Below are 72,089 nucleotides of genomic sequence, written 5' to 3'. Positions count from 1 at the left end.
ACCACATGAGGCCCAAACTTCTGCCGGACCACCACCTAAGGCCCGGAGTTCTTCCGGAGCACTACTTAAGTCCCTGACTTATGCCAAACCACCATCTGATGCATGGACTTCTGCCGAACCACCACCTGAGGCTCGGAGTTCTACTAGACCACCACTTGACTCTCGGAGTTATGCTGGACCATCACTTGACGCCCAGAATTCTGTTGGACCATCATCTAACGCCGGACTTTTGTCAGACCATTGTCCGACGCCAAAGACTTGCCAAACCACCACCACTTGATAAAAATGTAATATTCGAAGATCATTTGATCCCTCAAATAGTATTATGAAGTTTCTAAGACACCTCAAATGCTTGGAGTCGATCCATTTGGACTTTAATCAAAGCACCTTTGGTGTCAAAAGTTTCATCTCATTAAGGTGTTTGTTTTTACTATAAGTTTGAGGAAAATGGAATTTGGATGGTACTAGAGTCAGTTATATATAAAAGTTTCTATTGTCCATACTTTCATCGAGATCTGTGTTTGATTGGATGCATGCTTTAGTGAGGATGTCAATATTATTTCAAATAATTAATGATGATTAAGAATCTTTTTTATTTAAGAATTTTGTCATAATAATATTATCTAAGTACCAATGTAACTAATATTTAAAATAGCATTGTTTATTTTATCTTTTATCTAAGGAACAAGTGGGTCAATTATTTTGTCAAGTTTTTGTGCACATCCCTCTATCTTATTATCAAGTTTTATGTAAGCAAGGATCATGGCTCAGCTCCTTATTCTAAATCTGACATAATCTCTTAGTACATCTGGACAATAACTTCTTAAAAACTTTTTTTTTTTGAAATCATTATCCCTCTAACCTTACCGAAACACTCTTGAGAGCCTCAAATTTCACTTTTTTGCCCTGACATACTTATCATCATCATTACCTGAACTAGCTATTCCAATAACGTTAAATGACCAATTTCAAAATTATGGAACTATTACGTTAAGAGTTTCTTTTTGTACCATAACATCATCATAATAGATGATCCTTATCATGTATGTCCTCTCTCCACATTGCACTCACAGTCCAACCGTAATACATACCATGAAACAATTCATCACCTTCCTCCTAGTGCATGATGATGTGCATGCTTGCTAAGTGAATCTCATTCTCTGTCACCATCATGAATGATTCTACAAAACTTGTACGTCATTGTTTACCTCAACACAATACTTAATAGGTGCCCTTTCTTTGTTGTCCTTTTTCCTACTGGTCGAAGCTAATAGATGAATTGGGCCGCATTAGCTGGGCTTTTTGACCAGTATGAGTTTTACAAACGGTTTTAAAAGGTGTAGATATCTTTCTGGCCCATTATGCAGCCCATGCTGTTTAATCAACACATGTGAATACTTCTACATCAGCTTCTTATGGATTAAAGATCTATTTGTAAAGGTTGTAGCGTTTTAAAAAGTAAATTGTGAAGCTATTGTAAAAAATAATTTTATTATTCTGATGGTAAAAAAATCTTTTTTCATTATAAAAAATTCTGAATAATAATGAGAAAGTAATAGGCCAAATAAAATTGTGCTAATTTTCTAAAAAACAAAGCAACGAGAAAGTCATCTCAAATAGGCCATAAACTTAATTTAGTCCAATGAAATAAGGGTTTAAGCCCAAAAAAATCTACTAATTAAAGCTATATTTGAGAAAAAATTCTCACGGTTTTCTAAAACAGTTTTTTAGTTCAAAAATTTCTTGAATTAGACATTTTTGTACTAGAAAGCTGCTTTAGAAAATATTAAGAAAACTATCTCAAACGAAACCAAGGACAGCTTTCTTATTATTTTTTAAATAATTTTGTAGTTAAAATTTTTTTGAACTAAAAAATTTTGTACTAAAAAGTTGATTCATAAAACAATAAAAAAGTTATCTCAAATTTTAAATTTTGTATTAAAATTTTGTTTTAAGAAGTAATAAAAAACACTCTCAAATGAAACCTAAACCAAGTCTTATTTCAGACCAAACAAATATTGGAAAATATAATTAATTAGGATAAATTTTAATTTTTATATATATTTAAGATTAATATATATAATTTAAAATTAATAGATTTATTTGAGATTAATATAATATTTGAATAATTAATTAAAATATAAATTAAATTAAGCTCAAAATAAATTTTTAATCTTTGTTAACATTATTTTTAGTTATAGTTTTAAATGGAAACCGGAATGAGTAGTTATGAAATAAAGAAGAATTAGCGGTCAGCATGAATGTTAACAATCAATCAATCAGTAATGATTTGAAATGATTTTAATTATTACAATTCATTGTGTCATTAATTTGTTACGTAAGCTAAGAAATTATTATGTTTAGATAAGTGTATATATTGTAGAAATAAATGATTTATTTAATTATTTTTAATTATAAGAAAATATCTCATACAAATTTATTAAAATAAACTTATATATTATTGAATTTATTTTGATTTTTATATTATATATGAAAATTTTAAATTATGTTAATAATAAAGTATATCTAATGATTTATAAGTGCTCTCTCTCTCTCTCTACATATAGTATATTGCAATCGGAAAAATTTATAACGTTATACTCTAGCATTGTATGAAGATCAAACATATATAGATAAAAGAGAATAATGCTTGAGACTTTAGAGTATTTAGATAGAATTTCTATAAATATAAAAATTATGAGGCATAATTAATAGAAGTCTGCTTTGCCTACAACGAGAGAAGATGAGATTATAAATGTATAGTTATTATGGAGATTGTGTGAGAAGTATTAGAGGGATGATGATGACCAGAAGACAATGCTTAGATAATGACAGTACTCTGGTGTTGGCGATTAAGTGCAACATTGAAGCAATAGCAACTAGGATCTAGATGACGATTTAGCTATGGCGATCGATCGAGGGACAACAGTCAGGCAATAACAATCTGGCAATTGTGTTAAATGCCAAGAAGAGCTTCAATTTCTTTCAAATTTCTAATCTCTATAGGCTAAAGACTAAACCCACTTCAGGCAGAGAAGTTGATATATTTACAATATTTTGGAAGTGACATTTTGATAAGTATGCTAAATATTTCAAAAGCACTTTATTAGATGACCAATATTTCTTCCCTTAATCATAGATAATTCTTTTAGCAGTTAAGTACATTAACGAAAATTGAGTGATCAACTGATCATAGGCCGCTTACATTCATCTCATCTAAACACTCATTTTGATTAACGAGAGATTCTCACATATTCACCTTAGACTAAAAGCCTAATAGCTTGCTATAAAACTAGCCATCATATAAAATTCAAAAATCAAAATAACATTTATATAAAACAACTAAAAAAATGTATCTTGATAGCAGTTTAAGTCTTTGTTTGGGATAGTTTTCTTACTGTCTTCTAAAACAGCTTTTTAGTATAATTTTTTTTGAAAGATATAAAAAACAGTGCTCCAAAATGGTCACAAAAGATATCTAAGAGGCTCTTATATAACTAAGGTTTCGTTTGGGATGCCTTTCTTAATGTTTCTTAAAACAATTTTTCTAGTATAAAAAATTAAATTTTTGGACAAAAAGATGTTTTAAGAAGCAATACTAAAGAAAACCGTCACAAACAAAGCCTAAATTTATGATTTAATTCGCAATGGGATGCATATGCATGCTTATATATATATAAAGTTTGATTAATCACACTACAGGAAAATCACCCATTTCTGGCGGCTTTTTCCGGCGGAAATTGAGCCTTTTCCGGCGGTTTTGTAATTTAGCGGCGGTTAGAATTCCGGCGGAAAAAACGGCGTTGGAAAATAAATTCCGGCGGCAAATTTTTCCGGCGGTCTTAAACCGCCGGTTAAATTTAAAAAAAAAAACAGGTGTCAATTTTTTGCACGACCTGAAACATGACCCAAACACGACCCAGAAAAATCCTGGTTCGGGTTGACCCAGTTAGCAAACGGGTCGGGTTCGGGTTCGAAAATCTGACAAAATTTGAGTTACGGGTCGGGTTTGGGTTGACCCAAAAACCAGATAATGACCCGAAAATGATTCTGCCCGTTTCTGTTGCCCGACGTGCCCGCCCTGCCCGCAAAATGACCCGACGCGTTGAGTCGCAGTTGCTCAGTCAGTCAGTCCGTTAGCTGTAGAGTCGCCAGTTCGCCTCCTTCAAGGCTGTCATTGTTGCTGTTGCTGCAGCACCGCCGCAACTGTTGTTGCCGCTGTCGCGCCGTTGCTGCTGACGCCGCACCGCCATCGCCGCTGCCGCCTCGCCGGAAATGGAAGTAGCAACGAGAGCTCGCTCATTTACTCGCGCGCTTAAGCCAAACACGAAAAAATCCGTGTCGTGTTGGGTTAACCCGAACCCTAAGCGGGTCGGGTTCGCGTCCAGTAAATCAACCTATTTGTAAAAATGAGTCGGGTTCGGGTTGACCCGAACAGTGCCGAGTCAGTTCGGCCCGAACACAACCCGTGACCCCAAATTGACACCCCTAATTATAATATTCACTAGCTTGATGCATACGTAACTGCATGTGCATGGGCATGTGATAGGGGCATGGTGTCAATTACTTGCGCTGCTCGCTCACTTCTATTAAAGCTAGAAGATAACGACCTGTATTGTTTGTATTATTATTATGTGGAGTGCTTAATGGGAGCTTATTTTCTATGTTACTTGAGCTGCTTGCTTGCTTCAATTACAGTTACAAGTTAAAGACCTTTCTTGTCTGTACTATCTAAGTAGGCCTAATTGTAACACTATGTAGACTGTTTTTAATTATTACAAAATATTATTTAATTGCTATTTTTTTTTTAGGCTGGTCAGTCATCTCCTAATTGCCATAAGGTCACTCAAAGGGATTAATTAATGTTGTAAAAAATGTATATAAGACTTGTTAAGAATTAATACTATCAAATAAATAGACCGACACGTGTGAAACGTTATTCTTAAAGTTAGATTTCTGCTCCTCCCAGGTGCAAAGGTACACAACGGTATAACAAACAGAATTCAATGGACTCTTCGCGGTGCTCTACACTAATCATAGCGGGAAGCAGTACAATGATGTAGATATTTGCTCTGAACATATATATGATGGAGTGAATGATGAAGAGAAAAATCGGCGTATTTTCATCATAACTAAGAAGGTCTAATATATACCATAAAAAGAAAGCCCTTTTAATGGCAAACTTTATGATAATTAATTTAAACGTTTTCAAATCATGTCTTAAAATACCAATGAGTATTTCCGATACAATAATAATTATTTTTGTTACAATAATAATAAGTATTTATGTTATAACTTTTTCTTTTGAAAACTATAAAAAATATGACAATTAAGAGATAGTTGACTGACATATCATGCATGATTGAAGCCAATCAATGACTATTAGTACCATTCTCAGGCTAGCCAATGAAGTAAACAGCCCTTATAAACCTCTAAACTTTAAGACAGTCCATCCAAAAATATCGCTATCGAAGATTCACATAGAAAAACTTCAACAAATAGTTCAAAAGAAAAATAATAATAATAATAATAAAACAGAAGAGCGATGCAGAATTTATAAAAAAATACAGAAATCTCAAGGATCTAATTAGATGTTAATTTCCTTGTATCTCTTCCACCTGATGAGTTTGAAGAAGATGACTTTTTTTTTCATTTTATAGCAAATAGTGATGATGCTATCTATAGAATCCCCAAGCCTCATGCAATTTCTTTCCCTCCAAATAATATATAGAAAGCAACAAATAAAAAGAAAATATAAATTTTTAATAGCGGAATGGACTTGTCACTATAGGAAATTCATCAATTACCGAGGGTCTGGACCGGCGTTTCTCCAGCCGCAGGTAATAATGGCGGCTTAACCGGCAGTTTGACCGCCGGTCTTTACCGTCGGTCTGACCGGCGGTTTTGTAAATTAAAGCCGCTGGAAATAGATTTGACTTATGTTAAGAAATGTAGAGGTAGACCTAAGCATCCTCATCTCTGCAACACTTAACTTAGTATTATGCTTCTCTTTTAATGGCCAACATTCAACGCCATAAAATTTTGAAATTGTTTTTGCTTGGGTGGATGAGTGGCTTGACCCTTAGAGATAGGAATTGAAATGAGCATCAAAGCCGCCGGAAAACTACTAAAACCACCGGCCGGTTAATACCGGCGGTACACCGGCGACACGCCGGCGGTCTCACCGCCGGCAATTCCTTTGGTTTTAACCGTCAGTAAGCCGTCGGTAAAATCACCGGAGGTCTACTCTGTAATAACAACGATAATTATACCGGCGGTTGAATGGCCGGTACACCTCCGGTAATAAAACCGGCGGTCACCGGTGCTTTGACCACCAGAACCTAACCAGCGGTATAAACCGCTGGTGAAAAAAACCGCCGGAAAAACACCGCCGCAAAAGATTTTCGGCGCGGTTTTTATCGGCGGTTTTTGAACCGCCGACAAGCCGCCGATGTTTTACAAAACCGCCAGAAAACTACTAATAACCGCCAGAACAAACCACCGATAATAAGTAATTTTTCTATAGTGTGAGTCATTTCAAATATATTTCTTCCAATTTTATCGGATGTCTTCAAAGAGACAAAACAACGCCCACCGTGAGGCTTGAACCCACGACCGTGTCATTTCATTTCAAATATATGGGTTAATATATGGAGCATGTTGGGCCAGAAAAGAAAGCTTGAGGCCAAACTTTGTAGATAATATTGTAAAAGAGTGTGATCACATTCAAAATAGTGGTGAGTGTTAGTTGCATCATGCACATTACAAAAAAATTGCAGTTCGCATAAATGTGAATGTTACATCAAATCAGCAGATAACTAATTTTTAGCCCCTTTTAGTTTGAAAGAAAGCCAAGCATAGAAGGAAAACCAATGGGCTTAATTAATTCTTAGCGTCAAATGAATCTTTGCCACAACACTTGTTGTTCCTTCTCATAATAATCATTACTGAAGGACTTACAAGAAGGATTTTCTTACATTCTCAAGACCAAATGAAGAACCTAAAAGTAGCTCTCTGATATTATTAGGTTGATCAATAGTGCTAGTCTCAGTAACTATAGGTGATCCATCTTTTCTTGTGGCAAAATCGATATTCTTCAATCCTAAATGAAGGGGAATTTTCTCTTTTCATAGCTTATAGCATGTCAATTGAATAAACTTGAGGCTAATAAGCATATGACATAGATTACAGGAACATGCGCGATTACCGGCGGAGCTTTCGGTGGATCTATATACGCCGAAAACTATGGTGTTTGTACTGGCGTTTTATGCGACGGTAATATTACGGCGGAGTTACCGGCGGAAATGACGCCGGAAATATTCCGACGCCGATTCCGTCGGTTTATACGTCGTAATATGTAATCATATTGTATAATGCGACACGTTTTACTCCAGAAATTTCTGTCGTTTGTACTGACGGATAGGACGCCGGTCATTTTAAACACAACGAAATATTATTGTCGCAAAAACAGACGGAAAGCCTTCCGGAGTCTATTTCGCCTGAAAATTCATCAGTGGAAGCCCTATTTCAAACCCGAGCACGTCTGGCTTTTTATTTCATTCTATCATTTCTTTTAGCTCTCCGCTCACCTCCTTCGCCCCAGCATCGCCCCACCGAACATCGCCATTGCCAAGACCATTCAGACTTCCATAGAGTTCGCCGATGCTGATCGCCTCTGTTGCCAGCGAAACGCCATAGTTTTCAGAAAAATCCACCGTAAGTTTTTTTTTTTTATTTTTTCGTTGATTTCTTAGTATAAGTTTGCATAGAATGGTGAGGACATAGTTTTATACCTGATAAGGTTAGAGTAGCTCCATCACTGCCAAGGTTGTTCGACCTAGTTTGCCAACGTTCGCTATCTCAGTCGCCGACTTCGTCCACTAAAATGTACTTATATAAATATTGTAAAAAAATTTCAGGCCCTGAAATTTTTTTACAATATTTATATAAGTACATTTTAGTGGACGAAGTCGGCGACTGAGACGGCGAACGTCGGCAAACTAGGTCCAACAGTCTTGGCAGCGATGGAGCTACTCTAACCTTATCAGGTATAAAACTATGTCCTCACCATTCTATGCAAAGTTATACTAAGAAATCAACGAAAAAATAAAAAAAAAAAACTTAAAAATATATAGAAATTACTTAAACATAGTAAGTTTTTGCTCAATTTTTTAATTTTGAATTGAATACATAATCATAAATTTTATACATATAAAATTAATGTAAATAATCACAAAAATTAAATTTAATTAGCCCTCACATGAATACTAAAAAAGGCTCAACATTTTGTAATTATTTTCTCATATAATCTAAATACTTGCATATTAATATAAGGAAATTTAAGTCAAAATTTGCTTTATGGTTGAGAAACATGACATCCATGATATGCATTAATTTAAATGACTGAATGGTTTTTAGAAAATTTACAACAAATCATAATCAGATTTTTCTTAAATAACAATTAAAATTTAAATCTATAAATGAACAAATAATTAATTTGATGTCAATGGTCATCCGAATTGTTTAGACTTCATTTAAGACAGTTTTTTTTTATTGCTTCTTAAAGCAGCTTCCTAGCACAAAAATTATTTTTTTTCTACTAGAAAGCTGCTTTAAGAGACAGTAAAAAAAATCGTCCCAAAGGAAGCCTTAGGCTTCGTTTGGGACAGCTTTCTTAGATCATCTCCAACCGAAAATCTCATTTTTCACTCCAAAATGCCGGAAACTACAAAATGCCGTGATTTCATCTCCAATGGAACGCGTTTTTCACCCTTTTGCAGATAACCGTCGCCTCTTTTTTTTTCCCGCGACAAGTTCGGTAGAGTGGTAAAAATGGCGGAGATGAACAGTGCAACGCCAATATTGGCGTCCCACTGTTCACCCGCAGCCATATAGCGGAATTGCGGAAATTTTGCAGTTCGGCTGGAGCTGGCCGGGAGCTCCATTCAAGCGTTTGGAGGTCGGTTGGAGATGCCCTTAATGATTCTTCAAGCACCTTTTTAGTATAAAAATAATATTTTTTGTACTAGAAAGTTGCTTTAAAAAACATTAAGAAAGCTGTCCCAAACAAAGCGTTAATATTATCTATAAGCTTTGAAGTTGATTGATGCGGATGAGCATGTGTCTATGGCTAATTAAGTTTGGCTTATGAAAAAGCCAAATGTAGCTTATAAGAGAAAGGTGCGTTCCAATATTGTAGCGAATAATTGTGTAAGGTGAAAGAAGACAAAAGCAAACCAGCAACACATATCACGGGTAGCTGGGAAGGACCATAATGGACAATTTAGCTATACAAAAGGCTACACAATAGATTTTGGAGATTGATATGTGAAAGGAAGGAGCTTAGATCCAATAAATGTGACTCTTTTTCGCCACACAGAGTACAGTTTACCAGCTTTGGATCAAGCTTTTCATGTCATTCCAGCTGAGTTTTGATGGAAAGTGCGTTCATCATCTATGTGCAACTTTATAACGTTTGAGATTTATTTAAGGGTTGTTTGGTTGGTTAAAAAAATATGTCGTGTAAAGGAAATACTCTAAGCAAAGCTTTGAAAGTCGGACCAGATTACGAATCAGAAGAATGAGATGTTCACGGTTCGACTGACGGTTCGACCAGTCAAACCGGATGATATAATAAATAATAATATTATTAGAAATTATAAAATGAATGAGAAATTTTCCTCTAATGCATTCACTCTAAATTTCATTTCATATCAAGCTAATCAATGCACCTAAACATGGTGTCGACTAAGGCTTCGTTTGGGACGTCTTTTTTATTGCTTTCTAAAACGGAGTTTTAGTACAAAAATAAAAAAAATTTGTATTAAAACTCCGTTTTCGAAAGCAATAAAAAAGTCGTCCCAAACGAAGCCTAAGTCTATAAAGCATAAACAAATAAAATATAATACAAATGTGGCATCAAGTAAGTCTATAAAACATAAACAAATATTTCACAAGTAACCTAAAAAGCGGAGATCAATTGTAATTCAAAAAGTATCACCAAACGACAAACCTTGCGGTTCCAGATTCTCGCACGAGACAGTCAGGCCATCCTACGGCTCCAAGTTCCTGCACAGGATGACCAAACAACATTGCATTGGGGGAGTTATGCATACCTTTTATCGAGCTCTATTTATATTTATTTTACAACCAATAAAACAAGTAAACAATACTAATATTTTAGTATTTTTACATAACAACATTATGCATCTAATGAATTTCATTCAATTTCATGTACACTAACTTGTTAGAATATCAAACCATAATTCCAACATACAAAAGCTCCTACAAAAACCCTAAAATTAAGTATTTTTACATTAATTGGTAGAGATAACATTGTTAAAATTTGCATTCACTTCATTAGGATTTTCAAGAATAAAATCAAATGCTAATAATCAATCCTAATACTAAATCTCAATTCTAACAAACAAAAAGCTCATACCAAAAACCTTTCAACTCAAACATTCAATTACAAAAACAGAACCTAGAAAAATTATGTTTTTTCAAAAACTTATATTCCAACATTTAGATTTGAAACAAATAGTAGTAAAAGGAATGTCTGTGTCATAAAATATTTTGATGCCTTTAATATACGTTCTGTTGGTTATAAGCTCTATTCTAGTGCCTACGCAAGGATGTTTAATGAGAATTATACACAAGAAAATTTAAAAAATTCTAAGAGCTTCATAAGTCTGTCTACCACCTGAAATCAGTCATCAACTATAATCAACATCCATCACTGACTCTCATCATGATCATCGTCAACATCAATTATTAATGGTTACTCACCGCCCGTTGAATGCACGATATCAATATTTGTCATCCATCATTGCCCATCAGTTACACCCATCATTTCAATTTCTAATCATGCTTTCCATGAGGATAAAGAAATTAAGCCATATATATCGATGATAATGTTCAACATTTCAATTGAGTTAAATCGCATCCTTCTAAAACTTACACCTCATGAAAGACAAATCTACTTATTGAAATATATGCTTGATATATTCTCCAAAAAATGTTTTGATCAAGCATGAATCTCGGAGCAAAACCGAATTGGAAACTTCAAAAAGTAAATCCGGGATCACAGGAACCAGATTTGAACTGGTGACATGAGCTTGAACTATGATTTCAACAAACTTATAGTCAAACTGAGCGTCTCGAAAATATGAACCCAACGACATCAAATTCAACTCAATCCGAGCCCGAATGAGCCCAAATCAAGCGCCCGAAGTGCTGTTGGAAAGCTTGTACCACAATTTGAGTTACCAACAGTCTTTGATTTTAACGAGCTTATAGTCGAATCAAACGGCTCGACGAGACGAAACCAACGAGCCTAAGATCGCTGAATTTCGACATCACTAAGGCCTTCAAATGTCCAACGAACGGTGCACGATCGAAGGATTCAATATCAGTCGTCCATTCGGCCACTCCCTATTTGCCCCTGATCTCACACCAATTTACGAGCTATGCCACTCCATAAAAACTATAAATAGATCCCTCATTTCTTATAAGGAGGGACCCAAGCAAGAAGAAGAGAAGAGAAGGAGAGAAGAGAACAGCTACTCCTCGACCACCGCCGGAGTTCTTCCTATCGTCAGAACGACACCAGAATCCCGCCAGACGCCCGAGCGAAGTCGGAACTCTTCTCGACTTTGTAACTGAATTTCAATTCAGAAGAAACTCATTGTAATCTGATCGTCCTAACTTGTTAGACGAATCCGCCTCTTGTATCTCAAACTACACTAGTGAAACTTTTCAACTGGGCGTGACCCCGTGATTTTTTCTCTTTTCAGAGTTTTCTACATGAAAATTCTTGTGTTCTTTGTCTTTTGTTTATGTGTGATAGATATTCGTACAACGCTCAAACGAAAATTTTCTAACTCTACCGCCGCATACATTCTAGCCTGCAACCATGCTAAATTTTTAACGAAATAATAATTCTTGAAAGACCTAGCATAGTTAATAGTTTAAACAATCGACTAAAAATTGATTAATGATAATGATGACTCCGTTAAACATATTCTCGACTTAAACAAATTAATATTTAGTTAATCTTAAACCCTCAAATCAACCAAAGCACAAAGTCACATTTCACCATACACGTGTACACCGACCAGATGGTCCACTCCCAATCAGCCAATGGCACGTCGGTCATTTCCCCATCGCCACCCCACCCCTCCAACCTTTCAAATAAAATCCCTTCACCCGCTAACCGCTAACGCAATCACCAATCGCATGGCTTCCCTGCTCCTCCTTATCGCCGTTATCTTCACGGCCATCTCGCCGGCAGCAATCGCCGCCAATGAAAACTCCACCGACTTCATCCTCCGCAACTGCGCTGCAACCCTCTACCCCCAACTCTGCTACAAATCCCTCAAACCCTACGCACCAACCGTCAATCAGAACCCGTTAACCCTCGCCGTCGCCGCGGCCAACGTCAGCCTCTCCAAGATAAAGGGCGCGTCTTTTCAGGCGGTGAGGTTGAGGCGCAACAGCACGGGGAGGGCCGGCGCAGCCCTGCGTGACTGCGTTGAATCGCTTCGGACGGCGGCGGATCTGACTAAGCAGTCTGCGTTGGAAATCAAGAAGCTCGGGCCGGCGGCGCAGGCAGGCGGGCCGAGTTTCGCTTGGGAGGTATCCAACGCTCAGACGTGGATGAGCGCTGCTCTCACTAATGAAGATACTTGCATTGACGGTTTTGACGACGTCGGCGGCGGCGGCGGCTCCGCTGCAGTGAAGGTATTTATTGGAACTGTGGGGAGGGTGAAGCAGTATACTAGTAACGCTCTTGCGCTGCTCAACGCCCTTGTGGTTGGATGAATCTTCTGTGGGTTATAAGGTGCGGCTAAGCCGTTCATTTTATTTTGGACGATTAAGATTATTGGATTGATCGAACTTTATTTTCTCTTATCCGTCCAAAATGAACTACAAGATCCGGACACTAGGACAGTATTAAATATATGGTACAGTTACCATTGTAATTATAAAAGATTCGAGCTGTTTGCAACTCTGACCTTCTCAGGCGATGAGTGATCATTAGTTTGTTCTTTGTAAAGAGAAAATTGCATTGTTCTGTTTGTCTTTTATCTGTTATATGCTTTGGTACTTTATGTGTGTAAAAATAAACAATATATATGTGGATTTTATTTTTTTAGTGTCCAAAATTTGTAAAATAGATGCAAAATATTTTTATAAGAGTTTTATGACATATTTGAGGTGAAATTATTATGTGTGGTTGCCCGGGGGCGGATCCACCTTATGCAGAGGGGGCAATTGCCCCCCCTTGAAAAAATTTTAAAAAAATTATTATATGATCATGTAGGTAATTTGTCCCACAACATCTACTTTTTAGTTTTTATTACATGAATTTGTAGGAAATTGCCCCCCCTAAAAAGTTTTAAAATACTATAATCTTTAGGAAATTGCCCAACATAATCAAACAATGAATCAAATACAAAGAGAAATAATAAAGAAAATATAAAAATATTTTTACAACCAAATATTGTTCCGGGGGCGCTGCCCCTTGACCCCTAGAGCCCTGTCAGGGGGCGCTTCCCCCTTGGAGCCCTGACATATCTGCAAAATGTACAATGACCAAGGATATGAACAAATAGGCGTCGAGCCGATCAACTTCAAGGCAAAAAAAATATCTACACTTTTTGCACCCCTAAAAATTAAGGCTGAATTTGCCCTTGTGGTCATCGAACTTCGTTCGGAGGCGAAGTAAAACGCGCTAAGCCACTTTTTAGATGTGTACCGGAGCATGTGATGCATCTTGATTCGCCTTCGGACCGTTTGTTGACTGCACAGAATAATTTCTCCAATTTGAGGGGGCTATTGTAGTTTTTTATAATGATAATTGTCATACCTCAGCTCAATTGTATCAGAAAAAAAAAAAAAAACATATTGCGCACAAAGGGAAGAGCAAAATAAGCTAAAAAAACACTAAACTTTTGTTTGAAACGGTCTTCTCTCTGCTTCTTAAAATAATTATTAGTATAAAAAATTATTTTTTTATACTAAAATTTTATTTTAAGAAATAATAAAAATCCCATTCCAAAGTCCAAACAAATCCTATATATAAGGAGCAGATTGAATTACAGCAGAAAACAATGCAGTTCACAATCACACTCAAAAGCAACCCACAAGAGCCAAAAAATTGGAGGCCCTGAGTATCATTGCCTATTTGCCTTCACAAGATTACGATTTTCTTCATAAAAATATTAGTGCTTATTTTATAATTGTTGGATCTGCATGCATCTCAAAACAGATTAAGAGCTGTAAAGTTTGTTCTAATAAAATTTTGATTACGATATCTGACCAATTTTTTGCTATCATAATGGAATGAATAGGCAAAAAAATCCCATGATCAGTACTGTTTCATGAGAAAATTAGCTGTACTTGTAGCCATTTGAGTCCACATAATTAAGCTTTGTTTGGTCAGGACTTGGCCATTAAAGTTATCAGCATTCTGCAACGAAGCTCCACGGTAAAGGTACGCCAAAGTGTGATGCATCACGTTTTTCCTCTTCTGTTACTGTTGTGGCCAAAACCATAACAGACCGGCAGTGCAACCATACATAGTTGTGGCCATTTTTTTTTTTTGGGTAAACCCGAGGCTCAAAGTCCATATATTAATAACAGAAAAAAACAACTTACAAGTAACCTGTGAAAAGTAAGAAAATAAAAGCCTAACCAAAAAACACAAAGACTATAACTAAGCCAAAATTGGACATATGACAATACAAAAGACTCAGAATTTAGGACAAGTCTCATTCATCAAGATATATCTGATAGCATAAACGAGAAGTTCAGGCGGTGGCACCGGTTGCCCAATAGGCAAGAGTAAAGGATAACAAATTCCAGCAAAAGCGGCCATCACAGCCATGGAAACTATCATTTGAGACATTTTCTTAATGATTTTATTTTTTAAAAAATTTAATATAATGCTAAAAGATGTTTTAGAAATAGTAAGAAAATTATATGATATGAAGTCTAAGGCTTTGTTTGGAAAAAAAATTTAGCTGCTATTTTTCCGTTGCTTCTAAGATATTTTTTATATTAGAAAGCAGTAATAAAATTATCTCAAATGAAGCTAAGGGTATGTTTGATATAGATTTATGGCTGCTTTTCTTTTTCAGATGTCATTCATAATTTTGTTTGGTTACTTAATTAGTTTTTATTGGTTTCTCTTTAAATTTTTAAAAATATATGATGAAAAGTTAGTTTTCTACGATCATATTTAACATAAACTCTAAGATCAAGACTATTCATTACAAGAAAAACTGTAGTTTCCAATATCATTTCTGACGGACATATGTCCGCTAGAATTATATATTGGTGGACAAACCGGTTTTTTTTTAGCCAGAAAAAATATGGTAGTTTTCCGGGCAGATATATCACAGGAAAATTACCGGGTGCTAATCCGTCGTTTTGGTGGATGGTAAGTTCGTACCATCAAAATGTACCAGCGGGTTTTCTGCCGTTAAGTTTCCGATGAAATGTCTGGGAGAATTTCCACCGGGTTATACTTAAACCCGGCGAAAAGTTTCCGGCAGATCAGCCGTCGGAAATTCCTTTGGAGCAAGCCTTATTTTGAGCCCTTCGCGACCCTTTGCTCGTATTTTCTCAGTTTGCTTTGTTTCTTTCTATCTTCTCTCGTTCTCCGCTTTGTTGCCCATCGATCGCCACCACCGTTCGCTCCAGTTTAATGTTATGGTTTATGGACCAACATCAGTATTTGATTCATAAAGAATGTTGAGCACAACAGAACTTCTATATATTAATGGTTGCATGGTTATTTAATTAGTAATGATGACTAACTTCATAAAAAATTTTAAAAGAAGTTTGGAAATAGGGGATGGGCTTATGAAATCAAAAGTTGTAATGTAGTGTTGATAAAGAGATTATAAATATTATAAGAAAGGTGTTCTTAGACTACTAGTTTTAATTAAATAGAAAATAGGCAATAGTAATATATTTAATTTCATATGTAGTTCGTGTTTTAAAATGATGGTCGTGTTACGGAAGAGATATTTCAATAAATATTTTAATGAAGATTGTAAGAATACGATTAACTTTAATGACGTTAACATCCTACATGAAACTTTATAATTTTATTTTGATTATCGTATTAGTAAAATAAAATTAGAGAGATTTTAAAGAAAATAAAGTGAAAAAAATAATAGTATATCACATCAAAAATATTTCCGACACATACATTACCGTCCACTCACTATCCGTAGAAAATTCGAAGCTTCCATATATTTCCGGTGGCTTTTGTCCGTGAGAAATACCCATTTTTACTTGTAGTGATTGTCTTTCTTTAGCAGCGTAACGATAATAATTAATAATTATACAAAGGCACGCCAATGCCTTCCCCCATTTCCGCCGCTCCCTCGCCGCATTTCCAGGCAAAAAAAAAATGCATCTGCTTTCCTACGCCGAGCAGTTTCATTTTTTTTTTTAATTATCTTACTTCAACGACGACAGTTATTGGTTGATAGTTTAAATTTTTTTCAAAGACGAAGATAATAACAAATTGCTCCTTTTTTAATAGTTCAGTCTGGCCGGTTCTTTGTATCATCCTATTGAATTAGTTAGTAAATTTAATACATTATGTATTATCTATAATTAAAATTGTTTAAATTATATATGATTTATTTAGTATTAAAATTATTATTTATAAAGTTCAAATTTTATATTTTACTTTAATGAGAAGTTAGTATTAAATATATTTTTATAAATAAAAAATATCATGATCCTCTTCATCTCTCATTATTTATAGGATTAAGAGGGTTATATGAAAAAAGTAAAAAAGCATAACATTAATTGAGAATAACATACAAGACTACATAACATCTTAGAAATATGTCACATCTTAATTGGCTAAAAGAGGGTGAGATCTGAAGGCTTCAGTGAGTTGCCTCTGGGCTAGTTCAGTGACGTTGAGTAGATGAGGGCAAATTTACTAGTGACTGCTGATATGAATAGGAACCAGAACACTTCCCCAAGTTGCCCCACTTTGAGGGCGAGTTCTTCTGTTCTGACCCACCAGCTACCTGATAAATACTTATAAAAGCATATACGAGTAAACTCGATAAAATCTTGATATTTATAATTTATACTATTTCTGACATTTTAGTTTATTTTAATTTTATGACAACTCTTTCTAAACTTTAACTTACATAGTAAAACCTAAATTTTCAAAAAGTAAAAAATTTTATATCCATTATAAATCACAATAAATTATAAAATATGTGTTGAATTTTCAAATAACAAAAGAAAAATTTCATCTAACACTATAAATAGTTGAGCACCTAAAATCACTTGTAATGGCTGACCTGCCAATAGCTAATTAAGCAATTGATTAAAGATAATCTTCATGAAGATTACCTAATAAATATTCTCCACATGAACTAATCAAAAATTAGCTAATCCCATCAAATTGTAACCCCATATTCTAAAAACCTAATCACCTCCATACACGTGTACACCGACCGAATAATTTTTTTTAATATTAAAAATAAATAAAAAAACCGACCGGATACTCCACAGTCCAATCACCCAATTTTCCTCTACCTCTTATATAAAATCCGCCCCTCAACCCCAAACCGCTCACCAAACCTATCATCCAATGGCTTCCCTGCTCCTCCTCATCGCCGTCCTCCTCACCGCCATCTCGCCGTCGGAATTCGCCGCCACGGAAAACTCCTCCGATTTCATCCGTCGCAGCTGTGCTGTAACTCTCTACGCCCAACTCTGCTACAACTCCCTGAAACCATACGAATCCACCGTCCGGCAGAGCCCGTTAACCCTCGCCATCGCCGCCGCCAACGTCAGCCTCGCCAAGATAAAAAAAGCTTCTTTGCAGGCGGCGGAGTTGCGGCGCAGCAGCGTGGGGAGGGTAAGCGCGGCCCTGCGTGACTGTGTTGAATTGCTGGGGACGGCGGCGGAGTTGACTAAGCAGTCCGCATCAGAGATTCAGAAGCTTGGGCCGGCGGCGCAGTCGGGCGGGCCGAGTTTTGCTTGGGAGGCATCCAACGCTCAGACGTGGATGAGCGCTGCCCTGACTAATGAAGATACCTGCATCGACGGATTTAACGACGCCGGCGGCGGCTCCGCCGCGGTGTTGACGGCGTTCCTTACGAAGGTTGGGAGGGTGGAGCAGTATACAAGTAACGCTCTTGCGCTGCTTAATGCTCTTGTGGATGGTTGATTGATTCCTCTGTGGGACGTTCTTCTGTGTGGTTAATGTTATCCTAGCCGTACAATTAACTTTGGACGGTTAATACCGGATTCCTCAAAATTTATTCTCTCTTATCCCGTCAAAATGATCACAATCAGAACAGTGTTAAATATCTTATACAGAAATTATTTTAACTGTTTGCAAGTTGGTCTTCTCAGGTAATGACGAGTGGTGTGTGTGAAAAATTATTATGTGCTACGGCTTTTATTGTTTGATATTGGTGCTCATTACCGTTATATATTGAATGACATGGTACGTTCTGGTTAGTCTTCAGACTGTTCAGGTGTCTGCACAAAATAATTTCTCGCCCCATGAATTGTAAAAAGAAATTTACATGGCTATATTTGTCTAAATTTGTGTTCTTCGTGTAAGCAAAAAGAAATAATATATTTACTCTAAAATTTCAGCTATTTAACATGAGGCAACATGGATGAAATTATTTTTACAAGAAATTTATTAGTGAAGAGTGGCTACACCCGCACGTTTTGCCCATCTGCTCCCACGCCCTCCAATCTGTGGCCACGCCGGCACACCCCTCCCAACCTAGTAATTATTGTGTCCGGACACCGAACGCGTCCAGAGTTCAATAATAACGCGCCACGTCACCTGGAGCTCAGTACCGAGCACTCAGTATTGCTCAGTATATGTCCGAATTTCCATTTTTTTTTTGTCCGGGCGTAATAACTTTTCGTCCCGACCACTCCCACTCCATCGCACGTCCCCTTTTGGCGCCTGAAACCTCCAGACGATCCTGCTCCGGATTTTTGATATAAAGAGGAAATATGATCCTGTACATCTTAAAAAAAAATGTAACTACTAGGAAGAGATGGCATGAAAATATATTTTTGGAATGATTATATATCATTCAGGATATCACAAAAGATTTAATTAGTTCAAATTAAATAAATTTCAATGCTTTATAATCTCCAAACGCATTCTCGACACAAACAGTGTATTCCTTTTTTATGAGAGTTATCCGCTCTCTTATGCACTATCATCCTTAGGATTACTTATTCTATGCGGACACCAAATGTCATTTGGAGATTAATCAGAATGAGCCACCTCAACCCCTCGCTCTGTTCAGTGGCTTGATGCCGCTGATGACATGATGCATTTTGATTGGTCTCCTGCCGGCGTTCTGCACCTGGCCTTCACAATGAATAGTTTTTCCATCCTTAGCAACCATCCTAACCCCTAGTCATAGATATTTTAGTTCAATGAATGATGTATGGACCACATTATTTTTAATGGATTTTTCATCAGATATATTTTCCGGAATTAAAATTGTGATGGTTAAAGCAGTTGCTATTGTCAAGATTTGAAGTTGTTTACAGACTATTGCAGACAGTTCTTCTAGGGTATACAAATACAATGAATTTCTAACAGTCATAAGACTACTACAATGATTTTAGTAATAGTTTTAACCATTGGAGTAGGGGTGTCAAAATGGATCCACGAGTCAAATTTGGATCGAACCCAAATTGATCAGAGTCTAAACAGTTTTACCCTAACCCGACACATTTTTGGAAACGGGTAAGGAAATCCAATCCTGACTCCACCCGCAGGGTTACGGGTTGACCCGACCCGACCCGCAAACAAGCAAACAAGCTTGTGAACTGTGGAGCGCAGGTTTCTCGATCCTTGCTGAGGAGCTTTGATCGAAGGCGGACTGGTGGATTGGCGGATCGCAGACGGCCGCTTGAATGCATACTATAGACGGCAGAGAAGGACATCGAAAGACGGATGGCTGAATAAGATGGCGCCTCAGCTTGATAGACAGCGAATATCGCGGAAGTCGGAAGCAACTCGAACTGTGACGGGCCAACGACCGAAGCTATGGAAGTTGGTAGTAAGAAGCCGCGAAAGTCGTAGACGACGGAAGCCACAGAAGCCTGAAGCAACCCGCAAACAACACACAAACATGTAGAAAACATAATAGGGTTTTCTAAACTAGTCAACCATGTCATTTTCGGGTTTTCGGGTCAACCCTACCCGACCCAGTTTTTTAAAACTGTTCGACTTTGTCAACTAGATCCCGACCCATATGTCAAACAGGTTAACCCGAACCAAAAATTTTTCGGGCCTGGTCAGGGTCAGGTTTTGGGCTGTGTCAAATATTGACACCCCAACATTGCAGTTAATAAAAAAAATGATGCTAAACCCTATAAGTGAGAGGTAAGAATTTAATATAAAATGGGCTTAAATTAAATATTTTAATAATTACCATCAAAATTATAATCATCAATAAAAAGGAATAATTATCTACCTAATCTTTAAATCTTGGCTTCATATAAAATAATGAGCCTCCTACTTCTTTTTTTTAAAATTGACACTAAAATATCAAAATTCTTAATAAAACCTCAACTCATATTTTTCACTACATATAATAACTTTATACAAAATTTAGAAAAAATGAAAAGCTTTACTAAGTACATAAACCTAATTATCCTTCATTTTAATGTTTTATGGACATCATTTTTAAAGTTCTATAGTACAAACTCTGCATCACATGCATCATGTGATTGTTATGCCGACGGATGGATAAGAAGTAAAGATTTTTGTGGGTTTAATGATGTTGATTTCTATGACAATTAGTTCACAAAGCAAATTTGAATAGTAACACTTTCGTAAACAAAAGGGACATTTGATTAGGAACTTACCTTAATTTAAATCTACATGTTTAAAGTCGTTATTTTCATAAGCGGAATTCGGATATGAACATTTTTAGAAATTACAAAAAAATAATAAAAAAGATGCATTAAATTATTGTAATAAAAAGACAACTATGACAACTTTTAGTATTTTGTAGTTAGGGGTGTCAATATTACCGGCTGATCTGAAGTCCGACCCAGACCCGACCTAAAAATTTATGCCAAGGAAAAAAAAAAAGGAAATGAATGCAAAATTTATATTACCAGCTCAAAATTATGCCTCTGATTGAATCTTCTCGCATTTGAGGCTTCGTTTGGGACAGTATTTTTGATACAATTTTTTTTTTAAATGTATTGATAAAAAATTATCCCAAATGACGATCCGTGGATTTGCGCCCACAGAGAATCCCTTATAACCTTGGAAAAAAATAGAAAAGAGAGTTCATAAAAGAAAAATGAATTAGGCTAAGGGTTTTTTTTTGAGATAGTTGTTGTAATTTATAAAGTTGATTGTAAAATTACCGTGGTAAAAATAATTAGCTAATTTGGTTAAAAAAACACATTTCCATCAAATTGAAAATATTGAGAAAGCAGCAGCTAATTTTAATAAAATTATGATTATTATGTAAAAAATAAAGCAGCAAGAAAGCTATCCCAATCATACCCTAAGGCACTATTTTGAAGAATAAAATCAAATTGCATGACAAGAGACGGAGACTAAAGATTCATGAAAAAGAATTATGTGAGATTAAGGATTTATTTGGTACAATGTTCTTATTATATTTCTTTACATATTATATCATAGTTTTATTTGACTACTATATTTACAATGTTTTCAAATAATTTTTTTTTTAAATGTTTTCAAATAAATTTATGCATGAAAGCTATTTTTTATTGTAGCTTTCAAAAAAATTACTTCATATAAAATAGCTTTTCAATCATTTTTATAAAAATTACATCCGTCCCAAACAAGAGGCTTAAATGCTTTTCAATTTATTCTAAAATTTGTTTAATTTATGATATATATATATACTTATTTCAGTATAAATTAAAGAGCATTTAAGCTCATTTTGATATAAATTATATTAGAACATCCTTATTTTTCTTAGGAAGTATCAATGATCAATAGAAAATGAGGATCTCGGCTTTTTCATTTCACGTCCCCTCCGTCTCTCCGTCTGCTAGGGTTTCGCCTTTTTAGGGCTTTTGCCCTAGCGCCGCCTCTTCCTTGCCGCCGGTACGCTTCTTGATGGCTAAAAAGTTGCTTGATCCTGGATTCCTTTCGGGTAAGCATCCTAAATCATTTAAGGATGCTCTATCTGGCTCTAGTGATTCGAGTGTTTTTCCGGAATTTCGTATTTCTTCGAATCGGGGAATGCCTTCTCTGTGGTTTTCGGAGGAAGAGTTTTTGCATCTAGCTAAGCCTTTTGAGTTTGCGTTGGTGGGGAGATTTCCCCTTAAGCGTCCTTCTTTAGATTCCATTCATAGATTTTTTGTTATCTTAAAACTTTCTGGGGAGTTTTCAGTGACTTTGTTGGATCAAGCGAATGTTTTAATTAAGCTTGCCAATGATATGGATTATGCTAGGGTTTTCTCCACCTTTTGGACGGTCCTGGCGGGTTTTGGTGGTGCTGGGAGCCTCATCCACTAACTGAGCCCGCTTTTAGTTTGGTTTTTTCTTTTCTTTTGTTCTTTTTCTTTTCGAAATATTGTAGTTTGTAATCGTTTCATTATCTTTAATATAAGTGTTTGGTTAAAAAAAAAAATAGAAAATGAGGATCTCATGTGAAGAATAGCGGAGAAGCTCGCGATGGGCGGAGGGATCAGTGGTTTGCCAATGGACTTTCATCGATTTTTAATAGATATGAAATTTTAATCTCATTTAAATTTAATAGTGAAAATAATTAATTAGATGACATAATAACATAGATCATCTTAATCTGTTGGTTGAGAGTTTTGATTATCAATTAAAATGTCTTAGATTCTAGTCTCACATATGAGATACATGTGTATATGAATTTATCATAATTAACTGTAATGTTCCAAAAAAAATATACAAAATAAATTATTGGGTTGTAGTTAAGCTAACTACTACTTAATAAAAAGAAATTAAAAATTATTAAAAAGTAGAATAAAAAAGGTAAAATGGGATTAAAATTGAATGACCACTAAGTCTTTTATAAAATATAGTTTAAAATAGAAGATGATTCAACATAAAATATTTACATAATATATATTTAAAGATAAAATTTCATATTATTACTGAGTATCATTCGGTGCATCAAAACTACTTTAATTTTTTATAATTGGTAAGGTTTCATTATTGTTTATAATCTATTAATGCTTTGTTTGAGACGGCTTTCTTACTGTTTTTAAATCAGATTTTAATTATAAAAATTAAAATTTTGTACTACAAAATTATTTCAAGGAACAATAAGAAAGCCTTCCCAAACAAAACCTAAATCTATAGAATTTTTATTTGATAAGATTTTCGTATATATTAAAATGTTCAACATTTTGGACCAAATTTCCCATGCAAAAGTTATGCCAAGATGCGTGTCAGTAATATATCACGTTTTTTCTGTGTTGCTTTCGCCGAATGGATAACAAATTTGAGATCATTTGTCTCCTGAGAACTTAGCTTACAATGCAACCTCACACAACATACCCATTAAGCATTTGTCTTGAATAGCTTTTATCTTGCTTTCTAAAACATTTTTTTAGTACAAATTTTTTTAGAAAATTTTGTACTAAAAATTATTTTAAAAAGGCAGAAAAAAATTTTCCAGAATGAAATTTAGGGGGTATAACTTTTTATATTATTTTCTAAAACTTTTTTTTTTTTTGAACGGAGTATCCACCCGCTCCCACCCCCAAAATAGAACTTGGCAGCGTGACTAATCCTCAGCTGACTTCGAAGAGACACTCATGTCAGAAACCTCATGTTCTGCACTTGATTGGTCCCCACTTAAGAGGCGCTGTCGCTCGAGGGAAATCGAGCAAGAGTTGAGGTTTCCCAACTGTACTCAACCACCAACCAAACTAAACCATAGTGGGTCTAAAACAACTTTTTAACACAAATTTTTTTTAACTAAAAAATTATTATAAAAAATAATAAAAAAATTATCCCATACAAAACTTAGGTAATTATATATTTAACGAGCAGGAGCAGCACTCGTACTGTAAGCAAATTTTGAATAGAAGGCACGGCTCTGTCATTAGCTGGGTGGGTCTCATGCATGGCATCATAAATGACAATAAAATTTCGATAATCCAAATAAATGGCTAAAAACCATGCATCCACACAAAACCTCAAACCGGTCAAAGGATTCAACGAAGAATGGAATCGTTTTGCCGCATTGGCAGAACTTTGAAAGCCAACGCCCTTTTCCGGCGATCCATCCCCGCATTCCCCGGCCGAGAAACCATTGCGCGCATTTAAATTTTTTCGTCTAAACGAACAATATGCTATATTTTTGTATGTCTCACGAGGAATAATTAATTTCAGAGGAGGATATTTTGAACTTCACACAGTTGCAGAAATGCACTTGACATCCACAGTCGATCACAACAAATGGCTGTCGTCAATCACAACAACTATTGCATCCCCATCAAGTTCGACTGTTGTCGACATTCATTGCTCTTCGTAGCGTATTGCAGAGTGACGCTGCATCTATTATTGTTTGCTCGATCATCAACAGATTTAAGTTTTACTTAGGACTGCTTTCTTATTAATTTTTAAGACTTTGCTTAGGATAACTAGGGGTGTCAATATTGGACCCAACCTGAAAATTCGACCGAACCCGATCTGAAAATTTTGTGTTTAGGGTGTACGGAACTTGACTCGAACCCGACCTGTTTCAGGATCGGGTTCAACAATTCGATCTATTTCAAAAATTGGGTTAGGGTCGGTTTGACCCTTTGATCCGAAATTGACATGTTTTTTATACGAAAATCCGTTTTTGACTTGGCAACCCGAGATTGACCCTTTTTACTAGTAAAGCGGAGATTGACCCGTTTTTGGATGCAAAAACTAGTAATTTTTTATTGGCGCCTGGTCATTCGGGTCGGGTTGACCCGGACTCGAAGCGCTCTAAAAACGGGTTAGTTTCGGGTTGACCTGAAATTGAGACCCCTATGGACAACTTTTTTAGTGTTTTTGAAAACAATTTTTTAGTATACTAAAATGTTGCTGTAGAAAGCACCAACGAAGTCGTCTCAAACGAAGCCGAAGTCTGCTTTTTAACGAAAATTTTTTAATTCAAAAAATTTTGAAACTTTGACTATCAGCTAAGTGGTCTTCTGTTCGGGTCTTACATATATGATATGTATGTCAATTTATCTTAATTGTCATAATTGTTCGAAAAAAAAAAAAACATCCAAGTTTTTTATTTTTACGCAAAAATTTAATTATATTTGTGCTCATCTTCTATGACCACTATAAATATTCAAATGCGCAAAAGTATTAATATTATTGAACAACTAAGGTTATATTTGAGATGACTTTCTTATTGCTTTTTAAAACAGCTTTTTACTAACAAATTAAAACTTTTAAAATAAAAAGCCGCTTTACAAAGCAGTAAGAAAGCCGTCCCAAACAAAATCTAAATAGTTGACTAAATACAAACTAATGATCAAAATAGTTAAGGAATACCAATTCTTCACATGAACAAATTAAGAATGAGCTAATCGAATCAAAATTCAAAGCACAAAAAATAGAAAGAATAGTCCATCCTCCGATCACCCAATGGCAATTCCGTCACTTCATTTCCCTCCTCCACCATTAATCCCCAAGCTTTCTTCGCTGGGACGTTCTACTGTTCGATAACTCTCGCAGAACAGTATTCAATATAGTACACTGTTGCTGTTGGTAATTATAAAAGACTCAAATTACAACTCTGACCTTCTCAGCTAGCTTGTGGAACGTATTGAAGCCTTTTGCCCTGTGGTTCTGTTTGCCTTCTATTTTTTGTACGGTTTGATATATCATATGTGTAAGAGAAAAGGAAATACGAAAAGTTTTTTATTTTTTATTTATAAAGAATTTAAGATATTTGAATTTAATTTTTTAGATATTTCATATAAAAAAGATTAAATAAATTTTAATAATAAAGTTAGAATATTTCAAAATATTCATATTTCATTCTATTAAGTAATATCGGTTTATGATGGTGACGGTAGAATCGTCATCTGATTATGACATATATTTTTTATTTTTAAAATACTTTTATAACGCCTCGGAATAATTTTGAGTGTTTTAAAATATAACTTGCTTTATTTCTAAAAAAATAGGTATGCATCTAAAATTATATTTTCCGTCATTTTCTCTTAACTTAAATAGTTAAATCAAGAATTATTAGTTTTTTTATTTATTATTTTTCCAAAACATTATAATATATTATAAAAGACAAACAACGGTTACAACAGCTAGAGCCAGGGAAGAAAAAAATCAAAAAGATAAAACCTCTCAAAACAAAAGAAAAACCCCGGAAACAAAATGGGGGCTCAGTAGATGACCGAGGCTACCAACAACCTCGAAACCGCACAAGGACCATCCAGTAAAGGTTGCCACAAGGAGGCGACAAGGAGAGGAGCCCCGGTCCCATCATTGCCCTGCAACCAACAATCGAAACGAAGAGCAATCCAATCAACAGAAAAAACCGAATCATCTTCTTCTACCACCTCTACTCCAAAATTTTCCACGCGAAGTTCCAGATAAAGGTATAACACGAACCATACTAAATTCATTTCCTGGATCATAATAGGAATTAGAATCAGAATCGCATTCCGACGAATTATACAGCCAATCCTCATGTAATCTAACATCAACACTAGCCGAACCCCCCACCTGATCCATTAACGCTTGGGAACCAATTTCATTCACTGGAACGTCCACCAACTTTCCCTGACCATCCGTCCTCACAGCAAGATTAGGAACCCGAATCGGTTCAGCGTGCTCTACAATCACAGTGCTAGACAGAATAGGCATGCCCGGATTCACATCAGAAATAACAACACCTCCATCAGCATTAGTATGACATCCCGAACTGGCGGTAACATCCACAGCAGGGGATCTATCCTCACTAATAACAGCAGAAGAAACCCCAACCGAAGCAGCCACATTAACAGCCTCAACACAATTAGGTAATAACACAGGAGGAAAAAAAGGATGAGCATAAGGAGATAAAGCACAACTAACTTCGTTCTCCAAACCACCAACCCCAACAAATTTCAAAAATATATTTGACATCATGTTTAGTTTTGGTTTTAATTTTTGTTATTAGATAAGGTTTTTATGAGGAAATTAAGCTAGATTGTACATAGACTTTTTTTAATTATTAAGAGAGATTGAGATTTTGTTTTTTAAATTTTTTTGAGAGTCATCTTATTCTCATTATTTTCTTATAAATAAAGTTCTCAATCATCCATGAAAGTTGAGTACTATCATGACATGACCTCTACTGACTACTATCATTGAGATAATTTTGTTGCAATAGTTACTTGGTGAAATTAGGATTTCTAGATCTTCTCATCATATTAATTATAATATTTTGATCTTGATCAATTATTTAATAAATTTAATCAGGTGAAATTCTTTAATCAATAGATATTTTTTCAGATAAAATATCATGCATAGCTTAGCACAAGATCGAAACTATTCTGATTATCAGGCAGAGCTTAGCTCAAGTTCATATTGAATGACTTTGAGGGGATCATGATCAAATCTAGAGAACGAGTAATTGATAACTATGAGGATTATATTCAAAGATTATTCTAATTTATTGTAAAAATATGAAATATTTATATATGTTTTCAAAGGAATCCAAGGAGAATGCTATGAAACTCATAGAAATCCATAACTCCACATGCCACCTAGCATTCGCCATCAACAGATGCTGATGGTTTTCATCGATCACAATAGTTATCCATCCTCGACTATCAACGACATCCCATCATCATGTGACATTAAAATCTATCATATATCATCATTCGTCATCTATGTAAGCAGCCATACAATTTCATTTTGATTTGTAATTCTTTTGTTACAACATGACAGAATAAATTAATATAGTCGTCGTAAATATTCAAACACGCAATAACATTCATCTCGAATGACTGAGGAACCGTAAAAACAATTGACAAAAAAAAATTATGATCATGTTGAGTACGGAATATACCTATTCTCCACATGAACAAATTAAAAATCATCTAATGCCATCAGATTCTAATCCACATTCTACAAACCTACATCTCCTCCATACACGTGTACAACCAGTATTCATCCAATGGCAATTCCGTAATTTCCCTCATCGACCCACAGTCCCCTAACTTCCCCTATAAAATCCTCCTCACCGCCAAACCGAAAACCTAACCTCTCTCATGCAATGGCATCTTTACTCCTCCTCCTCGCCGTAGTCCTCACCGCCATCTCGCCCACGGCGGTCTCCGCCACGACGAACTCCACGGACTTCATCAGCCGCAGCTGCGCCGTAACCCTCTACCCCAATCTCTGCTACACCTCCCTCAAACGCTACGCAACCACCGTCAAGCAGAGCCCATTAACAGTCGCCGTCGCCGCGGCGGACGTCAGCCTAGTCAAGATAAAGGAAGCTGTTTTGCAGGCGGCGGTGTTGCGGCGAGGCAGCACTGGCAGGGCCAGCGCGGCCCTTCGTGACTGTGTTGATTTGCTGCGGACTGCAGCGTATCTTACCAAGCAGTCGGTGGCGGAGACTCAGAAGCTTGGGCGGGCGGCGCAGTCGGGCGGGTCGAGTTTTTCTTGGGATGCATCCAACGCTCAGACGTGGATGAGCGCTGCCCTAACTAATGAAGAAACCTGCATCGACGGTTTTCATGACTTCAGAGGCGGCGCTGGCTCGTCGGTGAAGCGGTTCCTTGCAAAGGTTGGGAGGTTGGAGAAGTATACTAGTAATGCTCTTGCGCTACTTAGTGCTCTTGTGGATGGTTGATTGATTCTTCTGTGGGACGTTCTACTGTTCGATTAAGACTGGATTCCCAGGAACAGAACAGTATTTAATGTATGTTACTGTTTCTATTAGTAATTGTAAAAAGATTCGAACTGTTTGAAAGTTTGAACTTGATAAGATCGGCCATCTGGTTGTCTTAAGCTTGCATGTATTGTACGTGTTAATGTTTTATATGTGTTAAATGAAAGGAGTTTATAAATTTTACTTGTATTTGTATGTAAGGAATTTAAGATGTCATAAAATATTCATTTTTTTATGAATTTTAAGTTTATTTAAATTAAAAAATTTAAATGCTTTGTCATCTCAAATTTATTTCAATATTCTTAGTAATTCTCCTAACTTGCGATGTCTGCAAAGTCTTTGGCAATCACACTCATGATTTCATGTGCCACAGTCCCTGATCATAATCATGCTGATCCTCGTCAACAGATTTGTAGGACAGATTATTTTGTGTGGAGTCGGAACATATGTGGAGGCCAATCGAACACCCCACCTTATTCAATACACTATATATTGGATGGCGTGGCCCGGATTGACTTCCGGACTCTTCCGAACACCGCAAGTAATAATTTTTCGATATGTAGTGGGAGTGTTTGGGGCATGGCCTTGGCCCATCAAGTATTTTATTTTTATAAAAAGCTAAAATCAAGATTGTAAAATAGGACTGGAAAAAGATAGAAAGAAATAAAGTTTTAAGATTCATTAATATTTTGATTGGAGTTGAATCCGACGATATAATAAATATTTAAATTATATGATAATTAAAATTTATAATTAAATATAAATAAATTCTTTACAAAAATAATATATTATTCAAACTTTAAATTTAAACATATGAATTTTTAAATTTAGTTCACATTTAACATAAAATTAGTTTACATATAAGTTATAGAATTAGTATAAAAATATTACTAATTTATAATATATATTTATTTCAATACTAATTATTATATTGTTAACTTGTAATTCTTCCCATAAATAATCTTAACTTTTCATATCTTTAAATTGAAGTAAATCCTGACCGTCTGGAAGTTCTTGCTTATAATAAATAGCTCTTAAGATATTAAGGGTCTACAAATGCAAATTTATTGATATGTTGTACCTGCTTTTAGTACCCTTGTTCTTCAAGCTGAGCAATATGCTCTATGATTTTTCATCCTGAAGGTAAGACTCTATTTTGTGCATTGGATGAAGTTCAAAAGGTGTAATTTTCATCTTTTGTTTATAAGATTATGATGTTGTTCAAATGGGCTGCTCTTCCTTGGTTGACCTTACTATTTATGGTGAAAAGATTTTGTGATACTCTTATCATCAAAGTGATGTGTTGGAGTTTCGATTGCAAATATATTCGTGTTGTGTGCTGAAATATTTACGGAGGTAGAGATATATAAAGTTTAGCATCTTAATTTTGTATGAAGATCCAACACCCAAACATATAAAAAATAGGGTTTAGTATTCATAAGTGACGCCAAGAATTTTACGTGAAAATTTTTGAAAAGGGAAAAAACCACCCACGAGGCCCAGTTTGAATGAATCCACTTGTATTGATGGTGGATTACGAATAATTCCCCTCCTTGGAGGAGGCTGCTGGCTCAATGTAGCAAATACACATTATATAGAATGCATTACATAGCAGTGGTTCTTAAGAGAGTGTTCAAATATGTATTTGGTCAGTTGGACCACAGTCAGGGGGTGGTTGTCGTTAGAAGGGCTGTACCGTAATTGGTCGACAATGGTTATCGAAAGGACCTTGATCGACATGTGATGGTGGTTGGAAGAACGTTATTTGACAGGCAACGAAGGTCGAAAAGATTGTAATAGGCAGGCGATCGTGGCCAAAAGGGTTGTAGTCGATCGATGGTGATCAGAACGATCATAGTCAGCGAGTGACAATATTTGGGAGGAGATCCAATTAATATTGATAGCATCCAAGAAGAATTTTGGTGATACTACGAGAATGGGTGGAAGTCCGATCGTGATCAGTGGTCGAAAAAAACTCCAAAGGTGGCAGCATTGAATTGAAAATGCTAGAGAGATCTCAAGCGCCTTATCTTTTCTTCTCCTCCCCCCTCATGTAAAGAATGGAGGGCTATTGATAATTTTTTGGAAGTAGCATGACTTGTAATTATGGAAAAAATTAAGGGCATGTTAGTGATCTTTTGATTTAGGCTCATTTGGGATCAGATCAAAATGAATTTGATGTCGTTGGCTTCGTCTCCTTGAGATGTTTAATTTGACTATAAGCTTGCTGAAATCAGAGTTTAATTTATCCCAAATTCAATTTTGAAATATTCCAATCTAGATTTGGATCAAGATTCATGCTCTATCAAGACAATTTTTTATGACGCATCGGTAATCATCACCCATAGTTTAATTTTTTAGGTCAATTTCTTTTGTGAATTATGTTTGAGACTAATTAGCTCTTTGCGTCAAAGCTTATTAGACCATTTACAATTGGTCTTTTTCCATTAAGATGCATATTAATATTTTGATCAATAATTAATTTGTTTATACTAGTATTTTAATTACATAGCTCTAATTATTATTATAAAAATATAAAGATATTTCCAATTTAAATTAGGAGGTGTCACATCTTTTTCTCTGAGCTAGTTTCTTTCTCTTGAGGCCTAATCTTCTACAACTTTTCCAACTGCTATCTGCCATGCCTGGGGCTTAAATTCTACTTCCAAAAATTTCTACCAGATGCTAGCTTTCTTGTTGCCTGCTGTATATATCTTCCCTAGCATGAACGCAATGATAGGAAATTTGGTTCAAATATTGCTAGTTCTACCACTATCTGCTGCAAAGTCAAGAAAGCAATGCACCTCAAAATTTGTTCTTGGAAGAATTATGGCGCTTATTACGCTATTCTACTGGAGATTAAGCTCTGCTGCGTGGGGATTTTCTTTCTGATTTTTCTCCCTTGTTACCTTTTGGTTTATGATTGCATCATTTCTGTTTTGTTTGCGCTCGGCTTTGTCTCTTTTGCTAAGCTTTTCTCGTGGAGCATTGAGCTTTTTTGGAGGGCATTTTTATGGACCCTTTTTGGTCCCTGTAAGCTGTAGCTGCTGGTTGTGTTCTTCTCCTCTGAATATTTTTCTTTTGTCTTGCTATGGGTCGATGATTTTGAGCAATTTCGATGATTCCTGGGCAAAAGTGGACTATGAGGAATGGATTACATCAACCTACTTTTCCCCATTACAAGGGAGCTATGTTCAAAATCTCTTGTACACGTTGTGTGCATTAATTTGTACATAATATATAGAAATGTGTGTACACACTGTGTGCACAGTTGTATACAATATATGTGTACAATTATGTACATAATATGTGTACACTCTTTTTTATATATTTGTACAATTATAGAAAGCATATGTACAAGAGAGTCTGGAAGTAGCTTTGTGTTTGGACTCCGCACGTAATAATTTTCCCTTCGAAGGTCATATTATCTCGGAACCTTGCTCCAGCAATTTGGGACTTTTTATTCTATGTGAAACCCGGACGGAGAAAACCGTCTCTCTGTTTACAGTAAAAGTAGAGTCAGAGCACAGCTGTTACAGTAAATGCGCTTTGACTGTACTTTCATGTATTACTATAGACAGAGAAAAAATCAAATGGTTCACTCCATCCTGAGTGTCTGCACAGAATAATCTCTCTCAATTTGGATGATCATTACTAGCAATCAAGGGGCTCCACAACATGAAGTTTATCTGTTTTGTTTGATGTGGTTTCCCATTCCGAGTCCCCCAAACTTTCAAAAAAAAAAAAAAAATACTATCGTGAATCGTCCACGTTCAATGTTCCAAGTCAATCTTTGACCAATCTTTTAGAGTCAACAGGAAATTCGGAACGTTAGAATGAATTTTTAAAATTACTTTCATATTTAATATAGCTTGCTTATTTTATTCCCGCCCTTAGCGAAAAATAATAATAATTTCTGCGTCCATTCTAAGGGTTTTCATAATCTTTTTTTAAGTTATTCATACATAGTTCACTGTGCCTAATAATTTTTCCTACGTTGAATATTATGATAGTTGTGGATATATTTTCTTTTCATAATTTGGTCTCAATTTCTCCTAATCTATATATTTTTTAATTAATCAACTGAATTAATTTATTTCTGCATTTTCTAGTTATATTAATGTCATTAATATATTAATATATATATATAACGGCTCGTTAAATTTCTGATTAATAAAAATATATCTTTTGTGCATAAATAAAATTATTATTTTTTAGGAGGTTTTAAGAAGATTTCTTGTGTTTTGAAAACCGAATCAGACCAGCCGCTTCAACTCGTTTAATAGTAGATCGATTATGACTACTTCAGTCCGTTTGAAAAACCAGCCTAACATAGAACCATCCTGAACCGATGATTCAACAGTCAACTATTGAAGAATCTGCCTATTCAATACATATCATTATATATATATTAATTACTAACTTATTTGCATGAACATATCCTATATCTTACTTTATAAAATATTATTCCAAAGTTTAGTTGTAATTTGATTAATTAATTAATCTGATCATTAAATTGTAAAGTAAAGTTGTCAGAGTGGACCAAATTAATTAAACATTTCTCCCAAATACTAATATTATACAGTAAAGTTGTAATTTTCTGAATTCTTGTTACTTAAAAAACCAAAAAGACAGGGCCCGGTCCACCTCCTTGCCGGATCAGCGACCGGTTCAATTCCTGATTAACGACTCTGAAGCCCGTTAAAGTTTCCTCACCGCGGTTTCACATTCAAACTTCAACGGTCAGCATTCAAATCCAACTCACCCCTTTATAACCTTCCACTTCTCACCTGCCCCTTTGAACCATTCATTCTCTTCTCCCCTTCTCCCCTTCTCCCTTTCCCCCTTTCTCCTTCGAAATTCAGCTCCGTTAGAAGCAATCAAAGGTCCCTCCATGGCTTTCTCAAGGAAGGCCAGAGCATCTAAGAACAGCAAATTCAAATCCTCCACTACCGTTCCCGTTGTTGCTACTGAGCTTTCCATCCCTGATCAATTTCGATGCCCGATTTCACTCGATCTCATGAAAGACCCCGTGACAGCGCCGACCGGCATCACCTACGATCGACAGAGCATTGAGAGATGGCTTGAAATGGGGAACTCCACTTGTCCTGTCACAAACCTTGCTCTCAATTGCCATGGCCTCATCCCCAATCACACAATTCGCAGGTTGATTCAGGATTGGTGTGTTTCAAATCGATCCCATGGAGTTGAGAGAATCCCAACCCCTCGAATTCCTATTAGCCAAGTTGATGCCTTTCAGATCTTATCAGATTTCTCCGTAGCCATTAAGCTTCAAGATGAAGAACTTGGTTTGGAATTAGTCAGAAAACTAAGATCTTTGATAAAAGAGAGTGAGCGAAATCGTCGATCTTTCTTATCAATTGGCGCACCAATTGAGTTGGCTTCTACATTTAGAGCGTGTAATCCTGAAGCTCTTGTAGTCTTAGGAGAAATCTTAACCACATTAGTATGTCTACTTCCTTTCGAAGATGAGATCACAATGCGAGAATTAGGTACTTCAGAGTCATTGAGTTCAATTGTGCAAATCATGAAGCATGGAGATATTAGCAGCAGGCTTAACTCTGTGCTAATGTTGAAGAAGATGGCGTCGACAAAAGAAGACCATGCAAAGGCATTGGCAAACCATGTTTCTCTTATTGAAGCATTGACAGGGTTCATTAAAGAGCCTATTTCGACACAGGCAACCAAGGCCTCCCTTGCAGCAATATTCTACCTCATCTCCGACGATGAAAAAATAGCAAAAAAATGTGTTGATTTGGGTCTACTTCATTCCACATTAGAAATTCTGGTGGACTCAGATAAGAACATGACTGAGAAGGCACTTGTCATTCTCGACACGCTCTGCAACTGCAAGTTAGGGAGAGAGAAGGCGTGCAAGCACGCGCTTACGATACCGGTGCTCGCGAAGAAGATGTTTCGAGTTTCAGATATGGCGACCGAATTTGCGGTTTCTGTATTGTGGAAGGTTTGCAAGAACTGTAAAGAGAGTAATTGTCTGGTGGAATGCTTGCAAGTAGGGGTGTTTCAGAAGATGCTGTTGCTCCTGCAAGTTGGGTGCAGTGAATCGACAAAGGAGAAGGCCAGTGAGATGCTCAAGTTGATGAGCTCATTCAGTGGGAAATTTGAGTGCGTTGATACAATGGATTTTAAAGGACTGAATAGGATTTCTTGATTCTTGAAATTAATTGATTAATCTTATACTTGTATTTATCTTTCAGTATTAGAGATTATTGTGCATTTGAATAACTTAGGAGTTATTGAAGCTCAACTATGGCAGCCGATTGAATACATGAAAACAGACCGAGAAACTTCAGGAACTTGAACAAATCTCACTGTGGCGAGTTTGTTCAATGAAAATAGTATGGAAGGATCGAATGTTTTCTACAAGACTATATCAGTTTGGTCAGAGCATTGGTTTGAATAAAGAAACTGCAAATGTTGCTGTTTTCTTCCTTCAAAGATTCAGACCATGCGACTAAATGTTCATGGAACTTATTTTTCCATGTGAAAGCTAAATTGAATGACTTACGATAAATATTTATTAATTTAATATTTATGGTATGTAAATGAATTATTGAAGTTATGTATTTATAATTGTCAATATTAAATAAGGATTTGGGTTAGTTTGGGATGGCTATAACTTTTGATAAAGATGATTGTAAAGTTATTATGGAGAAAATAACTTTTTTAAAAGCTAGTGGAAAAAGTAATTTCTAACATATAAATTGTGGTTATGATCTGAAGAGTAAAGCAATTAAAAATCTATCTCAAATCAAGCCTTATAATTCGTTTGGGACAGCTTTCTTACTACTTTTTAAAGCATCTTTTTAGCATAAAAATATCTTTAAAAAAAATGTACTAGAAAGTTGTTTTAGAAAGTAATAAGAAAGTTTTCCTAAAGAGAGCCTTAGGCTTCGTTTGGGATTACTGCTTCTTAAAGCAGTTTTCTAGTATAAAAATTTTATTTCTTTTAATAAAAACTGCTTTAAAAAACAGTAAAAAAACCGTCGCAAACAAAACCTTAGTCTCATGTCTATGCATTTACTAATGCTTTGAGATAAATTCTTCCATCAAGTTAATTTCCATAAGCAACCTAATTAAAGATGGAAGTGCACTTGTGAATTAGCCTTTTATGGTCTTTTAATGACTAAGTGATTAATCAAAAGAATTTGAATACATTGGAAAGATTACTGCTTCTTAAAGCAGTTTTCAAGTATAAAATTTTATTTCTTTTAATAAAAACTGCTTTAAAAAACAGTAAAAAAATCGTCGCAAACAAAACCTTAGTCTCATGTCTATGCATTTACTAATGCTTTGAGATAAATTCTTCCATCAAGTTAATTTCCATAAGCAACCTAATTAAAGATGGAAGTGCACTTGTGAATTCGCCTTTTATGGTCTTTTAATGACTAAGTGATTAATCAAAAGAATTTGAATACATTGGAAAGATATCCAAATAAAGGTAATTGATTGTTAGGTGCAAGAAAATTTATAACAATAGAGTAAATATTTTGCATCCTAATTTTACAACGAAGATCTTGCACACAAAACTATAATAGGTACGAATATATGGCACATTAAAATTTTTATACGAAAAATTTGAAAACCGAACGTGGGACATTGCCAAATTGAAACCTTTCATTTGGTCAATAAGATTGTATGAGTATGCTCTTCATCTCAATTGGACAATTCGAGATTATAAAATATGTATCACAGTATAAAGTTCCTATTAAGTATGGCGGAAAATGTCGGCGATGCAGTGCAATGATAACGACTATAATAAGATATGTTAATCTGACAATAATGTTTGAACAAAGATGGTCGGAAAATGATGGTTACGACTACTAGGCGATTGCGGTCAAACAAACGGGAGGTGATGGTCAAGTGATAGTAGTCAGATAACAATGAAAGAGCAATAGTGGTCGGACTACTTGATTTACAGTGTTAAATCGAAATGTACAAAATTGCAATATCCAAGCAATGGAGGGGCAAGTGAAAGATCCTAACAGTGGAGTTAATAAAAAAAATTAAAAATTAAAAATAAAAAATAATTATTAAAAAAAAAAATCCTTTTGATCATGAACCGTTTGATGGACATTTGAATATCTTAGTGATGTCGGAATTCAGTGATCTTGGGCTCGTTGGATTCGTCTCATCGAGCCGCTCGATTCGACTATAAGCTTGTTATGTTTGGAAACCGTTTGGTAATCCAAATTGTGGTTTGAACCTTCCAACAATGCTTCGGGTCCATGATTTGGACTCATTTGGGCTCGGATTGAGTCGATTTTGGTGTCGTTGGGTCTGTGTTTCCGAGACGCTCAATTCGACTATAAGTTTGCTGAAATCGAAATTCATATGATCCTTGATTTAATTTCTGAAGTTTCCAACTTGATTTTGCCTCAAGATTCGTGTTCGATCAAGGTAATTTTTGATGATATGTAAAAAATAATTAAATTTATTTTAAAATGAGTGATGAAGTAAATTATAAAAAGAGAGGGGGTAGGCCAGTAGGGCATTGGGCGACGGTGGCCACAACCAGATTGGTGGCAGGCAAAGAGTTGTGAAATGATAGCTTGATTGCAATATTTATTTTGCTTTGCATTCTTTTTCATCAAAAAAAAAATTTAATATTTTCAAAACTCCTATATTTAAAATATAAAAATACTTTACAATTTACACCAATTTTATTTTCAACCAAACATGCCCCATAAGATGCATACATGCATGCATTGAGTTGGCTTTGAAGCAAATCATCATCTCCATTATCAAATCTTCGAGCTTTGCACATTTAGCCCTTAATTAGTAATAGTCGAACATGGAGCGACATGTCCAGGTGTTTCATGCTAACGGAGCATTGCACACAAACTGCGAACTAGCTGAAGCCGTAGCAATGCTTATTAGTTGCGCCCCTTTTGCACACAGGTAGAGACGAATCGAACACATTAAGCCCGCTCCCCTTTCATGCGCAAAACTGAATCGAAGCCAAGCTCGACTCCTTCCTCCCAATTGCATGAACTAAGCAGGCTTTCCCTCATGTAAGCCGATTGAATGGCCTTCCATAAGGAAAATTTCTCTCAAATCATAAATTTTTGTGGTTCGACTGCTTTACAGAAATCTCTCACCTCGTCTATCTTGCTTTTGCCATTTAATTCAATTTGGAGACTTAGGGCATCAAAATCTTCCTCTTTATTGCAACAACCACTATAACTCTCCCACATTGTTCTTTTCGTTCTCTCCCCCAAAATAGCAGCCATCAAACTCTCATTTCTCTTCCTCATTCGCTTCTTCCTCGCAATTGTAACTCTTGGTGAATCCTTCTCAAACTCCTCTCCTTCCATAGTAAGTGTTCACTCTCTTCTCTCTTTTATCCTCACTTTCTTCTTATGTTTCTAGTAATCTAGTTAAGAATTCGTTCAATTTTTTTGTGAGATAAAATTTGATTTGCATTATATTTCATATAGTCTTAATTTTCTCATAGGAGTTTTGTTTTGCTTTGTAGAGACAGTTTTATCTAAGTTCGTTGTTCGACTTAATCAAACTCTAGGTTATTTTTATATATGTTAGATCGTATAATTTTTATAATTAAATTGAAGGCATGGCTAAGGTTGATTGGGACAATCTTCTTTATCCTTTGACATGCGTGTGTTATATTATTTTAGTTTCGATTCTTATAGAACCACCGCTTGGTGGAGTTGAGTGAACCGCAATCGAGGTAGGAGTTAGTGGTAACCACTATAAGTAACTGTTATTTATTTTGAGTAAATATATCCTTATTTGTTAAGGATGTAATACGATGCTATTTAAATTCTTTTATAATTAATTAGATAGCTAGTCTTATCATTATTTGTAAAGTTTATTAATTATTTGCCAGTACTTATAAATATATTTTCATGCTCATAATGAACTACAAATTTTCTTAAGTGGATTATTCTTGACTTATTTCTATATAAACTCATGTACATTATTATTATTATTATTATTATTATGTTTTTTTATATATTTCCATACACTTGTTTTCATTTGAATGCAATATATTGGCAAAACATATCTATTTATGAAATAACCTTTTTCATATTGAAACTATATACCTATTGAAAAGTGTGCATGAAAATTTTGGAAAACTATATGCTTGGGTGCACTGATGTGTATGTTGCTAGAACCCTATTGGTTATTGGCTAGTCAGGGTCGATTGACCCTTAGAGTGATGACTCTACAGAAAATCACTGAATTTTCATAGGTTGATGCTTACCTTATATATGATGAGCATATAATAAACCAACAATGAATATATATGTATAAATGTGAGAAAATAAGCCTAGATGAATTGGAATCAATAAATGACTGATATATCATTTTGAGATATGATTTATGAACATTAAAATAATTTGCATTAATAATAGTTTGACACATACATGAATGATATTAATATATTAGAATTCTGTTGTAGGAAATATGACATGTGTCATTGTTAATTTAATTTAGTGACTTTCAGTTGTTATTTCCACCATTTGGTTGTTCGTAATGCAAGCTCCACTTTTTTTTGTTATGCTTTGATAGATTGGAGTTACTTGTTGAGTTTGATTTACAAACTAATATATTGTCGCTTGTCCTACATAGGTGTTTAGCACGGACTATCATTTTTTGATATTTTATATTTTGTAGTAATTTATTATATTTTTGATCATGAGGATTGAGTAGTTTCTTTTCTATTTTTTGCTCTATTTACATTTATATTAGCTTGCATCAGAATAATCATTATTTGGATGATGTATTAGTTATTTACATCTTATTAATAAATTGGCTTTTTAGTTCACTTCTTCTTGATGTAACTTCTTGCAGAACGCGTGGTGTAACACAAAGACTTAGTGGGCTGGACTTGGACCATACGAAAGGCCGAATTTGGGCCATGGATTATTATTAGGGAGGGAAGGAACAGCTCGCTCTAGGACTCGGTATCTAACATTTCCGCAGATAACTGATAACCATAACGGGCAGTAGCAGATTTCGCTTTGTATTCTTCCTTTCGCTATTCCATATCTCTGATTTCCTGTATCAACTTCGTTGAATTCAGGTAAATCAATTTGTTCTCCGCCATGGAATCCATTGCCTCGCTTTTTTCATCTCCTTTTAGCCACTGCAGAAATCCGAAATTGCTCCATGGATCCCGAGCACTATCGAAGGCCAGTTTCTCCGCCGCCTGGCTCACGGTTAGGGTTTCAAAAATTCTTAAAGTTTCTATTTGCCTGCCCTAGTTTCCTTTTTGCTAATTTCGATGGCTTTCCGCAGGGTCGGCGTTCTTTTTCTGTATCGGGGAGGCGGTCCACTTGGATGATAGGTCGGCGAAGCTTCCACATCAGGGCTACGTCGTCTTCTTTTGAATCGGAGTCGTCAGCTGACGATTCAGCTCCTATTGCCCCTCTGCAGCTGGAGTCTCCGGTTGGGCAGTTCCTCTCTGAGATCCTCCTCAGTCACCCTCATCTTGTTCCGGCTGCTGTTGACCAGCAGCTGCAGTTGCTTCAGACAGCTCGTGATGAGGATAAGAGCAATGATGAGTCACCCTCTTCTGGCACCGAACTAGTTTTGTACAGGTAAGCTGATATCTTCATCTTATTTGATATTGAATTGCCTTTTTGGAAAATTGAAGTTGGGATATTTATGCGCTTGTATGCTTTAGGAGAATTGCTGAAGTGAAGGCTAATGAAAGGAGAAGGGCTCTTGAAGAGATGCTGTATGCTTTGGTCGTCCAAAAATTTGTAGAAGCTAATGTTTCTTTGATTCTTCCATTATCACAATCAGCAGACCATTCTAATAGGATGGATAGATGGTTTCCGGAGGAGGAGAAGATGGTGCAGCTCCATTCTCATGAGGCTTATGTGATGATCAAGAATCATCTCACACTCATTTTAGGACAGAGATTGGAGGATTTGAACACTGTTGCTCCAATCAGTAAGCTTCGCGTTGGGCAGGTCTATGCAGCCTCTGTCATGTATGGTTATTTCCTTAAGAGAGTGGATGAGCGCTTTCAGCTTGAAAAATCAATGAAGACCTTACCCTGGGGATCTGACGAGGAAGAGAATGCCATTAAGATGGCAATTCCTGATGAATCCAGGCCTTCAGCTCAAGTTGCAAATTCAATATCAAAGTTACAAACTTGGTATTCCCCTAGCTCAAACTCCAGTGGGTCTGAGCGTGGGGTCAAATCAGCTCGTTTGAGATCTTATGTTATGTCCTTTGATTCGGATACCTTGCAAAGGTATGCCACAATACGGTCAAAAGAGGCCTTTAGTGTTGTTGAGAAGCAGACTGAGGCATTATTTGGGAGGCCTGAGATAGTAATCAACCCCCAAGGTGCTATTGATGACTCTAAGGATGAGCTTATCAAAATAAGCTTTGGAGGTTTAAGAAGACTTATTCTGGAAGCTGTCACATTTGGATCTTTCCTTTGGGATGTTGAAAGCTATGTGGAGTCGAGGTATCACTTTGTGACTAATTGATCCTGGATTTCATGTCAAGAAGCAGGCTAATATAAGCCTTTAGGCTTCATGAATTAACATGCCTCTGTACCATCGGACTAGAGATCTTAATGGGCTACTAGTAGGGATTCATATAATTTAACTATCATTCGTTGGAGTTTGGTTGGAGGAAGTAAATCCCCTCAGAGGACTTTTTAACGGTTGCTAGGAGACAAGGATAAAATGGAGGGCATTGTTGGCACCTTTTCTATTTTGTTAGTATTTTTTAATATGTATAATTGATGTTGAACTTTTCTGGTGCTTATTGTATTTAATTTGATCATCAAATTCTGCCAAACTGTTCAGGGACTTCAACATAGTGATGCTACATATTCCTTTACTTACAGTGAAATTTTGCATCTTGATTTCTACCGCTCATCTACCGAAGTTCTGTTATTGTTTATTATATGGTGTAATCAAGGAACTTGGTTTTGTCACAAGAGACGATTGCCAGCTTAGGAAAACCTTCTATGTGCTGCTCCAAGTCCCAAACCTAGATTCGGTAAACTCTCTCCCTTATTCTTTTATTCTCCTAGTTGCATCCAATTGTGGAATTAATTGATTCATTGGAATTGTGTTAGTCTTATCCGCTAAAGCCTAGCAAGATAAAGAGTTGAGTGAGGGACCCTTGCTTAGTGACTAATCTTATTGTTAGCATTGGAATTTATTGTGGAAAACCAGTCATGCATGCAACGTTAGATTAAGTTGGCTATTTTACGATCTTAACTCCTATGCATGTGGTTTAGCCTAAGCTTGTCTTACCGCTCTCTGTGTTTTATTGCGTCATTTAAATTCACCATCAAGTTATAGTTATTTGTTCTAGGAATATTAAGCGTGCAAATTCCTTAAGCAATTCATCCATGCAATTATGTTTCACATCACACCATTTTGTTTATTATCCTCGAACTTATGGGAATATCGATTTAGTTAATTGATCCCTTGGAGAAATGCTTTACATCACAGATAATGAGAGACGGGCATGTCCCAAGCCAAGGTTACTACAACAGTACAACTTCTGGAAATGTCGGTCAACTTAAAGTTGTCCTGAAATAGTTTCTGGAAGAAACCTATGACACAGCATAGATTATGCGCCAATTCCAAATTTCACAAGAGGTTTTGAAGAGGAGAAGCTAGTAAGCAATATTACAGATGAATAGAACAAATGAGGACTCTTAAAAAATCATATGAACAACACCTACAGACATCAACACACATTGCCGACATGGGCACTGGGAAGGTAACATGATAATGGCATATTTATGCTAGGAGAGATTCCCTGTATTGACATATCCCAAACTCATGCAACAGAAGATGGGTTTGTCATGCCTTGAAAAAATTTGGTCTAACTACATATCAAGTTGAAGTGTCTAGTAGGATGGATATTAGTCCAACATTCAATACATCAAACTTATAGGATATTATATGCATGGGGTATAATGGAAGGGAGCTGGATAATTCTTACAACTGCCTGAATAATAATTATCTTTCTCCCAATTACACCCAAGAGCTATATGTGATGCTTGCATTTTTGATATAATAAATATGCATGGGGCATAATGGAAGCAGGATTTTTATTTAATTTGTTCTTTAGAAGCTTGTATTCTTTTTGAGTGATTCATCTCTTTTGGTTGATTGAGGATAGTGTCCCTAATGTCTTGCAATCTCTTTTATTTGTTGAAGTACAACTTCATTTTCTTTTTCATATATCTTCATTTGATTTTCCATAGCAAGTTCTTCGCTAATACTAGTTAATGCTCAATGCATATTCTTGATTACTTGAACATAACTTTGACATTCTTGATGACTTTAACAGAACTTTGACAAACTTTTTTTCTCAATGTGCACTAAGTCTACCCACTTGATATGCAATTGTATGTTTTATCAAGATTTCTAAAAATTATATAAAGTTTCTCTCTCTACTTTTACACCTTTTCAATTATATCCTTGGAATAAAAATAACTATGGTGGATCTTTCTGGTATAAACCAAAGTGATTCTCCGATAATCATACTTATTTTTTTGAGTCTATGTTTCATTCATCTCTGCTCTACTTTATTATAGTACTCATGAGTTACTTCTCCTATAATTGTCACATTCCTAAACATCTCCTTTATCCTTGAATGCTAGAATCAATATGCTTCTTCTATCATTCTACAATTTCATAGCCTTCAAAGTTTCATTATTAAAATTTTTTAAACAAAGTAATTCTAATATCATCCATAACTATTGCTTATTTAAACCTAAAGCTTTGCCTTTGTGCACTTCTTTAAAACTAACTCTACTTAACTTTTTTAAATTATTACATAGTATATTTCACTGTTTAACTCATTATACTCTTCCAAAATCATCTTTTCATAAAATCCACTTTAAATAATTTTTTGAAATAACTTTTCATTCTTTCTTTAGTGCCATCATGATTATTTCTTATTCTCATACAGTGGTTGACCAAATTTTTATGGCTTTGTTTGGGATGCCTTATGCTTTTTTGCTTTTCCTAGAATTTTAACACTGTAATTTCTTAGCCACAATTTCTATTATGCTTTCTCAAAATTAACTCTTCCAAAATATATTTGGGGAAAAGAAAAAAGTTATCCAATTTTATCAACCGCACATGAATTATTTTTTTTTTCGACTAGTTTCCCTACGACAAATACGCTAAATAAAGCAGTCCAAAATAAAGCCTAGATCCATTATCTTGTATTATCTATGCTTCTGATGCAAGACTTAAATGCCTAAGCGATGGTAGAAAAGAATCTTGCACAATTTAATTTAGAGAGCTTTATTAACTAAAATACTTGTCATGATTAAACGATGAAATAAAACAAGAAAGAGATGAGACTAGCTTAGGCTAAGTCACACAATTTGAATTTAGGATTACAAAATAATCAATGATTTAAAACATAGCATACATGAAAGGTTTCCAACAAGAAATTCCTAAATTAACTATGAGACTAGTCACTATGAAAATCGATCCCTCAATCAACTCTCTAAATTACTAGGTTTAGCGGAGGGAGTTAATACAACCTTTACGACTTAATTAAGACCACAAGTTAGGGTAAGATTTAGATATGAAAAGATTTGGGGGAAAGATTCACCTTGCTCAGGATTTAGAAACAACCCGCCATTGGACGGAAGAAAGTTGTTCGTCAATAGCTCCGACGAGGGTGAAGACGATCCTCTCTACGTAGTCTTCTACAGCTTGGTCAATTTCGAGGTTGAAGTTGAAGAACGCCAGAACGGTGAGTTGAGAATGTCGACGTGGCCTTGGTCGTCGTAAACAAATCCGTGATGAAGTTTCGGATCCGCCATGCATGGGTAGAGAAGTTTGTAAGGTGTGGGAGGAAAAGTGGTGTGATTTCTTCTCCCTTTTCTTCCCTAGGTTAGGCTTCAAACCTAGAATAATGATGGTGAGGGGAGGTGGGTGGTCGGCTAAGGCTAGGAGGGAAAAACCTCTTCTAAAAGAAATCTTAAATTGAATTTTAGATTTATGTAAGAGAGGATTAGGGTTTTGGAATTTTAATTTCAAATAAGGGAAGGGAAAAGGAAAGTGCTCCTTGGCTTACGGAATTGATTGGGGCTCCAAAGGGGGTAGGAATTTATTGTGGAATAGGGAGAGGGGAGGATGGGGCCGGCGGCTTCATGGGGGGATTGGGGCTTGGGGATGGAAATCAATGCTTAATTGATTTGGAAATTTAAATTAGGAAGGAACTAATTTAAATCCAATCTAATTTAAAATTCAATTGGGATTAATTTTAGGAACTTTAAAAAAACAGAGAGTACTATTTTAGGAAACCAATTCAAATTCAAAAGTTATTTTGAATATGACTTATGATTTCTTCCCAAAATAAAAAAGGCCAAATTTGGAAGGGTTTTGAATTTTGGAGGCAAGGAGATTAGGGTTGGGTGGCAGGCAGCTAGGGTTAGGGTTAGGTGGGGTGGAGTTTAGGGTGGTTTAGCTGTTGGTTTAGAGAAAGGGTTCTAGGTGACCGGCGTCTAGGAGAAGGTGGAGGTGGGTTGTTGGCCGGCGGTTAGGAGGGGTTTTGCTTGGGAGGGTTGGCGGCTAGGAGAGATGGAGGGGTTTTTTTGGTCGGCGACTAGGAGGACTTTGTTGAGGAGGCCGGCGGGTCAAGGGAAAAGAGGAGAGGAGAAAGGAAAAAAGAAGTAACTATGAGTCTGGACGCTTGCTGCGGCTGGTAGGTGATCTGATTCCCTCACCTAGGGATTTCTCTCCGAAGCTCTCAAGCTCTCACAAAACTCAATGGCTGAAATTTTTCATAATAATCTTCATTGGCCTCCAAGGAGAAGGAGGTGACCTTTAAATAACCTCATTACAATGAAAGAAAAATAAAAGATCAACTTGTCCACCCCTAGAGCTTACACACTACTAGGCCCTCAAATGAGGGTATAATTGGAAAATGCAATAATAACTCATAACACAAAATAAACTAATACAAATAATTCTAATACAATGTCAATCAAAAGTAAAGTGGCGTAATTGTGGCCGTAGATCGACGACCACGACTATGGTAGACCCTCCAGGTCGGATGTCCTCATTAGTTTCTTCGTTTTTTTAGTAACTTTAGTCATATCTAGCCTATAATATAAATAATTCATCAGTTGATGCTTCTATCTTTCTAGCGTCTGTAGCTTGAAAATTGCTTGGCCTTTTTTGGTGTGAGGTTATCTTCGTCTAGGTGTTATTACTTCCTTTATTCTTATTGGTATTACAGAGAATTCTGAGCTTTGAATATCACTTCCTTACTACTTTAAAGTGAAGATCAGCTCCTTAACCAATTTCTTGCTTTTGATTTTGAGCCATTAGAGTGGAGGTTGAATGATAGTGGTGGTTGAATGATTTATTAAATAACCTTTGATATGAATAGTTTTTTATGCTACATTTCAGGCATCATATAGTTATGAGTTGGAATGTACAAAATTGGGAATAGTATTGTAGGAAAGCTTCAAATTATTTTATATGTTTGATTTTATGAATAAATTATATTTTCTTCTTTTTTTAGCTAATTGTATTCACCCTATTTTCTTATTTATAAGCATATCAATAAAATATAACAAAGTTTTCTCCTTTTCACATGGTATCGGACTAGGGTAACCCTAGTTATAATCTCATAGCCTCCAATCTCTATCTTGTTCTCATAAAAAATCATATATGCCCTTGCTTGCTTACTAACACACATCTTTGTTTGCTCATTTGTGCTTGGGTCGCTTGCTGTTGTGTTTGCACCGCTCATTACCTAGCTTGTGCCACTTGTGCTTTCTCTTCTTTTTTCTATCCTGTTGTTTCGTCTCTCACCTTCACTATCTCTAAGAGCAATTAATGTCTCTAACACATGCAACTATCTTTGTAGCTCACCTTTGTTTCGTCTTATATGCCTCTCTCTTTTCACTATGGATTCATCCATCCCAATATTCATCGACTCAAAGATTTGATTCCCACTTAGATTCTATGAACGTCTCTTATAATGGTATTATGACCTCTCAATCTCTTCTTCTTAAGTTGAAACTCCTCACCATCATTATCACCATCAAATTTAATTGCACCAACTATTCTCTGTGATTATGAGTTTTCTTGTTCCTTTTCAGATCTTGTGATAAACTTCAAATTCTTGATGTGTGTACTCTGACTCGTGATGATGACTTCAAATTTTATAAATGGCACGCATTTAATTACGTTGCTCTTATAGCTTTTCAATAGCCTCGAGCTATCTTATAGTATTGAGTGTCATATTTCAAGATGCTATAAAGAAAAATGTGGGATTTCCTATACTCCAATTATTTTCAAGAAAATAATATTTATTGTGTTTATATTTTCTATTTTTGGTGATCTTTTTCTCTTCAGCAGCATAATTTTCCTTTCCATTAATACTATAGTACCTTACTAGGGAAGTGCGATGAATTTCTACTGTACATGCTTGTTACCATTGATTCATCTCTTTGGTAAAAATAGTGATAATTTTCTTTTTTGCCAAATTTCTTTCTTATCTTCATCTAAATCACAATTGATAGCCAATTCTACCATTCCCAACATTGCCACTACTTTATCCTTGTTCATTTGATCATTAAGCTCTCGTCTCCTCAGCTGGTGTTTGACCAATTGGCTCTTGCTATAGGGCATTGTATTGGTCATAGCATGTTGGTATATTTGGCAGTAGTCGTGGTTATTGGAAAAAAGCCTATTCTCCTTGTTCCCATTGCAACCACATTAATTGTCCATTAGAACAATGATGGTTCTAAATTTGGTTAATCCTCCACTGCTCTACTTGCCTCTCAATAACTATTTGTGTTTTTGTCCTAGAGCTCTTCTTTTAGATATGTGGCTGCATCTCAGGAGGATTATGCATGCCTCATTCAACATTCTTAGATATATTTTATTTTTCTTGCTCATTGTATTTATACTTCTACAGATATTCTCTTTAATGAAATCATTCTGAACTTCATGAAGCTCTCTTTTGACTCTCTACCCATTTTTTTTCCTCCTGCAATCATTGCACCAACTTCTCTCCAGGTATACACACATTGACCTCACCAACCATATACACTCCCAACGCATTATCCGACACACTTTAGCATCTTTATCTCAAAGAACCTTCTAATATTCATATGTTAATTTTTTTCTTCAAAAAGGCAAAATGCACTATATTGATCATAAAACGGCATCCTTCGGATGACCCGGTAAGCAAAGTAGAGATATTAGATTTGACTTATGTTAAGAAAGGTATAGGTAGACCTAAAAAAACCTTGTTAGAAAATATTATACATGATATTTATTTATTAGATAGGATAGGAACTTGGAATATAGGTTCCCTTACAGGTAAATTAATGGAGTTAATAGATATTATGATTCATAGGAAATTAAATATTTTATGCATTCAGGAAACTAAGTGGGTTGGAGAGAAGGCCAAGGAAATCGTGTTGATATTTATTTATTAGATTTAAAGAATTTGACTTTTAACAGGACATAATGGAGAAAAATGATTTATTTAGCCGACCCCACATAGTGGGACAAAGGCTTGTTGCTGTTGTTGCACCATATTGATCATCATTCTATTCACTCATGTATATTTCGAATATCTTTCCTCTTTCTTCCAACATTGCGTTGTTTTCTCTTCTTCATTTATTTCTATTTTAGATCATACTAGGAAGTATTGCAGTATATTAGATGAAAATAAAATATAGATACTGAAATATCTTGCTTAATCAGCGGGTTTGAGATCTTGTTTTACACCATCAACTTTCATCCAGATGAATCCATTCAAAGGTACAATGCCTGTTGTATTGTTAAAAGATTTTCTCAAATCAATGGGATTGACTATTTTGATTCATTCATGTTTATTACTCTATTTGAAATCTTGGATATGTCATCATCAATCAAGGTTGTCTTTACTTCAAATGGATGTGAGTAATGCATTCATCTATGATGATTCCATTGAAACTGTGTGCATGTAGTAACTGCAAATGGAGAGAACTTAATCAGTTATTATTTATATATATAATTCTTTATAATTACATTGTTTTATTAAAAGAGAATTAGTTATTATTTTACGTATAAAATTCTTTATAATTACTTTCCTTGTTGTGCACTGTTGTTGAACATATACAAGCAAGGCAAAGCACACCTGGCATGTATCAAACTGTACATGCCGAGATTAAGTTATTGCCTGTTTCAACCGCAACGAGTTGAATCACAATAGCTAGTTTTATAGCTGTTGACTGCTTTGGGAGTTTTTTTAAAGGCATTTTGGAATATTTTTTTATTGCTTTAGTAATGCCATTTAAATATGTTATGGGCATAAATATCACATATATGGAGATGAAATAACTAATGGATTGGTGGATTTTAAGTGATTTCATTGATGATAATTTTGAGAGTTTTTTTTATTGAGAAAAATCAAGTGTTCATAAAAGAAGACACTTGAAAGCTTCTTTTTGGTAGCATCTCTATCAATCTCTCTTAGGCATTCTGCAAGGACGTTTTGTGCTTTCTTGTGTATTTATAGCAATCTAGAATAGAAATTTTATAGCTAAAATTTGTAGGTGATAACCTTTAATCAACTCCATAGTGTTGAAAACTTTGCCTGTATTTTGATTTTTAATATTGTATTTTTCAAGCTCTGGAGGAGTTCAAGAGATTAGTTGTAATTTGTAAAGCTTTTGGGTTGATGTGCTTTTGTCGGAATAAAAAGTTGGAATTCATCTTTGAATGAAGTCTATTGTGAAGCTTTCTACACCTTCTTTTGGAGTGAAGGATTTTGACTCAAGGTAGCATGTTTGTTAGTGAAATCCTAATTTTGATGGAGATTAGGCATAATGTAGACTGATTGGGTGCTAAATCGTGTAAAAATAATTGTAGCCGTTGTTCTTTACTTTAGATCTTTTATTATTGCATTTTTTTACTTACTTGTTTCATATGCCTGAATGTTCATGTGGTGATTCTTATATTTAATGCTCTTATGTCATTGTGATTTAATAAATTTAATTAATTCTGCTTAAAGTTTTGTACTGCTACATATCTCAAAGATCTTGTAATCACCAACATTAATGTTTGGGGACACTCTCTAGGTCTTTGATGTTTTGTTGATTTAAGTGATTTATAAGCTTATGTAGTTCAATATATACACTACATCGAGCTTGGTAGTTTAATTGTTCACACACATATATAGCTTGTCTTTGCTACAACATAAGTGTGCACTTGGACGTTATCTAGCCTATTAACTATGTGTTCTAGGGTGTAATATCATCTTGATTTTGGTAATATTTGTACTCACATATTAGTTTATCAGATCTTTTCCATTTTGTACACAAATGTTTGTACACTTTTTGTGTGTTTGGTTTTTGTAATTGATTAATTATTGATTTACTTAAACATTTTGGATTTCGTGGGTCTTAAGTGAAGAAGAATTTTTGAAGAAATTTTATAGTGCTGCAGCGCACCCAATTGAACGCACTTTGCCACATTGGTGTTCCTTTAAGCTAAAATGCATAGCTTTTGTGATCTATAATTTCTTCTTCTTAATTTCTACTAGAATATGAAGATAGTTTCTCTTGAATTGGAAATTAACTTTTTTTAATTGAAGTAAATAACTATTTTGAGATTAATATCTTGTTTTATCATGAAAATTTAATGTTTATTATTACATTTTAAAATTGCATTAGAAATTTTAGACCGTAGAATGTTATATTTCAGCAGACTTAAACCACTCAGCACTTGTTAAAGGAAAATTTACAGCAAGCCATGTTTTTAGCTTATGAATGTGCTTGTATTAGTTGTATATGCACTCCTGGGTTTTACAGAAACCTTACTTTTGCATTTTTGAACCACACCTCTTCGGAGCTTCTGTGTTTTTCATTTTGGTTTCTATACAAACGTGTAAGAACTTGAAGCCAAAGCTATATTCCTTTCGGATAACAGTCACTTTTCCATAGTTATTAACACTTCACAGTAATGCTGCTAAACTCCAATTTTTATTTCTGACTTCCTACGCTTAATCTAAAACAAAATCTATTGATAAACTAGATATTTATAAGTCTCTATGTCCACTGCTATACACTTGAGAAGAAGTTATATTTTCATGCTTCTTGTTTGCATAGGCTGATAACTTCATAACTAAAGTCACTGTTCTGGTTGATTTCTAAATGATATTCTTTGAGATAACATTAGCAGCATCTGCCACTCTCTCTGATGAAAATGGAGCATTAGAATCTCGAGACCATTGGACAAAGGCATTTGAGCTTTTGTCTGACCAAAATCATGGCTGTACCCTTTAATCAGTTTATATACTGTATACGGTAAAGGTATGTAAAGACGTATAAATGAATACAGAATGCAATATACGCTTGCTGCGTTTGCTTTTATCATTCTCTAGTTGTATTTCTGTTCTCTGCTTGCAAGTTTCCTGTTCTTCTCCAATAACAGAGCTCCACATTATCAGTAGGAAGACCTTTCTCAAACTTTTATTCAAATGCTTGCATTAAATGATTATTGATGCGCTTTTCTTGATGTATTCATTAGCAAACAAACCTTTATGCAGTGTTTCCTTCTAGTCATATGTAATGTTTTTTATATTTCTCTAAGGGGCTGTTTGGTAGCACCTATGATTTGATTTAAGTAGGATTTCGTAAATCCTTTAAATCTGGATTTCGGAAATTCTGAAAGGCCTAAATACTGAAAACTGTTTGGTAACATTCATGATAAATCCTATTAAATTCCGTGTGACTGTTTGACTATAAAGCGGATTTAACAAGCGGACTCTTCCTCTCCAGCCAACGGATTTCGTAAATCTGGCAAAAAACAGGATTTCGGAAATCCGGGTTTGATCATGGCTGAGGTGGACTTGGTCAGGTTTGTATATTGGGTCCGGTTCACTACTTACAGGTCAACATAAACTACTTTATGAAGGTGGAGATCAACCAAAAAAAGGTTCCACTGTAACCATTTTTGGTCTGGGAGTTGTTGGTCGTGGGGTAGCAGAAGGTGTAAGAATTGTCGGAGCATCACGAATTATTAGTGTTGACTTCACCACAAATCAATTTGAGGGAACAAGAAAGCTTGGTATAAATGAGTTTCTGAATCCCAAGGATTATGATAAGCCAATTTCATCTGCTTATGCTACTATTGAGAAATTAAAGATTGGTAGGCAAATTGATATCGGTTGGAATTATCCAGACCGATTTAGCCAACCAAACCCGCCTCCTCATGGTGGCCAATCAGACATCTTCCTATGAGCCTGAAGTTCCTCCTATCCTGGTAGTATGACGTCGGAGCTGAGCTAATCAATCATATTAAACTTCATGCTATATTAAGTCCATTTGATAGTATGTGGCTATATATTTGCTTTCTTTTATTGACTATAGCCTTTTATGCTTCGATATTTGTCTATATATATTTGTAGACCATGCTTGTAAGAAGGAGATTTGGAGATTAATAAAATTAGAGTTTTACTCTCTTGTGAATTTTTGTATCCTAAGATTGTTCTTAGGTGGTGGTTCTTGCTCCAAGGAGTTCTTGGAGTGGTGTCCGGAGACCGTCACCGGATCATTGACGTGGATTTGTCAAGCCCCCTCCGATCAGGTGTCAGATATTCTTTGAGATAACATTAACAGGATCTGCCACTCTCTCTGATGAAAATGGAGAAGCCACCTTAACTTGATATCTCGAGACCATTGGATGAAAACTAACCAAGAAATTTACGTCTTACACATATAAAGGCATATGAGCTTTGTCTGAACAAAATCATGGCTGTCCCCTTTAATCAGTTTATATACTGTATACGGTAAAGGTATGTAGAGACGTATAAATGAATACAGAATGCAATATACGCTTGCTTCTTTTGCTTTTATCATTTTCCAGTTACATTTCTGTTCTCTGCTTGCAAGTTTCCTGTTCTTCTCCAATAAAAAAGCTCCGCATTATCAGTTGGAAGACCTTTCTCAAACTTTTATTCAAATGCTTGCATTAAATGATTATTGATGCGCTTTTCTTGATGTATTCATTAGCAAACAAACCTTTTTGCAGTGTTTACTTTTAGTCGTATGTAATTTTTTTAAATTTCTGTAAGGTGCTGTTTGGTAGCATCTAGGATTTGATTTAAGTGCGATTTTGTAAATCCTCTAAATCCGGATTTCGGAAATCCTGAGAGGCCTAAATATTGAAAATTGTTTGGTAACATTCATGATAAATCCTATTAAATCTCGTGTGATTGTTTGGCTATAGAGTGGACTCTTCCTCTCTAGCCAGTGAATTTCATAAATTCGGCAAAAAACAGGATTTCGGATATTCGCCTTATTCGGGATTTAGCACGAAAGGTGAAATTTTTCGTCAACAGCGGCTTTCATTTGCCGTGAGATTTGGTATTGCATTTTCAGCCTCAAATCCGGTCTAAATCCTGCTACCAAACAGCCCCTAAATCTCTGGTAATCTCAGTTCTACAAATGGGAAAAATTTTGGGTCATAATGGATTTAATTTTCATTGGATTCATTTTGAGTGAATACTACAACAACAATAACAACATCAAGCCTTTATCCCACTACGTGGGGTCGGCTACATGAATCCTTTTTCTCCATTGTTAGGAGGGAATGAAACATTAAATTTAATTGATTTAGGAACATTAAAATACATGGTGATCAAATTATGATTTGAATATTCTGACCCAAATTTGCTCCTAACAAATGTGATGTGATTGCACAGTTGACTGTCAGTGATTGTAAACAATCTTTGCTTTATTGCTGTCCATAATGAATGTTATTGTGCCTTTGTTCCCTTCAGCATTATCTCTTTGTTTCATCTTTAAACCAGCTAGCAAAATTATTAGATTCCATAAAGCTTGTTTATACTTATCTGTTACATAATTGTGGATGAATTGCTTTGGGTACAATTATGTAGTTGAAACCTCAATGATGGTTAGGTTTGTATCATTGCATTCTCCACTTAGTTTTTTTCCTCTTTTCTTCAGGCAATGAGATCTCTAGCAGGGCTACCCACTACTACAGCTCAACTGCTTTCCAGATCAAGCTGGGGTTTGTTTGCTCATCTCTTATTATAGGATATTGCATCATCAAACACATGCTTAGATTTAGCAAAGATCAGCGGTGAAATTTAAAATATATATATATATATATATATAAAAGAAAATTTTTGTTTTATATAAGAGATGAGCAAACATACCCCAGCTTTGGTATTACGTGGGACCAAATTTTCGACCCCGTGTCAGAATTCAAAGATCAGTCAGAGTTCGCAAGTATGCAGTCCACCGGTGACGCGTTATTTTCTTTTTAATCATTACTAAATACGAAATTCCAAAACAACATTTGCATTCTATCTTGCCTTATGAATCCACCCCCACTCTTTCCAAATTTGCACTCCATATCCATTACGGAGAATAGTTGTAGAGATGTAAGGCTGTTAATATGGGATCACGGGTAGGTTCGAATTCAATCTGGAACTGATCCAATACTAATTGACTTAGCTAAAACTTGACCCATTTTATAAATTAGTCAGATATTTCAATGCAAACCCGACCTGCAAAGGATATCGGGTTGATCCAACCCTACCCGTGGACATGTTTTGATTCAAAAAGAAGCGAGTACGAGTCTGCAACGGAGACCGCGGTTAGGGCGATATGAAGGAGACGGTAAGTAGTATGCAGTCGACGATGAATCTAGGAAAGGCGCACGATCAGGTTGGCGCTAACAGCGATACGCGCGAGGGTCCGTAGTCTGCCGGAGCGGGCGTTCATGAGACGAGCCGCTTGGACAGATCATGGCGTTGTGGTTAGTTTTGGGTTTCTGGGTGAATCCAAACTCGACCTGGATTTATAAACAGTCGGATAGTCGAATCCTAACCTGATCAGTATAACAAACAGGTTGACCCGAACCTAAAATTTTTAGGATCAAATTTTGAAATCCTTAAAGAGAAGTCCTCATGAAAGAGACATGAAGAAGCAGACATATTCATAAGCTATTGTTTCGTCTCAGCAATTAATATGAAAGAGGGCTACAGAGATTCTTAGAATCGTTTGCAATTATGCGCACGTGTATGATTATGAATGGCAGTCATAAGATTTTATTCTTTTTCATGATCTTTATTTTATTATTATTTAATTTCATGGTGTGCTTAAGTTGTTTGTGTGTGCATGTCACAACATGGATGGAATCCAATGAGTAAATTTATAGGTGTTTGTTAAAGGATCAGATTTTCAATGAGCTTTATTTGATCGGCATTTTTTTGTTATCTTTCTTCTCTTTCACTATGATTTCAACTTCGTTTGGGAAGATTTTTTTGTTGCTTCTTAAAGCAGCTTTTTAGTACATGAAACAATAAGAAAGTCGTTCCAAACGAAACATTTATGTGCATTCCAAACTTAGCCAAATTGGTAGGCCAATTTCAAATATAAGCATTTCACGGAAATCTGAAATATATCGATTGCGATTTCTAATATCCTATAGAGACTTAATAACATTTTGAGTATCTTTTCTTAATTTCACTATATGCTTAATTATTTAGCATTAAATTTCTCAGTGCTTATTTGATTACTTCTAAGGTTTTATTTGAGACAGTTTTTTTTATTATTTTTTAAAACAAATTTTTAGTATAAAAGTTTAAATTTTTATACAAGAAAATGCTTTAAAAAGCAGCAAATAAGTCGTTTCAAACGAAACCTAAATAGCAAATATAATTTGAGCGTGAAAATGAACTCATCATATTTTAAAAAAAAAATTATAAATACTTTTGAAGTATAAAATCAATATTTATGCCTAATTACATTCAACTAATAGTGAATTTAACCTTTACATTGTTTTTTTTAAAACTATTTCTATTCACAAACAACTAAATGAGCATTAAAAAAATATGTTGGTTGAAGCTTTAGAACCCAAATATGAACATTTATTTGTAGTTTCCAAGTAATCTTAGCTGGCTTCATTTAATTTATAAACCACAACAATAAAATATGCATTTCAACTAAACCCACATTGCACCATCATGAATTCAAGGGCATGTCCATCGGAAATTCTGCCGCTATAGTTTAGGATTCCGTCGGAAAATATTCCGCTAGTTAACAAGAAAAGCAATCGGAATATTTTTCAGCAGAAATACATTTCATATGTGTTTATTGGCGATGGATGAGATTTCGTAGGAAATCCACCAGTATACTTATTTATCGGTGGAATTTTGAAAGTTTTCGACGGATTGAGCGGCTGCAAATTGATGATTTTTCTGTAGTATATACCTCTAAAATCCTACATAGAATTAACATAACTTAGGTGATTATGTGAAGCTTGGCTTAGTAATGGTTTATGCTGCAATGATTCCATGGGACAGCTTTTTTGCTGCTTTTTAAAATAATTTTTTTACTGTAAAATTTTTGTACTAAAAATTATTTTAGAAAACAAACCCTAACGAATCCTAAAAAAATAATTTTCTTCGCAATAATTTTAAGATTAACTTTATAAAAAGATGCATCTGTCTCAAACGGGTCTAAAATTGATTGCATAATTAAGCAGTACTATTTTGAATTTTCATCTTATGAAAAGAGAGCACTAAGCATTATGATAAATTAATGTTATGGGTAGCCTTTTTGACTTTCATTGTAGGGCTAGCTTGGATCATATATGACTTATGGAGCCCTTCAATATTGTACAAGACCTGCCAGCTGCTAATGTGACAGTCATCATTTTAATAAAATCATCATCCTTCCTAGCTAAGGGCATATTCAATGGAGAACTCCATTTTTTACGGCAAAATACAACAAAACTCTAAAATATCGTGGTGCTGCTTCAATCGAACTGCATTTTAAGTACTTCTGCGAAGGTAACGATCCTTTTCTCTTTCGTGTGTTTTTCCGGTTGAGAAAGCAAAATAGCGTAGATGAACAGTGCAACGCCAATATTGACGTTGCACTGTTCACCCGCGAGTAAAAGACGGAAGATTTGGCGATCGGTTGGAGCGACCGAACGACGTCATACGGACATTTGACGTTCTGTTGGAGATGCTAAGGATGCATCTATAAAATTAATAAGAGGATGTAAATGAATAAAAAATTAATTAGAAAAAGGATGTAAGTGAATCTAAAAATAATAAAAAAAAAATTAAAACAAAAAAGAGGATGTAATCTCAGCTTAGACTTGGGACTATACTTTTAATGTTTTTAAATAAATTTTTAGTATAAAAGAATAATAAAAAAGTTATCTCAAAACGAAACCTATAGAGCAATTTTTTTGCCACTATATAAGATTATACATATTTATTATGGAACAAGTAGAAATATTAAACTTATTAAATTATATTTTTTAAAACTTTATTAAAATAAATTTAATATTTAAATGCTCATTTATCTTAAAAAACATTATGCATGTTTATAGTTTGATAAGCTCGGAGCGAGAAGCTCGATAAACACAAAACGAGGAGCTTCACAAATATAAACTAACAAAATACAACCAAGCATGAAAGCTCGAATCAAGCTCCAACGTAGTTCGAACATGCTTTGGCTAAACTAGCTCGAGCTCAAACAGTCATAGTTCGGCTCGATTCGAATGTTTCATTTGCAAAAAAAAAAAAATCTGCAAATGTTCACCAGACCCGGAAGTAGGATAAATAATTTGGTGCAGAGTCCGGATATAGCTCTACGTCCAGACGTCGATAAAATAGTGCCACGTGTTGACCTGCCGACGTGATGAAATTTTATTATTTCTCGTGTCTTTTCCAGCTTACCATGAGACCCTAGTCCATACGAGAAAAATTGAAAAGAAACGTGCCAATAACTAGGGTTTATGATACTGACAGACTATTTTTGCTACTTGAGAGTGAATATGCTGATTAATAAAATTAATTAAATCTAGATCATGAAAATCAGAAAACACATACAAAAAAATATTATTATTAATTTAGGCGTGCTAGATAATAAGATCAATTATTCATTAATTTTATGATACAAAATTATTTAAATTAAAAATATTTTTTAGGTCATGTATAAAATGTCATAAATAATAATTTAAATAACTTTGATTCAAAATACATATACAAAATAATTTTTTTAGTGATGGTGATTAAGGATCTGTTTCTGATAGTTGAACTTTTTTTAAAAAAATGATTATAAAATTGTTATGAAAAAGTTACTTCTTCAAAACAATTATATAAAATTTTTATAAAAAAAAATCTTGAAAATAACAAATATAATGTACCCAAATAGAAATTAGGTTTATGATCTGAAAAATAAAATAATAAGAAAGTTATCTCAAACGTAGCCTAAGGGATTATTTTAGGATTGCTTTCTCCTTGTTTTGTTTTTCATCTAGAATTTTTTTTTTGCTATTACATTCTTATTGTTTTTAGAAATTTTTTTTATGATTTTTGTTTCAATAAGAGTAGTTAAGTTCCTTTCTCCAATTATGGGTGTCAAAACGGGTCCACATGTCGTGTTCGAGTTGAACCCGGATTTACTCGGATTGACCCGGATCTAAACGGGTTAACCCTAACCTAACTTGTTTTTGCAAACAGGTCAGAAAATCCAACTTAGACCTGACCCACACTAGTTACTGAGTTGACCCGACCCGACCGCAAACCCAGGGATGAGCTATGCACCTGTGCGGACTGCGGACGTCGGAAGAGCTATGAAGAACGAATTTAGGGTGTGCGGAAGTCACAAGAGCAGGCAGACTGACAGGTGCAGACGCCTCGGTGAGGGCAAATGTGGCCGTGCCAGGCGAAGGGCAGACGAGTTGTGTGATCACAGAGCAGACGACAGAGGGAAGAGGCGGTTGTGCCAGACGAATTTCAAGTCGTGTGCGTTGTGGACCTGTGGTGTGACGAATTTAGGGTGTGCGGAAGTCTGAATAAACCTAGCCCTAGGCGTAGTTTTTAAATGGATCAATCGGGTCATTTTTAGGTTTCTGGGTCAACTCGAATCCTACCCAATTTTTAAAACGAGTTGACTTGCTGAACCCGAACCCAACTCGTATGTCAAACGAGTTGGCCCGAATCCTGAATTTTTCAAATCGGATTTCAAGTCGTGTCAAATATTGACACCCCTACATTCAATCATCTATTCAACAAGAGTAATTAAAGATCACACACTATCACATTTTTTTTCTTTTATTGCTATTGAAAGCCGCTTAGGTTTTGTTCGATACGTCTTTTCTAACGCTTTCAAAAGTAACTTTATAGTACAAAAATTTCTATTAAAAAATATAATAAAAATCTACTTTAAAAATAATAAATAAAAGAAACCCTAAACAAAATCTTGGATTTATGCCAACAAACACAATTAATTATAAAGTTGGTGATCAGAATCCCTATTCATATTAACACTCATACAATCTATCTTTATTAATATATAAATAGCTATCTACTTTAGTCAAAATAAAAAAATAAAAAAAAATAATATTGCGTGAGGATACCAACTCCGCACATGGAACAGCTGTGCTATACGTTTGAGCATATTTCTCTTAAAAAAAATTTATTAAAAATAGCAAAAGCTATAGAAATTGAACTATTTCTATGAAGTTTTTTTAAATTATTTTCTTTTATAAATTACGATGCAATTGGAAGGGAGAATTATGCAAATTTTCTGACAATTTGTGCAATTTAGGGTTTTATAGAATATGTAAAATTGTCATTTTCTTTGCAGATTATTCTATTGAGGAAACGATGATAACGGAGTATGTGGTGGTGGGATAAGGACGGGTGCATGTGAAGTTCCTGATAAGCGGGACCTAACGCGTGGACTGCAGAAGCGATCTGGACCCTTAATTCAATTCGACGGTGATCTGGCGACGAGGCACATAAACCTTTCGGGTTATGGACGTCGAACTGTCTGCCAGCCCTACACGCATAAAAGTCGCGTGCGGACGGCGATACAGAGGGTCAGTTACTAGATTGAACGCGTACGAGATATGGATGAGGAGAATCAACTTGACTTTTTGTTTTTATTTATAATTTTTTTTTAATAAATTGAGTGTTTAATTATAAATTATGGGATTTTTCATTTGCTAGAAAAAAATGCAACATTAAATATTTTAAAGTCATTTAAATAAGTATAAAATAAATACAGGTAATTAATTTTTTTTATTTGACTTAAGGCTTCGTTTGATTACCCGCTGCCTTTATAAAAGACAGGTTAAAATTTTTATTTGAGAGAATAGAGATTTCTAACTGAGAAGTCATTACTAAAAAAGTTTTTAAAACAGTACAAAAATGATTTTACATAAAAAGCCGTTTTACAAAAGTGTGACATATAAACAGCAACCCAAAAATAACTTTGCCCTTTCGAAACAGAAAGGGAAAAACTAAGTGGTCTCAAACAAGGCCTTAGGCTTCATTTGGGACGGCTTTCTTACTGCCTGTTAAATTAGTTTTTTATTACAAAAATTAAAATTTTTGTACTAGAAAATTATTTTAAGAAGCAGTAAGAAAGACATCCCAAATGAATCCTTAAAGTCCAAAAAGAGTAGTAGTTGGCTTTTTTATTACAACAATTAAAAAATTTGTACTAAAAAACTATTTTAAGAAGCAGTAAAAAAATCATCCCAAATGAATTCTTAAAGTCCAAAAAGAGTAGTAGTTGGCCAACAATAATGGAGGCGGCCGAAAGGGCTAGGGGTGGAAACGGTGACCTGGGCGACGGCGTGGCAAGTGGTGGCCACTCAACTCTCTTCTCCAAAAAAAATCCTAATAATAAATAGAGGTTTTTACATACATAACACCTAAAACTATTTTAATTGCGCATGCATACCTAATATTTAAAACTTACTATTTACTTATCTACCATCTAAATATCATCCTTTCGTCTAAATACCACTCTATTAACTCAGGTTTCGACTATAAATAAATTTAAGTCTAGTTGGACTTAGGCCAAGATATTCTTATCTCATTGTGTTATTCTCTCTCAAACTCTCATTTCGGCTATAAAATTATCAAAAATAGATTTTTGGAAGGTCTTGAAACTAATTTTAGAATTTTTTAACTTAAATATTTAGACGCTTTGAGATAAGTAAATGTACTTAATGAGATAGTTTTTGCAATATTAATCCTAAGCATCAAATTTTACCAATATAGCCCTTTTTAATTTGATTCACGAAAATTTATCACCATAAATTTTTTTTTACATATCTAATTAACTGAGTAAAACTGTAAAATTAACATTGTAATTTTAATTGTTTAACTGATGTATCAAATATTTGTGCATTTCACAATTAAACCGTTTCAATTTAATCAAGGCTTTGTTTGGGATAATTTTTTTATTACTCTAAAATAGCATTTTGGTACAAATTTTTTGGTTTAAAAAATTTTTGCATTAAAAGTTGGTTTACAAAGCGGTAATAAAGCCGTCCCAAATAAAGCCTAAAAGAGACTAAAAAAATATGAGTTAAAATTTTATTGTGAATTTTAATTTTTAGATAAAAATGTCCAAAAACAGAGGCAAAAAATAATGATTTTATAAATAGTATAAAAATTGAGTGTTTTCTATGTAATTGCTCTTTTAATTAATTAATATTAAGCCTTTGTTTACACAACTTTTTAATTATTTGTTAAAGTAATTTTTTAGAACAAAAAATTTTAGTTTTAAAAATTTTTCTTCTAAAAAATTGGTTTAGAAGTAATAAGAATTTTGTCCCAAACATAGTCAAAGATTTCATTTGAGACGTCTTTCTTGTTATTTATTAAAACAACTTTTTAATAAAAAATTTAAAATTTGTGTACTTAAAAAATTATTTTAAAAAGTAGTAAAAAAGTTGGCTCAAACAAAGCCTAAGATAGTATGAATTGCTTTGATATTATCCTCATTTTTATTTTTTTATTAGTCTAATTTTAAAATAAACTAATTATAGGTAGAAGGAACACAAAGTGCTCCACATACAATAATAATATGTCTATATGGCATAGCATGTTACTAGAAAAATAGGTAAAAATAATATATTAGGTAGCTACCTATTTACAAAATTAAAATAAATTATTTATTATGCAATGGCAATGATCTTATTTTAGATTTAATTGAAATAATTCATAAAAAACAAATGAAAAATGATATTCACATTGTCATTTCTTGCAAACTTTAGTTCTCTAATAGGACTATCCACATATTTATTATTCATATATATTTTTATATTTTCTTAGCTACAACTTTTTTTGGGCTACAAGTTTTAAGTAAATGAATAAATTTTCATATATAGTTTTTCAGGTAGCCTCATAACTTTATAAATAAAGGGTAATAGTGTAATTTTAAAAGAAGAGGAGGAAGTAATTTGTAGCACTTGGATTTAATAATATAATTGTTGTTTGCTATAAAATTTGAGTTAATGGAATATGTGTTTTGCATCTGAGCTTCGTATAAAAATTCAGCACAGACACATAAAAATAGTAAGATAAGAAAATTTTTATATGAAAAATCCGGAAAGTGAAAAAATCGAGAGGCATAACACATATGAAAAATCTATTATATATCAAAAGATACAATACTCATTTCCTTACAATTAAAGAAGAAGAGAACTATTTGAAAATAAGTTGTTTGATTTCTCTTATATGTGTTAACATAAATAAAGAGTTCGCAGATGAACAATTAACACCTAACAGAAGAGTTTGATTTTCCGAATAAGAATTATATCAAGCAGGTGTTCATAAGCGTACAATTATACCCAACAACACGATTAAAAGTTGCCATAATTCTGAAGATGGTAGCAATTACTGATAGTGATTGTTGGCTACAATAGCCGGAATATATAATATAACAATTTAGTTCTTTTCTTTCTTTCTCTACCTTTCATGTGAAAATAGAGCCCTATTTATAGGCTTTAAGTATTTTTATAATTTGAATCATAATTCAAAACACACCATCCTACGAATATTAATTTTGGAAGTATGATTCAGATATGATTCACAAACAAATTTGTATCTAATAAATATAAAATATCAAACAAAAATTGCTATAATAATCTAATATGCTCCTTCCATATGCCTGATCTTGTTAAATCTTCACATAAAATATATTTTAAAAAAGTGATTATTTCATTTATAACGGTAGAGTGAAGATAGTTGTGAGAATAAACTTTATTTTAATCTAACCTAAGTTGGGAAAATGACCATGCAATTAACCTTACAACTCCTTTTATCAAAATGTGTTAAATGATAAACGTACCTTTTGTAATAAATATGGAAATTCAGTACTTCTATTGTTCCATTTCATAGTCATATAAAAAATTAAAACAAAAAGTGCTATAATAATCTAATATGTTCCTTCCATATGCCTTATCTTGTTAAATCTTGACATAAAATATATTTTAAAAATGTGATTATTTCATTTATAACGGTAGAGTGAAGATAGTTGTGAGAATAAACTTTATTTTAATCTAACCTAAGTTGGGAAAATGACCATGCAATTAACCTTACAACTCCTTTTATCAAAATGTGTGAAATGATAAACGTACCTTTTGTAATAAATATGGAAATTCAGTACTTCTATTGTTCCATTTCATAGTCAAAATTGGCCAACACTTTCCATGCACCACTATTAATTTATTTATGAAAATTTAGTACAAAAAATAGAAGAAAAAAAAAAGTGAGTTAGATGGATAAAAAAATTAGAAAATTTAAGTGAAATTTATTGTCTTATATGATATTATATAATACATATAATAAACCATAAAATAAGAGAGAATGAAGGATCAGCTTTTATTTTTTTTTGAGAAAATTATAAATTACATAATCTAAAAGTAGAGTGACATTTGCTTTAAACAATAAAATTAAATAGTCAAATCTTACTATTTAAATTTATTTCAATATTTCTAATGAGTTTTATTTATAGGCGGGTCATTAAATGATTTTTTTAAAAAAAATCTATTCAATATTTGAATATTTCAAATATAGAGATATCATTTGTCATTGGCCATGTAAACCATTGTACAAAATTTCTAGCTAAAACTATTTTTAACCTAAATTTCTATCATAGTTAAAGCTATATTTTTTGAAACTTAGACATATATCATCAATCTTTATCATTAGGTTGACATAAATCAAATTTATCAATCTTTATTCTGTTGCATTATCACTAATATGAGAGTAGAATGTAGATGTATTAGATTTGACTTATATTAAAAAAGGTAGAGGTAGACCTAAATAAGCTTGGTTAGAAAATATTAAAAATGTCTTTTTTATTATATTTAGGCTTCATTTGGGATAGCTTTTTTGCTGCTTTCCACAATAGATTTTTAGTACAAAAAATTCGTGAAACATAAATTTTTGTATTAAAAACCTGTTTTAAAATATTGCAAAAAAATTGTCTCAAACGAAGTCTTAAATAACAATTTGACTCTTAACATGACACAATGGAGAAAAATGATTCATGTAGCTAACTCCAGAAAGTGAGATAAATAATTGATGTTATTATTGTATTGTTGTTATATCACTACCATTTTAAATTTTGAACAATATGATTCCTTCTCTTGAAATTATAACTTTTCATATCTAATTGAATAATACAGAATATGTGCTAATTCATATGAGATAAATATTGTTAAATCCATAATCAATATGCTACAAAATTTTAATACAAAGTTATCTTTCATTAAAATCCATCTAGCTGATATTCATACAAATTATTATAAAATTTTTGGGATCAATTTCCCACGGCATTAACTTAACATTTTCCAAAAAAAAAATCAAAGACTATTATGTATTTATGTTTACTGACGATATGACCGTTAGTGCTTTGGTCACTGCAAGTACACAATAACGGTCAGCTGCGGTGGAATGGAACAGGATAGCGTAATTTTCATGTATGAGGAATATCGTACCAAGGTGAAGGCGGTACGCGGAGTTATTGCCAACTTAGCTCAGTCGTAGATCTTGGTCTGGATGGTACAGATGTCGGATCGTTTTACGTGGGAAAACAAATACGGGCTTAGGAAGATTGATCGCAGCCGTTCAAAGTGGGATTCATGGTCTGATCTAAAAATCTTTTGGGAATCTGAATGTTGAAATATCACCGTGTGATATAAATCAAACGATCTGAAATTCATCCTATAATAAAATTATGTTGGTGCGTTTTACGGCTCCAAACAAGCTGCCAACGGGTAGTTTTTGCTTACGCGACAAGCCGCTACCTGCTCCTCTATCGCCTCGATTTTCGTGCCATTTCCACGTGTTATGCTCGTGACTTTTGATATATAATTCACTGTAAAATATAAATTACATACATAAACTAATTTGATAATTTTTTTTTTGCAGTGTAAAATATAAATTTGATAGACAAGGTTTGATCTCAAATTTCAAAAACAAATTTTAAAAAGAAAAAAAAAAGTTATTCCTTATTTTCTTGTATGTTATACAGTACTTATTTTTAAATAAATTTATCAGTGCATATTCATCAATAATTTTACTTCCAACTAAGAGGTCTAAGGTTCGAGTCTCTGTGTATGCGTTGTGTGTGTGAGATTGCCTTAAATGGCCTAAATGTCCCAAAAAAAAAGTTACAATAAAGCTCGCTACGACAAACTTAATAGCGTAAAGAAATGTATTAGATGCTATAAATATTAAAATTTAGTTATTAAATATGTAAATGAGAAAATTATAAAAAACTAAGCATATAAATCTCCAATAGAATATTATTATCTCTATTTCATTGATATATTTAAAAAATCATCATAAAAAATTCACTATAATATTTTAACTAAGGTATAATAAATAAATATATGACAAATAATATTTTAAGAAAAATAGTCAAAATTAAGATCTCTATTGAATATTTAAATTGATGAAACTATTCAAATGAAAAATATTATAATGTGATTTGATTTCCTCTAACCACTAATATTATTGAAGTCCAAGATTATTCGTGCATGAATTGAGCGATAATATAGTCAATAATAAATAATAATAATAATAATAATAATAATATACTTCTTTATTATTCCTATCAAATATAGTCCATTATGGGGGCGACCTTTGTGGCGATGTGGGCCCCTATGAGGCACGCGGCAGTCGCGCCGATCTCGTGGCACGGCGCGCCACGTTGATGGGGACGCGCTGGAACTATTTCCTTTTCATTCCTCTGCATTTTCATCACAAATCCTATGCAGCAGTTGCCATTAATAAAAGTAAAAAACCTCCTAAATCTGCTTTATATTTGCCTTCTATTTCAACTATCAATGACAATCTAACGGCTAGGAGCCGCCTTCCGTTGCAAGTATTTGCAAAAATTGTCAATACGTACTTATCCTAACTTGTAAAAATAGAGCATAGATAAATTAAACATACTAAAATGTTCAAAATTCAAAGCATCCGAGTCTCCATAGAATTAAGAGAAAATATTTGATGTAATAAATATTAAATTTTGATTATAAAATGTTCTTGCTATTATATGTTTTATAGAAAATTGCTCCTTCAAAATTTTAGAAAACTCATTATAGTTGTTGTGGAGTAGGATATTTGCGGCTATAGAGTGAATAAACTTTTCGTTTCAATGTTGCATGGATAATTAACGCACAAATAGAGAGGGAAAAATAAAACATCAAAAATTTTTAACATGTAAAATCGGAAGAGGGAAAAACCATGGGGCCTCACCCAAGTAAAAATATTCCACTAACTGTGACTGAATTTCAAAGGTTAACCAGCCCATTGACTTAGAGACGTTCAAATTATAGTAGTTTGGAGAGTTGTGCAAAAGTCCGGAGACGGTTGGAGTTCGGATGGAAGTTCGACGGTAGCCAGCAATCGGGCGACGATCCGACGATGGTCAGGTGAAAGTTCGGCAGTGGTCCGACGATGGTTAGATAGAAGTCCGGCAACGTTTTGGTGGACAGGTTGAAGTCTAACAGCGTTAAGCAGTCGGGCGGTGGTCCGACGATGGTGGGGTGGAAGTATGGGGACGATCAGCAGTCGGACTCTAGTCCGGAGATGAGTGACGGAGGTCTGCCGACGGCGGTGCTTGAGCTCTTGAAGCCTCATAGCTCTCTTTAACCTATAGTCAAAGGTCTTATTTCATGTAACGAGTGATGATCTATTTATAGATTTTTTAGAATGACATAACTTGTAAATATAGATAAGATCTGGACAGATTTGGACTGCTCCATCGGATGACCCATATTGATCCCCCTGATTATAGGCCATTATTCAAGTGTTTAAGTGCCTTAATGAAGTCTGAATTAAGCGATGTTAGGCTCATTTGATTTGTCTTGCCGAGTCACTTGATTCGACTATAAGCATGTTATATTTGTATATCATTTAGTCATCTAATTTTGGCTTTGAACTTTACAAATGTGGCTTGGGCCCCTGTTTTACCCATTTGGGCTCGAATCAGACTAATATTGATGTTATTGGGTTCATCTCTTCGAGAAATTCAATTTGACTATAAGTTTGCTAAAATTGGGATTCATATGTTCCCGAAAAATTAATTTTGAAAGTATTTTTTTTTATTTTTTTTTAATTTTAAAGTATTCAAATTGAATATGTCACGAGATTTGTGCGCGATTAAGATGATTTTTGGTGATCTATCAATAGTTTAGAGAAATTAATCTAATTTATCCTCTATTTTTTTGAAGGAACTTACTGAAATAATTTTCGATTATGAAAAAAATATTAATTTAACCTCTTTACTCTTTAAATAAAATATGAATCAAATTTGTCATCAAATAGGATCATTTAAGTCATTATTTAAAAATGGAATAATATAAAATGAAAATTTTAAATAATTGATGATCATTTTGATCTTTCGTAAAGATTTAGGGTATTATTTTGATTCTTATTTGTTATGATATATAAGAGTGGGCTCAAACTTTGTTCTTACATTTATTTGGGTTTAAATGATTTTTATTCATTATCAAATTATTATTTTTAAAATTTTTATTACTATAAGCAAAAATAAAACTTTATTTATTATTTTATTAATTTAAATCATATATTATTATTAAAAAAATGTAAATCAATTCTAATAGTTTACATAAATATCTAATTTTGTTTTTAAATAATGAGAAAATTTGCATCATTACTCATTAGAGCAATCTTATGGCAAATAAATATTAAAGTAATTATTGGAAATGTCCGCCATTTTTTCGCTCAAGAAGGTACCCGCTCTGATACCATGTTGAAACGAGAGATGCCGAGAGAAATGAACAGAGGGAAATAATCTTTGTTAATTTCTGAACGGTGAGTACAGGACCTATATATAATAGTCTACAGGTAAAATGGTAAATACAGCAATTGATAAGGTCTAACTTATGTGCCTTAATATCCCCCCTCAAATTGACGGGTCTTGAGTAACCGTCAATTTGGAGCGAAGGAGCTGAAATCTAGTGTTGGAGAGTGGTTTTGTGAGAACATCGGCTATTTGATCGGTTGTACAAATTGGAACAACGTTAATGAGATTTTGTTGAATTTGATCACGCACGAATCTGTGATCTATCTCGATGTGCTTGGTCCGAGCATGAAAGATAGGATTGTTGATGAGTGCAATAGCCGAGGTGTTGTCGCAAAACAGATCAATTGGTGTATCGTGGCTGATTTGAAAATCAGCGAGGAGTCGCTTGAGCCATATTGTGTCAGCTGCAGCCGCCGCCAATGCCCGGTATTCAGCTTCCGTTGAAGACCTTGCAACTGTGGACTGTCTTTTGACGGACCACGATACCAGCGTGTCACCTAAGAATGTGCAGAATCCGGAGGTGGATTTACGGGAAGCTGGATCTCCTGCCCAGTCGGCGTCGGAGTACGTACGCATCTGAAGAGTTGATTTGGAGATTGGAATGCCAAAACTGATCGTGGTTTTAACGTATCGAAGAAGTTTAGTGAGAAGCAACGAGTGCACAGGAGCTGGATTGTGCATGAATTGAGATAGCCAGTTGACAGCATATGCCAGGTCCGGTCGGGTAAGGGTCAGGTACTGCAGCGATCCCGTTATACTGTGATATTCCTTTGGAGTATGCAGTAATTGAGAGAGTAAGAGTGTACGAGATGGGGTAGGAAGAAGTCCTGTTCCCGAATGAGCTATCGGTATAGTTCTTCCGTCCCCAACAGTTACCGAGTCAGATCCTTGATATGCCGAGGCTGTTTCAAAATTGCCAATGTCCCTGGTCATGTGTGAGGATGCCCCGGAATCGAGATACCAGTCCGTGGACTGAGTATTTGGAGCAGCCAACATCGCAGTGTTTCCCTGGTTGGCTCGGGTAGAAGGAACGTAGCTGGTATTAAGTCTATGCCAACATACATCTGCAGTATGTCCCCGTTTATTGCAAATTTGACACACGGAAGATGATGCCGATGATGACGATCTATTTGCTGGAGAGGGTTGAGAATCTTGTCTGCCTCGACCGCGTTTGCCGCGACCTCGCCGGGTGTAGAGGGCCATTTGCGAGTCAGCTGTCATATGGATTTTCGAGGCGTCGTTCTGTACGTGAATTTCTTCACTGATGAGGAGTGCGTACAGAGTATCAAGATCGATCGGGTTCAGCATCATTCTGATTGAGGTCTTGAAGGATTGATATGTAGATGGAAGGCCATTCAAGATATGAAGGGTGATGTCTTCGCTGTCGACAGTGGATCCGGCAGAGGCGATTTGATCCACCAGCTTCTTAATTTCGGTAAGATATTGCGCCATCGTCAGCGATCCCATGGTGATGTGATGAAGCTCGTTTTTGAGCTGTATCACTTTGGATCTATTTGAAGACTGGAATCTGGTTTCAAGAACCTTCCAAATCTCGTGCAACGATTCAAGGTGAAGAATATAGGGTAGAATCGTGGGAGACACCGTAGAACAAATCGCAGCAACGAGATTGCGATCTGTATGCAGAAGATCGGAAGGCGGCGAGGATTGATTTGACACATCGGTCGCCGAAGAGTTGGGTGCGTCAAGAAGATGATCGAATCCGTTAGCCTTTAGTAGCTTGACGATCTGACTCCTCCAGATCGGGTAATTGTCGGTAGACAATTTATTTGGCACAAGAGTCTTGAGGTGGGAGATGATGAACTTGAGTGAGGGAGATATGGATTGATGTGAAGCAGCTGTACCTTGAGTGGTGGCCGAATTAGAAATGGCGGAGGATACTTCCGCCATTTTTTTTCGCTCAAGAAGGTACCCGCTCTGATACCATGTAGAAACGGGGGATGCAGAGAGAAACGAACAGAGAGAAATAATCTTTGTTAATTTCTGAAAGGTGAGTACAAGTGCTTTATATAATAGTCTACAGGTATAATGGTAAATACAGCAATTGATAAGGTCTAACTTATGTGCCTTAATAATCTCCGCACATAATAATTTATCCATCATTTGGGGCAGTTTTTTTTCTATATTTTAAAGTAACTTTTTATTACAAAAAATTTAAAACTCAAAAAAATTTTAAGTCACAATCTTATGTCAAACAATTAGATTGATCATCATGAGCCCCTCATCACCTGATCGACTACAACTCTAATCAGCGTGGTCAACTAGACCAACGTAATGCAAATCCCTACCTCTCAAACATGGGCGGATCCCCATTGTATTGAGGGGGCCAAATGCCCACCCTAAAAAAAAAAATTAAATTTTAGAGGGGATATTTTGAAATATTTTGAATATTTTGCGCCCTTTCAAAATTTTTGTTTGACCTAATTTTATCAATCCTAAGTGTCTTTGTCCATCCCCGACAAAAAAAAAAATTTTGCCCACCCTGAACAAAAAGGTGGATCTGCCCCTACTCTCAAATCAATAACCACGTCATAAGAAATAGGAGAAATAGGTAAATTAATTATAGGATTTTTATCAGACATCCAAATCATCAAGAATAGTAGTGTCCACAGCGGCAGGAGTATGATTCCCCAAAGGGCTCTCATCAACAACATTAGATAGATCATTCATCTCGTTTTGCCCTAGCCGCTCTGGCGATTTAGGATTTCTTCCGCCTCCGTCGTTTCGTTCCGTGTTTTTCTCAATTTTCGGTGTGTTCTTCGTGCGATCGACTGGCCTTGGCCTCGTTTTCTTTGCTTCGGCCCCTTCTGGGCTGCTGCGATGGCTGGTAATGTTTCTTCTTCCTCGTGGGGAAGAGCTTCTGAGCCGATGACGCATCAGAATAAAGGTTTTTTTAATCTTGTTGATGATTCTCCTAAATCTCCGACTAGATCTCGTTCTTTCAAAGAGGTTCTTGCTGGTAAAGCTTCTGCAGGTGACGATCTTCCATCTTTAACTCGGTCTACTTTTAATGGTGTACCTGCGATTTTATTGTCGGATGAAGAAGTTCTGAAGCTTGCGTCTCCTTTCAAGTTTACTTTGGTTGGTAAGTTTGGTCTTCGCAGACCTAACCTTGACGCTATTCGTCAGTTTTTCTCGTCCCTTAAACTCTCGGGTTTTTACTCTGTTGGTTTACTGGACCCAAGGCATGTTGCTATTCAACTCTCAAATGATCTGGATTATAGTCGTATTTTTGCGAGAAGATCGTATTTCATTCACAACTGTCAAATGCGTATTTTGAAATGGACTCCTTTTTCGATATTAAAGAGGAATCCCCCATTGTTCCGGTTTGGATATCCTTCCCTAATTTGCGTCTGCATTTTTTTAATCATCAAGTTTTGCATGCGTTAGGTTTAATTTTCGGTAGACCGTTGCAAACGGATCAAGCTACTGCATCTCGTACTAGACCTTCCGTTGCTCGAATACTTGTGGAAATTAATATTTCCAAAAATCATCCTAAAGAAATCTGGGTTGGATCTAAAGCTTTTGGATATATGCAAAAAGTGGAATTTGACAATGTCCCTGATTTCTGCCCTCATTGTAAAATGCACGGTCATGCTCAAAAGGACTGTTTTATTCTACACCCTGAACTCAAAAAAGATAAAATTATGTCTAAAGGAAAGCCTGGCTCTGCCGATTCTCAAAAAATTTACGTCCCTGTTAATAGCAAGGTTGCTAACGAGCATATTGAGAATATGGTGGAACCGCAATCCAATGGGCACAATTTTGATATTACTGATGGTAACTCCAAGGAAAATAATTTAAGCATTGATGTTCCTCTTGTTAATCCTACTCTGTTAGATAAGAATGATGTTTTACATAATACTGCTAATATTAATGCTGCTGTGACTAACTCTTTTGTGCACAATAGTGAAGGTATAACGGATCCTAATCTTTTCATATCTATTGCCTCTATGTTTAATGACATGGAGAACGATGTTCCTTTAGATAATTGT

At 34.8% G+C, this 72,089-nt stretch overlaps 5 protein-coding genes across 14 annotated transcripts; all 5 read left to right on the top strand.

Moving 5' to 3' along the window:
- Positions 1–12,209: 12,209 nt before the first annotated feature.
- LOC110115340 (pectinesterase inhibitor 9-like) lies at positions 12,210–13,151 on the top strand. The gene has a single exon (XM_020848551.2). The coding sequence runs from the start codon at positions 12,238–12,240 to the stop codon at positions 12,820–12,822; it is 585 nt and encodes a 194-aa protein (XP_020704210.1). The 5' UTR covers positions 12,210–12,237; the 3' UTR covers positions 12,823–13,151.
- Positions 13,152–17,600: 4,449 nt separating this feature from the next.
- On the top strand, positions 17,601–18,394 carry LOC110115344 (pectinesterase inhibitor 9-like). The gene has a single exon (XM_020848554.2). It carries the CDS (start codon positions 17,639–17,641, stop codon positions 18,218–18,220), a length of 582 nt encoding a protein of 193 aa, XP_020704213.1. The 5' UTR covers positions 17,601–17,638; the 3' UTR covers positions 18,221–18,394.
- A 9,892-nt stretch (positions 18,395–28,286) lies between these two features.
- On the top strand, positions 28,287–29,071 carry LOC110115359 (pectinesterase inhibitor 9-like). Its single transcript, XM_020848579.2, has one exon. It carries the CDS (start codon positions 28,287–28,289, stop codon positions 28,866–28,868), a length of 582 nt encoding a protein of 193 aa, XP_020704238.1. The 3' UTR covers positions 28,869–29,071.
- Positions 29,072–33,801: 4,730 nt separating this feature from the next.
- LOC110115316 (U-box domain-containing protein 21-like) lies at positions 33,802–35,100 on the top strand. Its single transcript, XM_020848510.1, has one exon. It carries the CDS (start codon positions 33,802–33,804, stop codon positions 35,098–35,100), a length of 1,299 nt encoding a protein of 432 aa, XP_020704169.1.
- A 4,723-nt stretch (positions 35,101–39,823) lies between these two features.
- Positions 39,824–54,066, top strand: LOC110115328 (UV-B-induced protein At3g17800, chloroplastic). Of its 10 annotated transcripts, none has more exons than XR_003700725.1 (7): positions 39,824–39,939; positions 40,000–40,108; positions 40,215–40,516; positions 40,603–41,400; positions 41,747–41,942; positions 42,404–42,677; positions 53,908–54,044. XR_003700725.1 is itself a non-coding variant. In XM_028694875.1 (5 exons), the coding sequence occupies exons 1-5, from the start codon at positions 40,022–40,024 to the stop codon at positions 53,995–53,997; spliced, it is 1,500 nt and encodes a 499-aa protein (XP_028550708.1). In that variant the 5' UTR covers positions 39,946–40,021; the 3' UTR covers positions 53,998–54,066. The 10 variants fall into 10 exon arrangements, 4 of the variants coding, with proteins under 4 accessions (XP_028550708.1, XP_028550709.1, XP_028550710.1 ...); XR_003700723.1 differs by having other exon boundaries at positions 40,000–40,135; XR_003700724.1 differs by lacking the exon at positions 39,824–39,939 and having other exon boundaries at positions 39,946–40,108.
- The last annotated feature ends 18,023 nt before the right edge of the window (positions 54,067–72,089 follow it).

This window comes from Dendrobium catenatum, unplaced genomic scaffold, assembly GCF_001605985.2.
Source record: "Dendrobium catenatum unplaced genomic scaffold, ASM160598v2 fragScaff_scaffold_586, whole genome shotgun sequence".
Classification (NCBI taxonomy): Eukaryota; Viridiplantae; Streptophyta; class Magnoliopsida; order Asparagales; family Orchidaceae; genus Dendrobium; species Dendrobium catenatum.
The sequence above is the reverse complement of the archived record's forward strand: the minus strand, read 5'-3'. Positions and strand labels throughout refer to the sequence as shown.

Bases quoted from the DNA above. Each gene is read 5' to 3' on its own strand.
- LOC110115340 (XM_020848551.2), top strand. From the start codon at position 12,238: ATGGCTTCCCTGCTCCTCCTTATCGCCGTTATCTTCACGGCCATCTCG.
- LOC110115316 (XM_020848510.1), top strand. From the start codon at position 33,802: ATGGCTTTCTCAAGGAAGGCCAGAGCATCTAAGAACAGCAAATTCAAA.
- LOC110115344 (XM_020848554.2), top strand. From the start codon at position 17,639: ATGGCTTCCCTGCTCCTCCTCATCGCCGTCCTCCTCACCGCCATCTCG.
- LOC110115328 (XM_028694875.1), top strand. From the start codon at position 40,022: ATGGAATCCATTGCCTCGCTTTTTTCATCTCCTTTTAGCCACTGCAGA. The intron at 40,136-40,214 runs GTTAGGGTTTCA...GGCTTTCCGCAG, and splicing joins TCTCCGCCGCCTGGCTCACG to GGTCGGCGTTCTTTTTCTGT. The intron at 41,943-53,907 runs GTAAACTCTCTC...TCTTTTCTTCAG, and splicing joins AAGTCCCAAACCTAGATTCG to GCAATGAGATCTCTAGCAGG.
- LOC110115359 (XM_020848579.2), top strand. From the start codon at position 28,287: ATGGCATCTTTACTCCTCCTCCTCGCCGTAGTCCTCACCGCCATCTCG.